This window comes from Dipodomys merriami, unplaced genomic scaffold (assembly GCF_024711535.1).
Source record: "Dipodomys merriami isolate MVZ:Mamm:240054 unplaced genomic scaffold, mDipMer1.0.p SCAF_73, whole genome shotgun sequence".
Taxonomy (NCBI): domain Eukaryota; kingdom Metazoa; phylum Chordata; class Mammalia; order Rodentia; family Heteromyidae; genus Dipodomys; species Dipodomys merriami.
Window position 1 is genome coordinate 2,750,076 of NW_027206324.1, and position 72,089 is coordinate 2,822,164.

Genomic DNA, 72,089 nt, shown 5'->3' on the forward strand with positions numbered 1-72,089 from the left:
CACCCTAAACCTCACCCTAACCGTAAACCTAATCCTAACCCTAACCATAATCCTAACATTAACACGAACCCTCACCTAGCCCTAACCCTAACCTTCTACCTCACCCTAACCCTCACCATCACCCGAAACTTCACCCTAATCCTAACGCTCACCCACACCCTAAACCTCAAGCTCACCCTTACCATAACCCTCAACTAATCCTCACCCTAACCCTAACCATTACCTAACCAAGACCCTCACCCTCACCTTCATCCTAACCCTCACCCTCACCCTAGACCTCACCCTAACCATAACCCTAACCCTAAACCTGACCCTCACCCTCACCCTCAAACTCAGTCTATCCCTAAACCTATCCCTAATCCTAACCCTAACCCTCACCATTACCCTAACCCTCACCATAACCCTTACCCTCACCCTCACTCTTGCCCTAACCGAAACCCTCACACTAAACCTAAGCCTCCCCCTAAACCTAAACCTAACCCTCACCCTAAACCTCACCATAAACTTAACCCTAAACCTAACAGTCACCCTCACGCTAGCCCTCAACCTAATCCTAACTCTAACCCTAACCCTCACCCTAACCCTCATCCTCACCCTAAACCTCACATTAACCTAACCCTAATCCCCAATCTAACCCTAACCCTAAACCTTACCCTATCCCTCACCCTAACCCTAACGCTAACCCTCACGCTCAACCTCACCCTCACCCAAATCGTAAGTCTAACCCTAACCCTAACATTACCACTAATCCTAACCCAAAAACTAACCCTTACCCTAACCTTAAACTTCACTCTCAGCCTCACCCTCACTGGAATTGTAACCCTAACCATAACATTTACAATAACCCTAACCCTAATCCTAACCATCACCATCACCCTAACCATAACTCTAACCCTAACCCTCGCCCTAACCTTAACCCTCACTCTCACTGAAACCCTAACCCTCATCTTAACCCTCACCCTAACCTAACCTTAACCTTAACCTCACCCTAACCCTTAACCTCAACCTAATCCTAACACTAAGCCTAAACTAAACCTCCCCCTCACACTAACCCTAACCCTCACCCTCAAGCTGGGCCTAAGCCTAAGCCTAAGCCTAACCCTAGTCCTAACACTAACCCTCACCCAAACCCTAATGCTAACACTAACCCTAACTCAAACCCTAAACCTCACTCTCACCCTAACCCTAACTCTAACCCTAACCCTAAACCTAAACCTCATCCTAACACTAAACCTAACCCTCATCCTCACCCTCACTTTAACCATAACCTTAAACTTAACCCTAACAATAACTCTAACCCTAACCCTAACCCTCACCCTTACCATAAGCCTCAGCCTAACATTTACCCTCAACCTATCACTCACCCTAACCCTAACACTAACCCTCACACTAACCCTAAACATCACCCTAACCCTAAGCCTAACTCTTACCCTAACCATAAACCTCACCGTCAACATCACCCTCAGGCTAACCCTCAGGCTAACCCTAAACCTAACCCTAACAATAACCCTAACCTTATCCCTAACCCGCACCCTCACCCTCACTGGAAATCTAACCCTAACCCTAACAATACCACTAACCCTAAACAAAACCATCACCCTAACCCTAATGCTAACCCCCACCCTCACCCTCAGCCTAACCCGAAGCCTAAGCCTAACCCTCAACCTAACCCTCAACTCACCCTCACCCTAAACCTAATCCTAAACCTAACCCTATCCCTAAACCTCAACCTAACCCTCACAAATCACCCTAACCCTAACACTAACCCTAACCCTAAACCGCAACCTAACAGTCCCCCTAACCATACCTCTAACCCTAATCCTAAACCTAAGCATAACCCTAACCGTCACCGTAACCCTAACCCTAAACCTAAACCTAACCCTAAACCTAACCCTAAACCAAACCCTAATCCTCATTCTCACCCTCACCCTAACCCAAACCCTAACCTTAACCCTCACCCTGACCCTAAGCCTAATCCTAAACCTAACCCTAATCCTCACATTCAACCTCAACCTAACCTTAATCCTAAAACGAACCCTATTCCTAACTCTAACCTTAACCTAACCCTCATCCTAGCCTTAACACTAACCCTAATGCTAACCCTACACCTCATCCTAACCCTCACCCTCAAACTCATGCTCAGCCTAAGCCTAAGCCTAAGCCTACGCCTAACCCTAACCCTCACCCTAACCCTAAAATTAACACTAACCCTAACTCTAAACCTAAACCACACTCTCAGCCTAACCCTTATTCTAACCCTGATCCTAACCATAAACCTTATCCTAACCGTAACCCTAAACTTCTCTGACCCTCACTGTAACCGTAACTGTAACCCTAACTCTAACAATAACCCTAACCCTAACCCTAACCCTCACCCTAACAATAACCCTCACCCTAAACCAAACCCACACCCAAACACTTACCCTCACCTTAACACTAACTCTAACCCTAACACTAACACTCACACTAACCCTAACCGTAACTCTAAACCTTAACCTCAACCTAACCCTCACCCTCACCCTAACCCTAACACTGACCCTAACCCTAACCCTCTCGCTAACCCTATATCTAACCCTAAACCTCACCCTCACCGTAACCCTCACCCTCAGCCTAGCCTTCACCCTAACCTTAATTCTAACCCTCACCCTCACCCTAACCCATACGCTCATCCTCACCCTAAACCTCACACTAACCCTAACCCTAATCCTCAATCTAAACCTCACCCTAAGCCAAAACCTAACCCTTATCCTAAACCTAAACCTAACCCTAACCCTCAGACTTATTTTAACCCTAACCCTCAGCGTAAACTTCATTTTTACCCTTACCATCATCCTCACCCTTACCCTCAACCTTACCCTAAACCTCACCCTAACCTTCACCCTAACCTTAAATTTAACCATAACCCTAACCCTAACCCTCACCCAAAACCTCACGATCAGCCTAACCCTAAGCCTAAGCCTTACACTAACCCTCACCCTCACACTAACACTAATCCTAACCATCACCATAACCCTAATCTTCACCCCCACCCTCAACCTCAGCCTAACCCTAAGCCTAAGCCTTACCCTAACCCTAACCCTCAAACTCACACTCACCCTAACCCTAACCCTAAACCTAACCCTAAACCTCAACCTAACCCTCACCCTAACCTTAACCCTAACACTAACCCTAACCCTAACCCTCGATCTAATCTTCCCCTAAACCTACATCTAACCTTAAACCTCACCCTCACCTTAACACTAATCCTAACCCTAACCCTAAACCTCACCCTAAACCTAACTCTCACCCTCACCCTCACCCTCACTCTCACAGTAAATCTAACCCAAACCCTAACAATAACACTAATCCTAACCCTAAACCTAACCCTAACCATAAAACTAATCCTAAACCTCAGCATCACCCTAACCCTAATTCTAACCCTAAGCCCCACCCTACCACTAACACTCATGTCACCATAACCCTAACCCTCATCCTAACCCTCACCCTTTCCCTAACACTAACCCTAAACCTCACACTAACACTAACCCCAATACTCACCCTCACCCTAGCCCTCACCCTAACACTAATCCTAACCCTAATCCTCAACCTAACCCTCACCCTAACCCTAACCCTAACCCTCACCATAACCCTAAACCTAACCTTCAACCTAACCTTAACACTCACCCTAACCCTAACCCTAAACCTCACCCTAACCCTAACTCTCACCTTCATGGTCACACTCAGCCTAACCCTAAACCTAACCCTAACCCTAACCCTAACCCTCAGACTTACCCGAAAGCTTACCCTAATCCTAATCCTAACCCTAAGCCTAACCCTAAGCCTAAACCTCACCCTCACCTTAATCCTAAATCTAACTCTAACCCTAACCCTAATGCTCAACCTCAGCCTCACCGTAACACTAACTCTAACCCTAAACCTCAACCTCACCCTAACCCTAACCCTTACCCTAACCCTAAACGTCACACTAACCCTAAGCCTAAATCTCACACTCAAAATAGCCCTCACTCTAACCCTAATCCTAAAATTAACCCTCATCCTAACTCTCACCCTAAACCTAATGCTAATCCTCACCCTCACCCTAACCCGAACCTTCAAACTAATCCTAACCCTCTCCCTCAACATAACCTTTACCCTAACCCTCACCCTAAACCTAAACGTAACCCGAACCTTAATGCTCACCCCAACCCTAACCTTCATCCTCAACCTCACCCTGAGCCTAAACCTAAGCCTAATCCTAAACCTAACCCTAACACACACACTCACCCTCAACCTAACCCTAATCCTAACCCTAACCCTAACCCTAAACCTCCCCCTACCTCTCACCCTAAACCTAACTCTAACCCAAACCGTAAACCTGACCCTAACCCTAACCATAACCCTCACACTAACCCAAACCCTCACCCTAAAACTTACCATGACCCTAAAACTAATCCTAACCCAAGCACTAACCCTCACACTAACACTAAACCTAAACCTCAGCCGCACCCTCACCCTCACCGGAACTCTAAACCTAACTCTAACAATAAGACTAATCCTAACCCTAACCATCACCCTAAACCTAATCCTCACCCCCACCTTTAGCCTCATCCTAACCCTAAGCCTAAGCCTAACCCTCACCCTAACCCTTACACTCAGCCTCACCCTAACCCTAATCCTAACCCTAATCCTATCCCTAAACCTCATCCTAACCCTCACCCTCACCATAACCTTAACACTAACCATAACGCTAAACCTCACCATAAGTTTCCCCCTAACACTAACTCTAACCCTAAACCTCACCCTCAGCCTAAACCTAACCTTAAACCTCACCCTAAACCTCACCCTAACTCTAAACTATCACCCTCACCCTCAACCTCACAGTAACTCAAATCCTAACCCTAACAATAACACTAACACTAACCCTAACCCTAACCATAACCATAACCCTCAACCTCAGCCTCACCCTCACTGCAAACTTAACCCTTACTATAACACTAACAATAACCCTAACCCTAACCCTAACCCTAACCCTAACCCTCACTCCTACCCTCACCCGCACCCTCACCCTCAGCCTAACCCTAACCCTAACACTAACCCTCACCATAACCCTAAACCTAACCCTAAACCTAACGCTAAATCTAACCCTAAACCAAAACCTAATCCTCAGCCTCACCCTCATCATAACCCAAACCCTAATCTTAACCCTCACTCTAACCCTAAGTCTAATCCTAATCCTAACCTTAACCCTCACACTCAACCTCACCCTAACCTTAATACTAAACCTAACTCTCACCCTAACCCTAACCCTCAACCTAACCCTCACCCTAGCCCTAACCCTAAACCTAATACTAACCCTAAACCTCATCCTAACCCTCACCCTCAACCTCATGCTCGGCATAAGCCTAAGACTAAGCCTAAGCCTAAGCCTAACCCTAACTCTCACACTAACCGTAAAACTAACACTAATCCTAAATCTAAACCTAAACCTAACTCTCACCCTAACCCTAATTCTAACCCTAACATAACCCTAAACCTCATCCTAACCCTAACCCTAACCCTCACTCTCTTCCTCACTGTAACCGTAACCCTAACCCTAACCATAACAATAACCCTAACCCTAACCCTAACCCTCACGCTAACCATAACCCTCACCCTAACCCAAACCCTCACCCTAACACTTACGCTAACCATAACACTAACCCTAACCCTAACACTAACCCTCACCATAACCCTAAACCTAACCCTAAACCTAACGCTAAATCTAACCCTAAACCAAAACCTAATCCTCAGCCTCACCCTCATCATAACCCAAACCCTAATCTTAACCCTCACTCTAACCCTAAGTCTAATCCTAATCCTAACCTTAACCCTCACACTCAACCTCACCCTAACCTTAATACTAAACCTAACTCTCACCCTAACCCTAACCCTCAACCTAACCCTCACCCTAGCCCTAAACCTAAACCTAATACTAACCCTAAACCTCATCCTAACCCTCACCCTCAACCTCATGCTCGGCATAAGCCTAAGCCTAAGCCTAAGCCTAAGCCTAACCCTAACTCTCACACTAACCGTAAAACTAACACTAATCCTAAATCTAAACCTAAACCTAACTCTCACCCTAACCCTAATTCTAACCCTAACATAACCCTAAACCTCATCCTAACCCTAACCCTAACCCTCACTCTCTTCCTCACTGTAACCGTAACCCTAACCCTAACCATAACAATAACCCTAACCCTAACCCTAACCCTCACCCTAACCATAACTCTCACCCTAACCCAAACCCTCACCCTAACACTTACGCTAACCATAACACTAACCCTAACCCTAATACTAACCCTCACACTAACATTAACCCTAACCCTTACCCTTAAACTCAACCTAACCCTCCCCCTTACCCTAAGCCTAACACTAACCCTAACCATAACCCTCACCCTAACCTTACCCCTAACTCTATATCTAACCCTAAATCTCACCGTCACCATAATCCTAACCCTAAACCTAACCTAAACCTCACCCTGATCCAAACCCTAACAATAATCCTCACCCTAACCCTAAGCCTAATCCTAACCCGAACCCAAACCCTCACACTCACCCTCACCCTAACCCTAATCCTAAACCTAACCCTATCCCTAACACTAAACCTCAACCTAACACTCACCCTTGCCGTCACCCTAACCTGAAACCTAAACCTCATCCTCAACCTAGCCCTCACCCTAACCCTAATTCTATCCCTCACCTCACCCTAACCCTAACCCTCATCCTCACCCTAAAGCTCACACTAACCCTAAACCGAATCCTCAATCTTACCCTCACCCTAACCCTAAAACTAACCCTTAACCTAACCCGAAAAATAAGCCTAACACTCACCCTTATCTTAACACTCACCCTCAGCCAAAACCTCTCCTTTACCCTTACCATCATAATCACCCTAACCCACACCCTAATCTTAACCCTAACCCTAATCCTAACCCAAAACCTCAACCTAACCATCAACCTAACCTTAACCCTAACCCTAACCCTAACCCTAACCCTTGAACTAACACTCCCCCAACCCAAAATCTAACCCTAAACCTGACCCTCACCCTAACCCTAATCCTAACCCTAACCATAAACCTCACCCTATCCTTAACCCTAACCTTCAACCTCACCCTAACCCCACCTTACCATAAATATAACCCTAACCCGAACAATAACAGTAATCCTAACCCTAATCCTAAACCTAACCCTAAACCTAACCCTAATTCTAACACTCACCCTCAACCTAACCCTAATCCTAACGCTAACCCTCAACCTAACCCTAATCCTCACCCTCACTGTAACCCTAACTCTCATCCAAACCCTCACCATAACCCTAATACTAACCCTCAAACTCAACCTAGTCCTCACCCTAACCTAAATCCTAATTCTAATCCTCATCCTAACCCTAACCCTAACCCTAACTCTAACCATCACACTATCCCTAAACCTAACCCTCAACCTAACCCTAACCCTCACGCTGACCTTAAACATAAGCAGAACCCAAACTCTCACCATAATCCTAACCCTAATCCTCACCCTAAGCCTAAATCTAAACCTAAAGCTCACCCTCACTCTAATCCTAATTTTAACACTAATCATAAACCTCACCCTAACTCTAACCCTAAACTTCACCCTCACCCTCACCATAAACCTAACCCTAACCCTAACAAGAACACTAATCCTAACCCTAAACCTAACCCTAAACCTAAGCCTAAACCTAATCCTAACACTCACCCTCACCCTAACCCTAATCCTAACCCTAACCCTATACCTAACCCTAATCCTCAACCTCGCTGTAACCCTAACCCTCATCCAAACCCTCACCCTAACCCACACCCTAACCCTAAAGCTCAAACTAACCCTCACCCTAACTGAAACCCTCACCCTCAACCTCAAGCTCAGCCTAACCCTAAGCCTAAGCCTTACCCTAATCCTCACACTCACCCTAGCCCTCACCCTAACCCTAATCCTAATCCTAACCCTCACTCTAACCCTCACCCTAACCCTAAACCTAACCATCACCCTAACCCTAATCCTCACACCCACCCTCACCCTCAGCCTAACACTAAGCCTAAGCCTAAGCCTAACCCTAACCCTCACACTCACCCTCACCCTAAACCTAATCCTAACCCTAAACATAAACCTCACCCTAACCCTAAACCTAACCTTCACCCTCACCCTCACCCTCACCCTTACCATAAATCTAAACCTAACCCTAACAATAACACTAATCCAAACCCTAAACCTAAGCCTAACACTAATCCTAACACTCACCCTCACCCTAACCCTAATCCTAACCCTAACCCTCAAACTAACCCTAACCCTCACCCTCACTGTAATCCTAACTCTCATCCAAACCCTCACCCTAACCCTAACGATAACCATAAACCTCACCCTAAAACTAACACTATAACCCTCAACCTCACCCTAGCCCTCATCCTAACCCTAAACATAACCCTAATCCTCATCCTAACCCTAACCATCACACTATCCCTAACCCTAAGCCTCAACCTATCCCTAACTCTCACCCTAACCCTAAAATTAACCCGAACCCAAAATCTCACCCTAACCCTAACCCTAACACTCACCCTAACCCTAACCCTCACCCTCACCCTAACCTCAGCCTAACCCTAAGCCGAAGCCTACCCCTAATCCTAACCATCACACTCACTCTAAAACTTAACTTAATCCTAATCCTAAACCTGAGCTTAACCATCACCCTCAGCCTAACCCTCACCCTAACCATAAACGTAACACTCGCCCTAAACCTAACCCTCACCCTCAGCCTAAACCTAAGCCGAAGCCTAACCCTAATGCTAACCCTCACACTCACCCTAACACTTAAACTCACCCTAACACTTACCCTAATCCTACTCTTAACCCTAAGCCTAACCCTCACCCTCACATTAAACCTCACCCTAACCCTAACTCTAACACTAACCCTAACCCTAACCCTCACTCTCAGCCTCACCCGAGACCTAATACTAATCCTAATCCTCACCCTAACCCTAACGCTAAACCTAACCCTAAACCTCACCCTAACCCTAAACCTCACCCTCACCCTAATCCTAACCCTAACATCATCCTAACCCTCACCCTAACACTAACACTAACCCTCACCCTCACCCTCACCCTCAGCCTAACCCTAAGCCTAACCCTAACCCTAACCCAAACCCTCAAGGGAACCCTAACCCTAACCCTAAACCTTACCCTAAATCTAATCCTAAACCAAACCCTAATCCTCAGCCTCACCCTCACCACAACACAAACCCTAATCTTAACCCTCACCCTAACCCTAAGCCTAATCCTAACCCTAACCCTAACCCTCACACTCAACCTCACCCTAACCTTAATCCTAAACCTGACTCTATCAATAACCCTAACCCTCAACCTAACCCTCACCCTAGACCTAACCCTAACCCTAATCCTAACCCTAAACATCATCCTAAACCTCATCCTCAACCTCATTCTCGGCCTAAGTCTAAGCCAAAGCCTAAGCCTAAGCCTAACCCTCACCCTAAACCTAAAACTAACACTAAGCCTAACTGTAAACATAAACCTCAGTCTCAACCTAACCCTAATTCTCACCCTAACATAACACTAAACCTCATCCTAACCCTAATCCTAACCCTCACTCTCACCCTCACTGTAACTGTAACCCTAACCCTAACCCTAACAATAACCCAAACCCGACCCCTAACCATCACTATAAACATAAACCTCACCCTAACCCAAACGCTCACCCTAACACTTACCCTAATCCTAACACTAACACTAACCCTAATACTAATCCTCACACTAACCCTAACCCTTAACCTCAACCTAACCCTCACCCTCAAACTAAACCTAACATTAACCCTAACCCTAACAGTCACCCAAACCCTACCCCTAACCCTATATCAAACCCTAAACCTCACCCTCACCCTAACACTAAACCTAACCCTAAACCTAAACTTCACCCTAAACCTCACCCTAAACATAACCCTCACCCTCACCTTCAACCTCACCGTAAATCTAACCTTAACCCTAATAATAACATTAACCCAAACCCTAACCCTAACAATAACCCTCACCCTCAGCCTAACCCTCACTGCAAACTTAACCCTAACCATAACACTAACATTAACCTAAACCAAACCCCACCCTCACCCTCACCGTAACCCCAACCCAAACCCTACCTCTAGTCCGCACCCTAACCCTAAGCCTAAAACTAACCCTAAACCTAACCCTCACACTCACTCTCACCCTAAACCTAATCCTAAACTTAACCTTATCCCTAACACTAAACCTCACCCTAACACTCACCCTAGCCCTCACCCTGACCCTAAACCTAAACCTCACCCTCACCCTGGCCCCCACCCTAACCCTAATTCTATCCCTCACCCTCACCCTAACCCTAACCATCATCCTCACCATAAACCTCACACTAACCCTAAACTGAATCCTCAATCTAAGCCTCACCCTAACCCTAACACTAACCCTTACCCTAACCCGAAAAATAACCCTAAACCTCACCCTTATCTTAAACTCACCCTCAGCCAAAACCTCTCCTTTACCCTTACCATCATAATCACCCTAACCCACACCCTAACACTAAAACTCATACAAAACCTCACTCTAACCGTAAACCTAAACATCACCCTAACCGAAACCCTCACCTTCAAACTCAAGCTCAGCCTAACCCTAAGCCTAAGCCATACCCTAATCCTCACCCTAACCTTAATCCTAAACCTAACCCTCATTCTAACCCTCAAGCTAACCCTAACCCTAAACATCACCATAACCCTAATCCTCAACACCGCCCTCACCCTCATCCTAACCCTAAGCCTAAACCTAACCCAACCCTAAACCTCACACTCACCCTCACCCTAACCCTAATCCTAATCCTAACCCAAAACCTAAACATAACCATCAACTGACACTTAACCCTAACCCTAAACTTAACCCTAACCCTCGAACTAACACTCCCCCTAACCCAAAATCTAACCCTAAACCTCACCCTCACCCTAAACCTAATCCTAACCCTAACAATAAACCTCACCCTAACCCTAACCCTAACCCTAAACTTCACCCTCACCCTCACCCTCACCTTACCATAAATCTAACCCTAACCCTAACAATAACACTAATCCTAACCCTAAACCTAAACCTAACCCTAAGCCTAACCCTAATCCTAACACTCACCCTCAACCTAACCCTAATCCTAACGCTAACCCTCAACCTAACCCTAATCCTCACCCTCACTGTAACCCTAACCCTCACCGTAACCCTAACAGTAACCCTCAACGTCACCCTAGTCCTCACCCTAACCTTAATCCTAACTCTAATCCTAATCCTAACCCTAACCCTAACCCTAACTCTAACCATCACACTATCCCTAAACCTAACCCTCAACCTAACCCTAACCCTCACCCTAACCCTAAACTTAAGCGGAACCCAAATTCTCACCCTAATCCTAACCCTAATCCTCACCCTAACCCTAAATCTAACCCTAACCTTCACCCTCACACTAAACCTAATCCTAACACTAACCATAAACCTCACCCTAACTCTAACACTGAACTTCACCCTCACCCTCACCCTCACCCTTAAGATAAAACTAACCCTAACCCTAACAATAAAACTAATCCTAAACCTAAACCTAACCCTAAACCTAACCCTAATCCTAATCCGAACACTCACCCTCACCCTAACCCTAATCCTAACCCTAACCCTATACCTAACCCTAAACCTCAACATCACTGTAACCCTAACCCTCATCCAAACCCTCACCCTAACCCACACCCTAACCCTAAACCTCATACTAACCCTCACCCTAACCGAAACCCTCACCCTCAACCTCAAGATCAGCCTAACCCTAAGCCTAAGCCTTACCCTAATCCTCACCCTCACCCTAGCCCTCACCCTAACCCTAATCCTAATCCTAACCCTCATTCTAACCATCAACCTAACCCTAACTCTAACCATCACCCTGACCCTAATCCTCACCCCCACCCTCACCCTCAGCCTAACCCTAACCCTCACACTCACCCTCACCCTAACCCTAATCCTAACCCTAACCATAACCCTAACCCAAAACCTCAACGTAACCATCAACCTAACCTTAACCTTAACACTAACCCTAACCCTAACCTCGAACTAACACTCCCCCTAACCCTAAATCTAACCCTAAACCTCACCCTCACCCTAAACCTAATCCTAACCCTAAACATAAACCTCACCCTAACCCTAACCCTAACCTTCACCCTCACCCTCACCCTCACCCTTACCATAAATCTAAACCTAACCCTAACAATAACACTAATCCTAACCCTAAACCTAAGCCTAACCCTAATCCTAACCCTCACCCTCACCCTAATCCTAATCCTAACCCTAACCCTCAAACTAACCCTAACCCTCACCCTCACTGTAATCCTAACTCTCATCCAAACCCTCACCCTAACCCTAACGCTAACCATAAACCTCACCCTAACACTAACCCTATAACCCACATCCTCACCCTAGCCCTCATCCTAACCCTAAACATAACCCTAATCCTCATCCTAACCCTAACCCTCACCCTAAACATCACACTATCCCTAACCCTAACCCTTAACCTAACCCTAACACTCACGCTAACCCTAAACTTAACCCGAACCCAAACTATCACCCTAACCCTAACACTAACCCTCACCCTAACCCTAAACCTCACCCTCATCCTCACCCTCAGCCTAACCCTAAGCCGAAGCCTACCCTTAACCCTAATCCTCACACTCACCCTAAACCTTAACCTAATCCTAAACCTGAGCTTAACCCTCAACCTCAGCCTAACCCTCACCCTAACCCTAACCCTAACACTCACACTAAACCTAACCCTCACCCTCAGCCTAAACCTAAGTCGAAGCCTAACTCTAACCGTAACCCTCACACTCACCCTAATCCTTATATTCACCCTAACCCTTACCCTAATCCTACCCTTAAACCTAAGCCTAACCCTCATCCTCACATTAAACATCACCCTAACCCTAACTCTAACACTAACCCTAACCCTAACCCTCACTCTCAGCCTCACCCGAGACCTAACTCTAATCCTAAACCTCACCCTCACCCTAAACCTAACCCTAAACCTAAACCTCACCCTAAAACTAAACCTCACCCTCACCCTAATCCTAACCCTAACCCTGATCCTAACCCTCACCCTAACACTAAACATAACCCTCACCCTCACCCCCACCCTCACCCTCAGGCTAACCCTAAGCCTAACCCTAACTCTAACCCAAACCCGTACCGGAACCATAAGCCTAACCCTAAACCTTACCCTAAATCTAACCCTAAACCAAACCCTAATCCTCAGCCTCACCCTCACCATAACTCAAACCCTAATCTTAACCATCACCCTAACCCTAAGCCTAATCCTAACCCTAACCCTAACCCTCACACTCAACCTCACCCTAACCTTAATCCTAAACCTGACTCTTTCAATAACCCTAACCCTCAACCTAACCCTCACCCTAGACCTAACCCTAACCCTAATCCTAACCCTAAACCTGATCCTAACCCTCACCCTCAACCTCATGCTCGGCCTAAGCCTAAGCCGAAGCCTAAGCCTAACCCTAACCCTCACCGTAAACCTAAAACTAACACTAAGCTTAACTGTAAACATAAACCTCAGTCTCAACCTAACCCTAATTCTAACCCTAACATAACATTAAACCTCATCCTAACCCTAACCCTAACCCTCACTCTCACCCTCACTGTAACCGTAACCCTAACCCTAACCCTAACAATAACCCTAAACCCACCCCTAACCATCACTCTAAACATAACCCTCACCCTAACCCAAACGCTCACCCTAACACTTACCCTAACCCTAACACTAACCCTAACCCTAATACTAACCCTCACACTAACCCTAACCCTTAAACTCAACCTAACCCTCACCCTCACCCTAAGCCTAACATTAACCCTAACCCTAACGCTCACCCTAACCCTCTCCCTAACCCTATATCAAACCCTAAACCTCACCCTCACCCTAACACTAAACCTAACCCTAAACCTAAACCTCACCCTAAACCTCACCCTAACCCTAACCCTCACCCTCACCCTCAATCTCACCGTAACTTTAACCCTAACCCTAATAAAAACATTAACCCAAACCCTAACCATAACCATAACCCTCACCCTCAGCCTCACCCTCACTGCAAACTTAACCCTAACCATAACACTAACAATAACCTAAACAAAACCCATCCTCACCCTCAGCTTAACCCAAAGCCTAACCCTATCCCTAACACTAACCCTCACCGTAACCCTAACCCAAACCCTACCCCTAGTCCGCACCCTAACCCTAAGCCTAATCCTAACCCTAACCCTAACCCTCACACTCACCCTCACCCTAAACCTAATCCTAAACCTAACCCTATCCCTAACACTAAACCTCACCCTAACACTCACCCTAGCTCTCACCCTAACCCTAAACCTAAACCTCACCCTCACCCTAGCCCTCACCCTAACCCTAATTCAATCCCTCACCCTCAACCTAACCCTAACCCTCATCCTCACCCTAAACCTCACACTAACCCTAAACTGAATCCTCAATCTAACCCTCACCCTAACCCTAACACTAACCATTATCCTAACACGAAAAATAACCCTAACCCTCACACTTATCTTAACACTCACCCTCAGCCAAAACCTCTCCTTTACCCTTACCATCATAATCACCCTAAACCAAACCCTAACCCTAAACCTCATACAAACCCTCACCCTAACCTTAAACCTAACCATCACCCTAACCGAAACCCTCACCCTCAACCTCAAGCTCAGCCTAACCCTAAGCCTAAGCCTTACCCTAAACCACACCCTCACCCAAGCCCTCACCCTAATCTTAATCCTAACCCTAACCCACATTCTAACCCTCAAACTAACCCTAACACTAACCATCACTGTAACCCTAATCCTCATCCCTGCCCTCACCCTCAGCCTAACCCTAACCCTAAGCCTAAACCTAACCATAAACCTCATACTCACCCTCATCCCAACCCTAATCCTAACCCTAACCCTAATCCTAACCCAAAACCTCAACATAACCATCAACCTAAACTTAACCCTAACCCTAAACCTAACCCTAAACCTAACCCTAACATTAACCCTCGAACTAACACTCCACCTAACCCAAAGTCAAACCCTAAACCTCACCCTCACCCTAACCGTAATCCTAACCCTAACCATAAACCTCACCCTAACCCTAACCCTAACCTCACCCTCATCCTCACCCTCACCTTACCATAAATCTAACCCTAACCCTAACAATAACACTAATCCTAACCCTAAACCTAAACCTAACCCTAAGCCTAACCCTAATCCTAACACTCACCCTCAACCTAAACCTAATCCTAATGCTAACCCTCAACCTAACCTCAATCCTCACCCTCACTGTAACCCTAACCCTCATTCAAATCGTCACCCTAACCCTAACACTAACCCTCAACCTCACCCTAGTCCTCACCCTAAAATTAATCCTAACTCTAATCCTCATCCTAACCCTAACCCTAACCCTAACTCTAACCATCACAGTATCCCTAAACCTAACCCTCAACCTAACCCTAACCCTCACCCTAACCCTAAACTTAAGCGGAACCCAAACTCTCACACTAATCCTAACCCTAATCCTCACCCTAACCATAAATCTAACCCTAAACCTCATCCTCACCCTAACCCTAATCCTAACACTAACCATAAACCTCACCCTAACTCTAACCCTAAATTTCACCCTCACTCTCACCCTCACCCTTACCATTAATCTAACCCTAACCCTAGCAATAACACTAATCCGAACCCTAAACCTAACCCTAAAACTAAGCCTAACCCTAATCCTAACACTCACCCTCACCCTAACCCTAATCCTAATGCTAACCCTATACCTAACCCTAACATTAAACCTCACTGTAACCCTAACCCTCATCCAAAACCTCACCCTAACCCACACCTTAACCCTAAAACTCATATTAACCCTCACCCTAACCGAAACCCTCAACCTCAACCTCAAGCTCAGCCTAACCCTAAGACTAAGCCTTACCCTAATCCTCACTCTCACCATAGCCCTCACCCTAACCCTAATCCTAATCCTAACCCTCATTCTAACCCTCAAACTAACCCTAACCCTAACCATCACCCTAACCCTAATCCTCACCCCCACCCTCACCCTCAGCCTAACCCTAACCCTAACTGTAACCCCCACACTCACCCTCACCCTAACCCTATTCCTAACCCTAACCATAACCCTAATCCAAAACCTCAACGTAACCATCAACCTAACCTTAACCTTAAAACTAACCCTAAACCTAACCTCGAACTAACACTCCCCCTAACCCTAAATCTAACCCTAAACCTCACCCTCACCCTAAACCTAATCCTACCCCTAAGCATAAACCTAACCCTAACCCTAACCCTAAACTTCACCCTCACCCTCACCCTCACCCTTACCATAAATCTAAAACTAACCCTAACAATAACACTAATCCTAACGCTAAATCCATGCCAAACCCTAATTCTATCCCTCACCCTCACCCTAACCCTAACCCTCATCCTCACCTTAAATTTCACACTAACCCTAAACTGAATCCTCAATCTAACCCTCACACTAACCCTAACACTAACCCTTACGTTAACCCTAAACCTAACCCTCACCCTCACCCTTATCTTAACACTCATGATCAGCCAAAACTTCTCATTTACCCTTACCATCATAATCACCGTAACCCTAAAAATCATACAAACCCACACCCTAACTGTAAACCTAACCATCACCCTAACCGAAATCTCACCCTCAACATCAAGATCAGCCTAACCCTAAGCCTAAGCCTTACCCTAATCCTCACCCTTACCCAAGCCCTCACCCTAACCTTAATCCTAACCCTAACCCTCATTCTAACCCTCAACCTAACCCTAACCGTAACCATCACTGTAACCCTAATCCTTACCCCCGCCCACATCCTCGGCCTAACCCTAAGCCTAAGCCAAACCCTAACTCTAACCCTCACACTCACCCTCACCCTAACCCTAATCCTAACCCTAACCCTAATCCTAACCCAAAACCTCAACATAACCACCAACCTAACCTTAACCCTAACCCTAACCCTCACCCTAACCCTCGAACTAACACTCGCCCTAACCCAAAATCTAAACCTAAACCTCACCCTCACCCCAACCCTAATCCTAACCCTAACCATAAACCTCACCCTAATCCTAACCCTAAACTTCACCCTCACCCTAACCCTCACCTTATCATAAATCTAACCCTAACCCTAACAGTAACACTAATCCTAACCCTAAACCTAAACCTAATCCTAAGCCTAAATCTAATCCTAACACTCACCCTCAACCTAACCCGAATCCTAATGCTAACCCTCAACCTAACCCTAATCCTCACCCTCACTGTAACCCTAACCCTCATCCAAACCCTCACCCTAACATTAACACTAACACTCAACCTCACCCTAGTCCTCACCCTAACATTAATCCTAACTCTAATCCTCATCCTAACCCTAACCCTAACCCTAACTCTAACCATCACACTATCCCTAAACCTAACCCTCAACCTAACCCTAACCCTCACCCTAAATCTAAACTTAAGCGGAACCCAAACTCTCACCCTAATCCTAACCCTAATCCTCACCCTAACCCTAAATCTAACCCTAAACCACACCCTCACCCTAACCCTAATCCTAACACTAACCATAAACCTCACCCTAACTCTAACTCTAAACGTCACCCTCACACTCACCATAAATCTAACCCTAAACCTAACAATAACACTAATCCTAACCCTAAACCTAACCCTAAACCTAAGCCTAACCCTAATCCTAACACTCACCCTCACCTTAACCCTAATCCTAACCCTAATCCTATACCTAACCCTAATCCTCAACATCACTGTAACCCTAACACTAATCCAAACCCTCACCCTAACCCACACCCTAACCCTAAACCTCTTACTAACCCTCACCCTAACTGAAACCCTCACCCTCAAACTCAAGCTCAGCCTAACCCTAAGCCTAAGCCTTACCCTAATCCTCACCCTCACCCTAGCCCTCACCCTAACCCTAATCCTAATCCTAACCCTCATTCTAACCCTCAACCTAACCCTAACTCTAACCATCACCCTAACCCTAATCCTCACCCCCACCCTCACCCTCAGTCTAATCCTAAGCCTAAGCCTAACCCTAACCCTCACACTCACACTCACCCTAAACCTAATCCTAACCCTAACCATAACCCTAACCCAAAAGCTCAACGTAACCATCAACCTAACCTTAACCTTATCACTAACCCTAACCCTAACCTCGAACTAACACTCCCCCTAACCCTAAAACTAACCCTAAACCTCACCCTCACCATATACCTAATCCTAACCCTAACCAAAAACCTCACCCTAACCCTAACCCTAACCTTCACCCTCACCATCATCCTCACCCTTACCATAAATCTTAAACTAACCCTAACAATAACACTAATCCTAACCCTAAACCTAAGCCTAACCCTAATTCTATCCCTCACCCTCACCCTAACACTAACCCTCATCCTCACCTTAAACCTCACACTAACCCTAAACTGAATCCTCAATCTAACCCTCACACTAACCCTAACACTAACCCTTACCCTAACCCTAAACCTAACTCTAACTATCACCCTTAAATTAACACTCACACTCAGCCAAATCCTCTCCTTTACGCTTACCATCATAATCACCCTAACGCTAAACCTCATACACACCCTCAAACTAACCGTAAACCTAACCATCACCCTAACGGAATCCCTCACCCTCAACCTCAAGATCAGCAAAACCCTAAGCCTAAGCCTTACCCTAATACTCACCCTCACCCAAGCCCTCACCCTAACCTTAATCCTAACCCTAACCCTCATTCTAACCCTCAACCTAACCCTAACCCTAAACATCACTGTAACCCTAATCCTCACCCCAGCCCTCACCCTCAGCCTAACCCTAAGCCTAAGCCTAACCCTAACCCTAACCCTCACACTCACCCTCACCCTAACCCTAATCCTAACCCTAACCCTAATCCTATCACAAAACCTCAACATAACCATCAACCTACCCTTAACCGTAACCCTAACCCTAAACATCGAACTAACACTCCCCCTAACCCAAAATCTAACCCTAAACCTCACACTAACCCTAACTCTAATCCTAATCCTAACAATAAACCTCACCCTAATCCTTACCCTAACTTTCACCCTCACCCTCACCCTCACCTTACCATAAATCTAACCCTAACCCTAATAATAACACTAATCCTAACCCTAAACCTAAACCTAAACTAAGCCTAACCCTAATCCTAACACTCACCCTCAACCTAACCCTAATCCTAACGCTAACCCTCAACCTAACCCTAATCCTCACCCTCACTGTAACCCTATTCCTCATCCAAACCCTCACCGTAACCCTAACACTAACCCTCAACCACACCCTATTCCTCACCCTAACGTCAATCCTAACTCTAATCCTAATCCTAAACCTAACCCTAACCCTAACTCTAACCATCACACTGTCCCTAAACCTAACCCTCAACCTAACCCTAACCCTCACTCTAACCCTAAACTTAAGTGGAACCCAAACTCTCACCCTAATCCTAACCCTAATCCTCACCCTAACGCTAAATCTAACCCTAAACCACACCCTCACCCTAACCCTAATCCTAACACTAACCATAAACCTCACCCTAACTCTAACCGTAAAGGTCACCCTTACACTCACCATAAATCTAACCCTAGCCCTAACAATAACACTAATCCTAACCCTAAACCTAACCCTAAACCTAAGCCTAACCCTAATTCTAACACTCACCCTCACCTTAACCCTAATCCTAACCCTAATCCTATACCTAACCCTAATCCTCAACATCACTTTAACCCTAACACTAATCCAAACCCTCACCCTAACCCACACCCTAACCCTAAACCTCATACTAACACTCACCCTAACTGAAACCCTCACCCTCAAACTCAAGCTCAGCCTAACCCTAAGCCTAAGCCTTACCCTAATCCTCACCCTCACCCTAGCCCTTACCCTAACCCTAATCCTAATCCTAACCCTCATTCTAACCCTCAACCTAACCCTAACCCTAACCATAACCCTAACCCTAATCCTCAACCCCGACCCTCACCCTCAGCCTAACCCTAAGCCTAAGCCTAACACTAACCCTCACACTCACACTCACCCTAAACCTAATCCTAACCCTAACCATAACCCTAACCCAAAACCTCAACGTAAAAATCAACCTAATCTTAACCTTAACACCAACCCTAACCGTAACTTCGAGCTAACACCCCCCAACCCTAAATCTAACCCTAAACCTTACCCTCACCCTAAACCTAATCCTAACCCTAACCATAAACCTCACCCTAACTCTAACCCTAAACTTCACCCTCACCCTTACCCTCACCCTTACCCTCACCCTTACCATAAATTTAAAACTAACCCTAACAATATCACTATTCCTAACCCTAAACCTAAGCCTAACCCTAATTCTATCCCTCACCCTCACCCTAACACTAACCCTTATCCTCATCCTAAACCTCACACTAACCCTAAACTGAATCCTCAATCTAACCCTCACCCTAACCCTAAAACTAACCCTTACGATAACCCTAAATCTAACCCTAAACCTCACCCTTAAATTAACACTCACGCTCAGCCAAAACCTCTCCTTTACCCTTACCATCATAATCACCCTAAACCTAAACCTCATACAAACCCTCACCCTAACCGTAAACCTAACCATCACCCTAACCGAAACCCTCACCCTCAACCTCAAGCTCAAACTAACCCTAAGCCTAAGCCTTACCCTAATCCTCACCCTCACCCAAGCCCTCACCCTAACCTTAATCCTAACCCTAACCCTCATTCTAACCCTCAACCTAACCCGAAACCTAACCATCACTGTAACCCTAATCCTCACCCCCGCCCTCACCCTCAGCCTAACCCTAAACCTAAGCCTAACCCTAACCCTAACCCTCACACTCACCCTCACCCTAACCCTAATCCTAACACTAATCCTATCACAAAACCTCAACATAACCATCAACCTACCCTTAACCCTAACCCTAATCCTAAGCCTCAAACTAACACTCCCCTAACCCAAAGTCTAACCCTAAACCTCACCCTCACAATAACCCTAATCCTAATCCTAACAATAAACCTCACCCTAACCCTAAACCTAACCTTCACCCTCACCCTCACCCTCACCTTACCATAAATCTAACCCTAACCCTAACAATAACACTAATCCTAACCCTAAACCTAAACCTAACCCTAAGCCTCACCCTAATCCTAACACTCACCCTCAACCTAACCCTAATCCTAATGCTAACCCTCAACCTAACCCCAATCCTCACCCTCACTGTAACCCTAACCCTCATCCAAACCCTCACCCTAACCCTAACACTAAACTACAACCACACCCCAGTCCTCACCCTAACCTTAATCCTAACTCTAATCCTCATCCTAACCCTAACCCTAACCATAACTCTAACCATCACACTATTGTAGGGAGCCGAGGCGAGACTCCGCCCACTCCCTTGCAGTTTTGAGGATTACCACTCCAGACGGTGCTTGGCGGGACGCATGGGCTGTGCGCGTGCGCGAGCAAGGTAGTGTCCCCAGCCAATCCCATGACACCTGGTGACGGTAAAAGGCAGGCGACCAACAATAGAAAAGACCCGTGTTCGAATTCCCTATATAAGCGGCTGTATTTCGGGTACACGCTCTCTCGCGCCCAAGCTCTCCTACAACTAAAAGGCTCTCCAATAAAGCGTGATCTGAGAAGACTCCTGGAGTGGTGGTCGTTTTTCCTCGCTGGTCGAGTAGGCGGTCACTACAACTGGTGCTGAAACCCGGGAACGAACCTGGGACGGGACCCGCGCGAGAGGCCGAATTGGAGCCAGAACTCAACACGCGGAGAGGAGACGTTGGTAAATATCCCCCGGTATGCTGTTCACTGTAGATTTAGATATTTATTGGTTGCTTGCATTGCTTCTTCCCTTGTGGCTTGTCTTTTTGATGGTGCGCACTTGCCTTGAGGAGGGAGGGTTTGATTTAATCCAGGAAGGACGCAAAGTACTAACTCAGCATCAGGATAGTCTATCAGAGTCAGTATACAGTAATGGGGAGGAAAAGAGGCCTAAAAGAAAAAGGGAAAAAAGACAGAAGGATCCTAAAGAATTGAAGCGAGAGGGGCTGCAGCCCTCACAAAAGGAGAAGGGTTTTAGGGAGGGGGTCTCAAGGAGACCTCCGTGCCCTTCTTTAAAAGCAAACCGGTTCTCAGCCCTACATGTGGAAGGGCGGGACCAAGAATATAGTAATCTTGTGAGTGACTCAGAGGAAGAAATGTTAGAGGAGGAGGGAGAACAGCTCGATCCAGCTGATAGTGAAGACTTAGAAGAGGCTGCGGCGGAGCACGTGGCAGACAAATATGGAGGGTGGCGCCCCCTAGGGGTGGGAGTACCGCAACAGCCAGGGAGAGGAAACGGAGCTGGCCCTCACCCGTCGGCCCCCCCGCCGTGCCCGCTGGCAGGGAAGAGTCACTTTATTAAAGAAAATACCTGGTCGCAGCTGGCAGCTGCTTTCCCAGTTTTTGAAAATCCGATTACTGCTGAAAGAAATTTTGAGCCGGTTTCCTACTCCCAGTTAAAAGATTTAGTTGAGGCAGTCAGGACTTATGGAGTGACGGCCAATTATACCACTGCCTTGCTTCAAAGGCTAACTATTAATGCTATGATTCTGTGGGAGCAAAAACTGTTCAATATTTTCCTGAATTAGTGGCTAAACAGGCAATTTTGATCTGAGAAAAATAAAATAAAATAAAATTAAAAAAAATAAAAATTAAAAAAAAATTAAAAAAAACAGGCAATTTTGGGTATAAAGTATTGTTTAATGCATTTTGCAAAAATTCCAGATAAATTAATTATTCCATACACCCGTGAGCAAGTTGAAATTTTAGCAGCCACAATGGATATGTGGGCAATTCTTGTTTGCTCATTTCCAAATGTAATTGATAATCATTATCCTAAGCATCCTCTGCTTGCCATAGTTAACAAAAATTTAGTGTATTTTCCTGTTGTCACTTCAAAGGAGCCCTTGGTTGATGCTCTAACCATCTTTACGGATGGATCAAAATCTGGACAAGGTGCCTTTTTTGTTCAAGGACACAAACAGCCGGTAGTCTTTAATTTTCGGCCGAATGTCCCACAGGCTGTTGAATGTTTAATTGTGCTTGAAGTTTTTAAAAGATTTGATCAACCTTTTAACTTATTTTCTGATTCATTATATGTTGTAAATGCCGTTGCTTCTCTTGAAGTTGCTGCTTCAGTTAAGCAGGCCAGTACAATTTCTAATGTTTTGTTACAGATTCAATCCCTTATCTTAAACAGAAAACATCCTTTTTATATTGGACATATTCGTGCCCACTCTATGTTGCCGGGCCCGATGGCAAAGTGTAATGATTTGGTGGACCAGGCAACTCGGGCTATGGCTCTGGTTGCTGCTGATCCTGTAGAATTGGCAAAAGACTTTCATAGATTGTATCATGTACCTGCTAATACCCTTAGGAAAAGATATAATTTGTCCAGGCATGTGGCAAGAGATATTGTTAAAGCCTGTAAATCCTGTGTTACCTTTCTTCATCCTCCCCATGTGGGGGTAAACCCCAGGGGGTTGAGACCAAATGCCCTATGGCAAATGGATGTTACTCATCTGACGGAATTTGGTAAGTTGAAATATTTACATGTGTCTGTGGACACCTTTTCCGGTGTCATTCATGCCACACCTTTGGCAGGAGAAAAGGTGTCTCACGTCAGAATACACTGCTTAGAAGCTTGGGCAGCTTGGGGAAAGCCCCTTAGACTCAAGACGGATAATGGCCCTGCTTATACTTCCCATGGTTTTCGCGCCTTTTGCGCACAAATGCAGGTTGCCCACACCACCGGATTGCCCTACAATCCTCAAGGACAAGGTATAGTGGAAAGAGCTAATAGAAGCATAAAAGAAATGCTTCAAAAACAAAAAGGGGGAGTTGCTGAGTCCGCGTCCCCCAGGGAAAGACTTTCTCTTGTGCTCTTTACCCTTAATTTTTTAATTCTAAATGACAACGATCAGTCTGCCGCAGATCGGCATATGACAAGAGACTCCATGGATACTAAAGACATGGTTATGTGGAAGGATGTTATTAATAATAAATGGTATGGACCGGATCCGGTAATAACGAGATCCAGGGGAGCTGTTTGTGTTTTTCCACAGAGTCAAGAAGTACCTCACTGGGTGCCAACGAGACTGACCAGGCCAGTGGAGACTGCAGAAGAACCCCATCTTGAAGATGCCATCCACTCGTCTCCTGATACAGCTGATCTTCCTGCTGTTAGCAACAGTGCTAATAGCAATCCCTGTGATAGCTAAACCGATGATGCTGTGGGCTGTCACAATTTACTGACTGGATTGCCTCTGCGGTGTCCTTTGTCAAAGAGCGGGTGGGAGTCGGAATGTTTTTAGCCTGCTGCTTGGGAGGATGCGTGGTCTGCCTATGGTTGGTCTGTCGCCTTCGAGCCCAAACCAGAAGGGACAAGGTTGTTATCTTGCAAGCATTAGCCGCTTTGGAGAGTGGATCCTCACCCCAGATTTGGCTGTCGGCCCTGAGAGGCAGTTAAGCCTTACCATCCTGCATAGCCTTAGCACCCCGAGGGATCAGGGGATCCCATTGCACCGGGACAGGTATGCAATTTGCAATTTGGGACAGGGTGCAAGGCAAGTGCACTGCACTTGAGGAGATGGTTCTCATCTCCTCAAGAAGAGCATGCTGGGTTGCAAGTGGGTTGATGCCCAAGATCCCACCTCTGCAAAAAAGGCATCGGACGGGCCTGGTCATCACTGGGGAAGGCGCCCCTCAGGCGAAGGCCAGTGCAAGGACCTCTCATTAATGTCTTAGACAGAGGCCCAACCTCTACTCTTACCTGTTGCCATAAAACAAAGAAGGGGGAACTGTAGGGAGCCGAGGCGAGACTCCGCCCACTCCCTTGCAGTTTTGAGGATTACCACTCCAGACGGTGCTTGGCGGGACGCCTGGGCTGTGCGCGTGCGCAAGCAAGGTAGTGTCCCCAGCCAATCCCATGACACCTGGTGACGGTAAAAGGCAGGCGACCAACAATAGAAAAGACCCGTGTTCGAATTCCCTATATAAGCGGCTGTATTTCGGGTGCACGCTATCTCGCGCCCAAGCTCTCCTACAACTAAAAGGCTCTCCAATAAAGCGTGATCTGAGAAGACTCCTGGAGTGGTGGTCGTTTTTCCTCGCTGGTCGAGTAGGCGGTCACTACACACTATCCCTAAACCTAACCCTCAACCTAACCCTAACCCTCACCCTAAATCTAAACTTAAGCGGAACCCAAACTCTCACCCTAATCCTAAACCTAATCCTCACCCTAACCCTAAATCTAACCCTAAACCTCACCCTCACCCTAACCCTAATCCTAACACTAACCATAAACCTCACCCTAACTCTAACCCTAAAGTTCACCCTCACCCTCAACATGAATCTAACCCTAACCCTAACAAGAACACTAATCCTAACCCTAAACCTAAACCTAAACCTAAGCCTAACCCTAATCCTAACACTCACCCTAACCCTAATCCTAACCCTAACCCTATACCTAACCCTAATCCTCAACCTCGCTGTAACCCTAACCCTCATCCAAACCCTCACCCTAACCCACACCGTAACCCAAAACCTCATACTAACCTTCACCCTAACCGAAACCCTCACCCTCAAACTCAAGCTCAGCCTAACCCTAAGCCTAAGCCTTACCCAAATCCTCACCCTCACCCTAGACCTCACCCTAACCCTAATCCTAATCCTAACCCTCATTCTAACCCTCACACTAACCCTAACCCTAACCATCACCATAACCCTAATCCTCACCCCCACCCTCACCCTCAGCCTAACCCTAAGCCTAAGCCTAAGCCTAACCCTAACCCTCACACTCACCCTCACCCTAACCCTAATCCTAACCCTAACCATAACCCTAACCCAAAACCTCAACGTAACCATCAACCTAACCTTAACCTTAACACTAACCCTAACCCTAACTTCGAACTAACACTCCCCCTAACCCTAAATCTAACCTTAAACCTCACCCTCACCCTAAACCTAATCCTAACCCTAACCATAAACCTCACCCTAACCCTAACCCTAACGTTCACCCTCACCCTCACCCTCACCTTTACCATAAATCTAAAACTAACCCTAACAATAACACTAATCCTTACCCTAAACTTAAGCCTAACCCTAATCCCTAACACCCTCACCCTAACCCTAATCCTAACCTTAACCCTCAAACTAACCCTAACCCTCACCCTCACTGTAATCCTAACTCTCATTCAAACCCTCACCCTAACCCTAACGCTACCCATAAACCTCACCCTAACACTAACCCTACCCCTCAACCTCACCCTAGCCCTCATCCTAACCCTAAACCTAACCCTAATACTAATCCTAAGCCTAACCCTCACCCTAGCCCTAACTCTAACACAAACCCTAACTCTAACCCTCACCCTCAGCCTCACCCTAAACCTAACTCTAATCCTAAACCTCACCCTAAATCTATACCTCACCCTCACCGTAATCCTAAACCTAACCCTAATCTAATCTTAAAGCTCAACCTAAACCTAAAGCTCACCGTCAAATTAACCCATACCCTAACCCTCACCCTAAACCTAAACTTAACCGGAAACCTAACTCTCACCCTAACCCTAACCCTAAACCTCACCCTAAAACTAAACCTCAGCCTCACCCTCAGCCTAACCCTAAGCATAACTCTTACCCTGACCCTAAACTTCACACTCATTCTAACCCTAAGCCTAATCCTAATCCTAACACTAACACTAAACCTAACCCTCAACCTAACCATCAAATTAACCCTAACCCTAACAATAACCCTAACCCTAACCCTCACCCTCATCCTCAGGCTCACTCTAACCCTAACTTTAACCCTAAGCCTCACCCTCATCCTAACCCTAACCCTAACACTAACACTAAACCTCACCAAAACCATAACCTCACCCTAATGCAAACCCTCACCCTAACACTTAACCTCACCCAAACATTAACCCTAACCTTAACACTAACACTCACAATAACCCTAACCCTAACCCTTAAGCCTAAACCTTAACCAAACCCTCACCCTCACCCTAACACTAACACTAAGCCTCACCCTAACCGTCCCCCTAATCCTATATCTAACCCTAAACCTCACTGTAACCCTAACCCAAACCCTACCCCTAGTTCACACCCTAACCCTAAGCCTAATCCTAACCCTCACCCTAACCCTCACACTCACCCTCACCCTAAACCTAATCCTAAACCTAACCCTATCCCTAACACTAAACCTCACCCTAACACTCACCCTAGCCCTCACCCTAACCCTAAACCTAAACCTCACCCTCACCCTAGCCCCAACCCTAACCCTAATTCTATCCCTCACCCTCACGCTAACCCTAACCCTTATCCTCACCCTAAACCTCACACTAACCCTAAACTGAATCCTCAATCTAACCCTCACCCTAACCCTAACACTAACCCTTACCCTAACCCGAAAAATAACCCTAACCCTAACCCTTATCTTAACACTCACACTCAGCCAAAACCTCTCCTTTACCCTTACCATCATAATCACCCTAAACCAAACCCTAACCCTAAACCTCATACAAACCCTCACCCTAACCGTAAACCTAACCATCACCCTAACCGAAACCCTCACCCTCAACCTCAAGCTCAAACTAACCCTAAGCCTAAGCCTTACCCTAATCCTCACCCTCACCCAAGCCCTCACCCTAACCTTAATCCTAACCCTAACCCTCATTCTAACCCTCAGCCTAATCCTAACACTAACCATCACCGTAACCCTAATCCTCACCCCCGCCCTCACCCTCAGCCTAACCCTACGCCTAAGCCTAAGCCTAACCCTAACCCTCACATTCACCCTCACCCTAACCCTAATCCTAACCCTAACCCTATTCCTAACCCAAAACCTCAACATAACCATCAACCTACCCTTAACCCTAACCCTAACCCTAACCCTAACCCTCGAACTAATACTGCCCCTAACCCAAAATCTAACCCTAAACCTCACCCTCACCCTAACCCTAATCCTAACCCTAACCATAAACCTCACCCTAACCCTAACCCTAAACTTCACCATCACCCTCACCCTCACTTTACCATAAATCTAACCCTAACCCTAACAATAACACTAATCCTAAACCTAAACCTAAACCTAATCCTAAGCCTAACCCTAAACCTCACACTCACCCTCAGCCTAACCCTCATCCTAACCCTAACCATAACCCTAACCCAAAACCTCAACGTATCCATCAACCTAACCTTTACCTTAACACTAACCCTAACCCTAGCCTCGAACTAACACTCCCCCTAACCCTAAATCAAATCCTAAACCTCACCCTCACCCTAAGCCTAACCCTCACCCTAACCCTCACCCTACTCCTCAGCCTAACCCTAATCCTAACCCTAAACCTCATCTTAATCCTCACCCTAACCCTAACCTTAACCCTCACCCTAATCCTTACCCTAACCCTCACCCACATGCTGGGCCTAAGTCTAAGCCAAAGCCTAAGCTTAACCCTAACCCTAACGCTAACCCTAACTCTAACCCTAACACTCACCCTAACTCTAACTCTAAACCTCACTCTAAAACTAATCCTAACTCTAAACCGAAATGTAAACTTAAACCTCATCCTAACCCTAACCCTAATAATAACCCTAACAAAAACCCTTACCCTAACCTTACCCTAAACCAAACCCTAACCGTAACACTAAACCTAAACCTAAACCTAGCCCAAACCCTAATCATAACCCTCACCCTAAACCTAACACTAAACCTAATCCTCACCCTCACCCTAGCCCTCACCCTAAGCCTAAACCTCATCCTCACCCTCAAACTCACACTAACCCTAACACTAATCATCAATCTAACCATCACCCTCACCCTCACCCTAAACCTAATCCTCACACTAACCTTCACCCTAACCCTAACTCTACCCCTAAACCTCACCCTCACCCTAATCGTATCTCTAACCCTAACCCTAACTCTAAAAAGCTCACCCTAACTCTAACCCTAACCCTCAACCTCACTGTAACGGTAACCCTAACCCTAACAATAACCCTAACCCTAACCCTAATCCTAACCCTCAACCTCACATTAACCCTAATCCTGACCCTAACCCTCAGCCTAACCCTAACCCTCACCCTTACCGTAACACTAACCCTCATCCTAACCCTCACCCTAACACTAACCCTAAACCTAAAACTCACCCTAACAATAAACATACCCCTCACCCTCATCCTCACCCTCAACCTCACCTTAACCCTAACCCTAACATTAACACTAATACTTATCTTAAACCTAACCCTAACCCTAACCCTAACCCTAATCCTAACACTCACCGTCAACCTAAACCTAACCCTAACCCAACCCTCACACTCAGCCTCACCCTAACCTAACCTCTAACCCTAAACCTCACCCTAACCTTAACCCTAAACCTCACCCTAATGCTAGCCCTCACCCTAACCCTAATCCTAACCCTGACACTCATCCTAAACCTCATCCTAAAAATAACCTTAACCCTAATCCTCACCCTCACCCTAACCCTAAACCTAACCCTAACCCTCAACCTAACCCTAACCCTCAACCTCACTGTAACCCCTACCCTAACCCTCACCCTAACCCTAAACTTAACTCAAACCCTAACTCTCACCCTAACCCTATCCCTCACCCTAACTCTAAGCCTCACACTCACCCTCACCCTCAGCCTAAACCTAAGCCTATCCCTATCCCTACCCCTTACCCTCACACTTAACCTAACCCAAATCCCAATCAAACCCTAACCCTGACGCTCACCCTCACCCTAAGCTTCACCTTAAGCCTAACCCTAACATTAATCCTAACCCTAACCCCATCCCTAAACCTCACACTAACAATAACCCTAACCATCACTCTAACACTAACCCTCACCTTAACACTAACCCTAACCCTCACACTTACCCTACCCTCACCCTAACCCTAAGCCTCATTCTCACCCTAAACCTGACACTAACCCTAACACTAATCCTCAATCTAAGCCTCACCCTCACCCTAACCCTAACACTAACCCTCAACCTAGCCCTAACCCTCACCCTTACCGTAACCCTCACCCTCAGCTTAAATTTCACATTTACCCTTACCATCACCCCCACCCTAACCCTCACCCTAAACCTAACCCTCATCCTAACCCTAACTCTACCCCTAAACCTCACCCTCACCCTAACCCGAACTCTATCCCTAACCCTAACACTAAACCTCAACCGAACCCTAAAGCTAATCCTCGCCCTCAACCACATGCTCAGCCTAAACCTAAGCCTAAGCCTAATGCTTACCCTAACCATCAACCTCACACTAGCCCTAATGCTAACCCTAATCCTAAACCTAACCCTCATCCTAACACTCACTCTATCTCTAACACTAAACCTCAACCTAAACCTAACCCTAAACCTCACCCTCACCCTAGCCCTCATCCTAGCCCTAATCCTAACCCTAACCCTCATACTAACCCTCCCGATAACCCTAACCCTAACCCTCAACCTAACCCTAACACTCAGCTTCACCCTCACACTCAGCCTAATCCTAAGCCTAAAACTAACCCTAACCTTAACCCTCAATCTCACCTTAATCCTCACCCTAACCCTAACCCTAACACTAAGCCTAACCCTAACCCTCACCTTCAGCCTCATCCTAACCCTAACTCTAACCCTAAACCTCACCCTCACCATAACCCTTAGCCTAACCCTAACCCTAAACCTGACCCTAACCCTAACTCTAAACCTACCCTTATCCTAGCCCTTACACTAACCTTAATCCTAACCCTAACCCTCATCCTAACCCTCAGCCTAATCCTAACACTAACCCTAATCCTCACCCTCACCCTAGCCCTCACCCTAACCCTAACCATCACCCTAGGCCTAACCCTCACATTTAACCTTATCATGACCCCCACCTTAATCCTCAGCCTAATTGAACCCTAACCCTAACCCCCACCCTAACCCTCACCCTAACCCTAACTCTAACCCTAAATCCCACCCTCACCCTAAACTACTAAATCTCACCGTAACCCCAACCCTAATCCTAACCCTAACCCTAAACATAACCATAACCACAACCCTCACCATAACCCAAAACTTAACCCTAACAATAACCCTCACAGTAACCCGAACCTCACGCTAAATCTAACTCTAACCTTAACCATAACACAAAAAACCTCACCCTAACCCTAACCCTAAACCTCAACCTCACCATAATCGTAACCCTAACCCTATCCCTAACAATAACCCTAAACCTAACCCTAATCATATCCTCAAACTCACACTAACGCTAATCCTAAACCTAAACCTCAACCTAACCCTAACCCTCACATTTATTCTAACCCTAAACCTCATCCTAACCCTCACCCTAAGGCCTAAACCTAACATTAAAATTCACCCTAACACTAAACCTAACCCTCACCCTCAACCTATACCTCATCCTAACCCTAATCCTAACCCTACTTCTCATCCTAAAACTCACCCTAAACCAAATCCTAAACCTCACCCTAAACCTAACACTCAACCTAACCCTAATCCTCACGCTCAACTTAACACTAACTCTAACCCCCACCCTAACCCTAAACTTTACCTGAACCCTAACTTTCACCTTAAACCTAACCCTAACCCTCACCCTAACCCTAACCCTCACACTCAACTTACCCTTACCTTAATCCTAATCCTAACCCTAACCCTAAGCCTCAACCTCCGCCTCACCTTATCCCTAACTCTAACCCTAAACCCCACTCTCACCTAACCCTAACCCTAAACCTAAACCTAAACCTCACCCTAACCATAACCCTAAACCTCACCCTCACCCTAGCCCTCACCCTAACCCTACTCCTAACACTAACCCTCATCCTAACCCTCCCTATAACCCTATCCGAAACCCTCACCCTATCCCTAACCCTCACACTCACCCTCACCCTCAGCCTAACCCTTAGCCTAACCACAAGCCTTACCTGAAACCTAACCTTAACCCTCAAACTCACCCGCACCCTCACCCTCACCATAACTCAAAACCAAACCATAACCTTAACCCTAAACCTCACCCTAACCCTAACCCTAACCCTCACCCTCACCCTCACCCTAACCCTAACACAAACCCTAACCCTAACCTAACCCTCAACCTACCCATCCCCCTAACCCTGTATCTAACCGTAAACTTCACCCTCCACCTAACCCTAACCCTAACTCTAACCCTAAAACCCACCCTAACCTTAACACTAACCCTCACCCGCACCCTTACCCTCACCATAACACTAATGCTAACTCTAAAAATAACACTAAGCCTAACCCTAACCATCACCCTAACCCTAATCCTCACCCCCACCCTCACCATCAGCCTAACACTAAGCCTAAGCCTAACCCTCACCCTAACCCTCACACTCATGCTCACCCTAACCCTAATCTTAAACCTAACCCTATTCCTAAACCTCAACTTAACCCTCACCCTCACCCTAGCCCTAACACTAACCCTAACCATAAACCTCCCCCAAAACCTCCCCCAAACCCTAACTCTAACGCTAAACCTCACCCTCACCCTAACCCTAAAACTCACCCTAAACCTAACCCTCACCCTCACCCTCTAACTCACCCTAACTCTAACCCTGTCACTAACAACAATAACCCTAAACCTAACCCTAAACATAACCCTCACCCTCAGCCTCACCCTCACTGAAAACTTAATCCTAACCATAGCACTAACAATAGGACTAACCGTAAACTTAACCCTAACTCTAATCCTCACCCCCAACCTCAGCCTCAGCCTAACCCTAACCCTAACCCTCCCTTTAACACTAACTGTAACCCTAAACCTAACCCTAACCCTAAACCTAAAACAAAACTTAAACCTAACCTCAAACCTAAACCTAATCCTCAGCCTCACACTCACCCTAACCCAAACCTTAACCTTAACCCTCACCCTAACCCTAAGCCTAACCCTAACCCTTAGCCTAACCCTCACACTCACACTCACCGTACCCCAAATCCTAAACCTAATCCTATCCCTAACCCCAACACTCACCCTAACCCTCACCCTAGCCCTCACCCTAAATCTAACCCTAACCCTAACCCTAACCCTAACCCTAACCCTAACACTTACCCTCCCCCTTATGCTCGGCCTAAGCCTACCCCTAAGCCTAAACCTAACCCTAAACATAACCCAACCCTCACCCTCAGCTTCACCCTAACCCTAACTCTAACCCTAAAGCTCACCCTCACCCTAACCCTAACCCTTACCCTAACGGTAAACCTCACCGTAACCTTAACCCTAAACTTCACCCTCATGCTAGCCATCACTCTAACCCTAATCCTAACCCTAACACTCATCCTAACCCTCACCCTAACACTAACCCTAACCCTCACCCTCATCTCACCCTAACACTAACCCTAACCCTTACACTCAACTTCACCCTAACCCTAACCTAACCCTAATGCTCAACCTATCCCTAACCCTCAACCTCACCTTAACCCGTACCCTAACACTCACCCTAACCCTAAACTTAACCGGAACTCTAACTCTCACCCTAACCCTAACCCTAAACCTCACACTCACCCTAACCCTAAGCCTACTCCTAATCCTAACCCTAACCCTCACCCTAACCATCACATTAACCCTAACCCTAAAAATAACCCTAGCCCTAACCCTCACCTTCAGCCTCACTCTGACCCTAAGCCTCACCCTAACCCTAACCCTACCCCTAAACCTAACACGAAACCTCACCAAAACCATAACACTGACTCTAACCCAAACCCTCACCCTAAAACTTACCCTCACTCAAACACTAACCCTAAACATAACACAAACCCTCACACTAACCCTAACCCTAAACCTCATACTAAGCCTCACCCTCACCCTAACCCTAACAACTAAGCCTCACACTAACGCTCACCCTAACCCTCCCCCTAACCCTATATCTAACCCTAACCCTCACCCTCACCATCAACCGAACCCTAACCCAATCCCTAAACCCCACCCTAACCCTAAACCTAACCCTCACCCGCACCCTCACCCTCTATGTAGCTCTAACACTAATACTAACAATAACACACACCATAACCCTAACCCTAATCCTCACCCCCACCCTCACCCTCAGCCTAACCCTAAGCCTAAGCCTAACCCTCACCCTAACCCACACACTTAACCCTACCCTAACCCTAATCCTAAACCTAATCCTAACCCTAAACCTCAAACTAACCCTCACAATCACCCTAACCCTAACACTAACCCTAACCCTAAACCTCAACCTAACCATCCCCATAACCGTAACTCTAACCCTAAACCTCACCCTTACCCTAACCCTAACCCTCAACCTAAACCTCACCCTAAACTTCACCTTTTCCCTAACTCTCACCCGCACCCTCAACCTCACCATAACTCTAACACTAAATATAAATATACCACTAAACCTAACCCTAACACTAACCCTAAATATAAACCTCACCCTCAGCCTCACCCTCACCGAAAACTTAACCCTAACCATAACACTAAAAATAACCCTAACCCTAACCCTAACTCTAACCATAATCCTCACCCCCATCCTCACCCTCAGTCTAAACCTAAGCCTAAACCTACCCCTAATCCTAACCCTCACTGTAACCCTAACCCTAACCCTAACCCTAACCCTCACACTCACCCTCACCCTAAACCTAATCCTAAACATAACCCTAACCTTACCCAAACCCTCAATATAAGCCTCACCCTAGCCCTCAACCTAAACCTAATCCTAACCCTAAACCTCATCCTAACTCTCACCCTAACCCTAACCCTAACCCTCACCCTAAACCTAACCCTAACCCTCACCCTCATGCTCGGCCTAAGCCTAAGCCTAAGCCTAAGCCTAGCCCTAACCCTAACCCTCACCCTAACCCTAACCCTTACACTAACCCTAACTCTAACCCTAAACCTCACTCTCACCCTAACCCTAACTCTAACCCTAACCCTAAACCTAAACCTCATCCTAACACTAAATCTAACCCTCACCCTGACCTTAACCATAACCCTAAACCTAACCCTAACAATAACCCTAACCTTAACACTAAAACTAACCCTTATCTTAAGCCTCACCCTAACATTTACCCTCAACCGAACGCTCACACTAATCCTAACACTAACCCTCACACTAACCCTAACCATCACCCTAACCCTAAAGCTCACCTTAACCCTAACCCTAACCCTCACCCTCACCCTAGCCCTCACCCTAACCCTAACACTCATCCTCACCCTAAACCTCACACTAACCCTAACACTAATACTCAATCTAACCCTCACCCTCACCCTACCCCTAACCCTAATTTTCATCCTAACCCTAACCCTCACCCTTACAATAACCCACAACCTCAGCCTAACACTCACGTTTACCCGTACCGTCACTCCCACCCTAACCCTCACCCTAACCCTAACCCTCAACTTAACCCTCACCCTAACCCTGACTCTACCCCTAAACCTCATCCTCACCCTAAACCTACCTCTAACCCTAATCCTAACATTAAATCTCACCATAATGCTAACGCTAATCCTCACCCTCACCCTCATTGTAACTGTAACCTTAACCCTAACCCTAACAATAACTCTAAACCTAGTCCCTAACCCTCACTATAACCCTAACCATAACACTAACACTAACCCTAAACCTAAACCTAACCCTCAACCTAAACCTAATCCTCAGCCTCATCCTCACCCTAACAAAACCCTAACCCCACCCTTCACCCTAATCCTAAGCCTAAACCTAACCCTAATTCTAACCCTCACATTCACCCTCACCCTAAACCTAATCCTAAACCTAACCCTATCCCTAACCCTCAGCCTAATCCTCACCCTAGACCTCAGCCTAACCCTAATCCTAACCCTAAACCTCATCCTAATCCTCACCCTAACCCTAAAATTAACCCGAACCCTAAACCGAACCCTAACCCTCACCCATATGCTGGGGCTAAGCCTGAGCCAAAGCCTAAGCCTAACCCTAACCCTAACGCTCACCCTAGCCCTAACCCTAACACTAACACTAACTCTAACCCTAAACCTCACACTCACACTAACCCTAACTCTAACCCTAAACCTAAACCTCATCCTAACCCTAACCCTAACAACAACCCTAACCCTAACCCTAACCCTAACCCTACACTAACCTTAACCTTAACCTTAACCCTAACACTGAACCTAACCCTAACCCTCATACTAACCATAACCCTCACCCTAACCCTAACCGCACCCTAACACCAACCCTAATCCTCTCCCTCACCCTAGCCCTCACCCTAACCCTTACCCTCATCCTCACCCTAAACATCACACTAACCCTAACACTAAGCCTCAATTTAACCCTCATCCTCACCCTCACCCTAACCCTAACCCACACCCTAAACCTAACCCTCACCTACCGTAACCGTCACCCTAGGCCTAACCCTCAACTTTACCCTTACCGTCACCCCACATAACCCTCACCTTAACCCTAACCCTCAGCCTAACATTCACCCTAACCCTAACTCAACCCCTAAACCTCACCCTCACCCTAACGCTATCTCTAACCCTAAACCTAACACTAAAAACCTCACCCTAACTCTAACACTAACCCTCAACCTCACTGTCACCGTAACCCTAACCCTAACAATAACCCTAACCCTAACCCTAATCCTAAACTTCACTCTCAGATTAACTCTAATCCTAACCCTAAACCTCACCCTAACCCTAACCCTCACCCTTACCGTAACCCTAAACTTCATCCTAACCCTCACCATAACACTAACCCAAACCCTAAACCTCACCATAACAATAAACCTACCCCTCACCCTCACCCTTTCCCTTAACCTCACCTTAACTCTAACCCTAACCCTAACAATAACACTAATCCTAACCCTAACCCTAACCCTAATCCTAACACTCACCCTCAAATTAACCCTAACCCTAACCCAACCCTCACCCTCACCATCACCCTAACCCTACCTCTAACACTAAACCTCACACTCACCCTAACCCTAACCCTAAACCTCACCCTAAACTTAACCCTAAACCTCACCCTCACGCTAGCCCTCACCCAAACCCTAATCCTATCCCTAACACTCATCCTAAACCTCACCCTAAAAATAAACCTAACCCTCAACCTCACCCTCACCCTAACCCTAACCCTAACCCTAACTCTCAACCTAACCCAAACACTCACCCTCACTATAACCCCTACCCTAACCCTCACCCTAACCCTAAACTTAACCCAAAACCTAACTCTCACCCTATACCTAACACTATCCCTCACCCTCAACTTAACTCTCAACCTCACCCTCACCCTCAGCCTAACCCTAAGCCTATCCCTATCCCTAAACCTAACCCTAACAATCAACGTAACCCTAATTCTAATCAAACCCTAGGCCTAACTCTCACCCTCACCCTATCCCATACCTTAAGCCTAAACCTAACATTAATCCTAACCCTAATCGTCACCCTCAACCTCACCCTAACACTAACACTATCACCCTAACCATAAACCTCAACCTAACACTAACCCTAACCCTCACACTCACCCTAACCCTAACCCTCATCCTCACCCTAAACCGCACACTAACCCTAACACTAATCCTCAATCTAACCCTCACCCTCACCCTAACCCTAACCCTAACCCTAACCCTAACCCTCACCCTAACCCTAACCCTCACCCTTACTGTAACCCTTACCCTCAGCCTAATCTTCACTTTTACCCTTACCGTCACCCCAATCCTAACCCTCACCATAAACCTAACCCTAACTCTAACCCTAAACTGCACCCTCACCCTTACCCGAACTCTATCCCTAACCCTAACACTAAACCTTACCCTAACCCTAAAGCAAACCCTCAACCTGAACAGTATGCTCAGCCTAAACCTAAGCCTAAGCCCAACGTTTACCCTAACCCTCACCTTCAGCCTAGCCCTCACCCTAACCCTATTCCTAAACCTAACCCTCATCCTAACCCTCACCCTAACCCTAACCCTAAACCTCACCCTAAACCTCACCCTCACACTAGCCCTCAACCAAGCCCTAATCCTAACCCTAACCCTCATCCTAACCCTCCCCATAACCCTAATCATCACCCTCACCCTAACCCTAAACCTCCCCTTCACCCTCACCATCAGTCTAACCCTAAGCCTATACCTAACTCTAACCCTAAAACTAACACTAACCCTAAACCTAACCCTAACATTAATCCTAACCCTAACACTAACCCTCAATCTCACCTTAACCCTCACCCTAACCTCAACCATAATCCTAACACTAAGCCTAACCCTAACCCTCACCCTCAATCTCACCCTAACACTAACTCTAACCCTAAATCTCACCCTCACCATAACCCTTACCCTAACCCTAAACCTAAACCTCAACCGAACCCTAACTCTAAACCTCACCTTCACCCTAGCCCTTAACCTAAACCTAATCCTAACCCTAACCCTCATCGTAACCCCCCATCTAACCCTAACCCTAACACTCACCCTAACCCTAAACCTCACCATCAACGTCACCCTCAGCCTAACCCTAAGCCTAACCCTAAACCTAACCCTAACACAAACACTCACCCTAACCCTAACCATAACCCTCACCCTAACCCTAACCTCACCCTATCACTAATCCTAATCCTCACATTCACCCTAGCCCTAACCCTAAACCTAACCCTCACCCTCACCTTAAATCTCACACTAACCCTAACACTAATGCTCAATCTAACACTCAGCCTCAGCCTATCCCTAACCCTAACCCTCACCTAACCCTAACCCTCACCCTTACCGTAACCCTCACCCTAGGCCTAACCCTCACCTTTACCCTTATGGTCACCCCCACCTTAACCCTAACCCTAATCCTAACCCTCACCCTAATCCCCACCCTAACCCTCACCTTAACCCTAAATCTAACCCAAAACCACACCTTCACCCTAAACCTAACTCTAAAGTAACCCAAACCCTAAACCTCACCCTAACCCTAACGCTAATCCTAACCCTAACCCTCACCCTAACCCTAAGCCTAACCCTAACCCTAAGCCTAACCCTCACACTCACCCTCACCCTAACCGTAACAGTAAACCTAACCATAACAATAACCCTAACCCTAATCCTAAACCTAACTGTAACCATAACCCTCATTGTAACCCATACCGTAACCCTAACACTAACCCTCACACTAACCCAAACAATAACCTCACCCTAACCCTAACTCTAACCCCAAGCGTAACACTAAAAACCTCAGCCTAACCCTAACCCTAACCCTCACCCTCACCTTAACCTTAAACCTAACACTAACCCTAACAATAACACTAACCCTAACCCTAATCATAATCCTCAACCTCACACTAACCCTGATCCTAACTCTAATCCTCACCCTTATCCTAACCCTCACACTTACCCTACCCCTAACCCTCATCCTAACCCTCAACCTAACCCTAACCCTAAACCTAAACCTCACACTAACACTAAACCTAACCCTCATCCTCACCCGAGCCCTCACCCTAACTCTAATCCTAACCCTAATCCTCATCCTTAGCCTCACCCAAACACTAACCCTAAACCTCACCCTAACCCTAACCCTAAACCTAACCCTCAACCTAACCCTAATCCTCACGCTCAACTTAACACTAACCCTAAACCTCAACATAACCCTAAACTTTACCTGAACCCTAACTCTCAACGTAACCCTAACCCTAACCCTCACCCTAACCCTAACCCTCACCCTCACCCTCAGTGAAAACCTAAGCTTAACCCTAACCCTAACCCTCACACTCACCCTAACCTTACCCTAATCCTAATCCTAACCCTAACCCTCACCCTCAGCCTCACCTTAACCCTAACTCTAACCCAAAAAATTACCCTCACCCTAAACCTAACCCTAACCCTAAACCTAAACCTCACCCTTACCCTAACCCTTAACCTCACCCTCACCCTAGCCCTCACCCTAACCCTAATCCTAACCCTAACCCTCATCCTAACACTCCCTATAACCCTATCTGAAACCCTCACCCTAACCCTAAACGTGAAACTCACCCTCACCCTCAGCCAAACCCTAAGCCTATCCACAAGCCTTACCAGAAACAGAAACCTAACCCTCATACTCACCCGCACCCTCACCCTCACCATAACTCTAAGCCTAACCCTAAACCTCACCCTAACCCTAACCGTAATCCTAACCCTCACCCTCACCCTAACCCTAACCCTAACCGTAACCCTAACCCTCACCCTAACCTTCCCCTAATCCTATATCTAGCCCTGAACCTCTACCTCAACCTAACTCTAACCCTAGCCTTAACCCTAAACCCCACCCTAACCCTAACACTAACCCTGACTCGCACCCTCACTCTCACCGTAACTCTAACCCTAACCCTAAAAATAACACTAAGCCTAACCCTAACCATCACCCTAACCCTAATCCTCACCCCCACCCTCACCATCAGCCTCAAACTCACGCTCACCCAACCCTAAACCTAAACCTAAACCTGTCCCTTAATCTCACCTTAACCCTCACCCTCACCCTAACCCAAACACTAACCGTAACCCTAAATCTCACCCTTACCCTCCCCCAAACCCTAACTCTAACCCTAAACCTCACCCTCACCCTAAAACTAAAACACCCTAACCCTAACCCTCAACCTCACCCTCAACCACACCGTAACACTAACCCTGTCCCTAACAATAACTCTAACCTTAAACCTATCCCTAAACATAACCCTCACCCTCAGCCTCACGCTCACTGAAAACTTAACCCTAACCATAACACTAAAAATAACCCTAACCCTAACCTTAACCCTACCCCTATTACTGACCCCCACTCTCACACTCAGCCTATCCGTAACCCTAACCCTCCCTGTAACCCTAACCCTAACCCTAACACTAACACTATCCCTAAACCAAACACTAAAACTAAACCTAATCCTCATCCTCACCCTAATCCAAACCCTAACCCTAACCCTCACCCTAACCCTAAGCCTAACCATAACCCTTAGAATAACCCTCACCCTCACCCTTATCCTACCCCAAATCCTAAACCTAACCCTATCCCTAACCCTAACCCTCACCCTAACCCTCACCCAAGATCTCACCCTAAACCTAATCCTAACCCTAAACCTCATCCTAACCCTCACACTAAACCTAACCCTAACGCGAACCCTAACCCTCCCCCTCATGCTCAGCCTAAGCCTAAGCCTAAGCCTAAACCTAACTCTAACCCTAACCCTATCCCTAACCCTAACCCTAACTCTAACCCTAAATCTCACCCTCTCCCTAACCCTCAGTCTAACCCTAACCCTAAACCTAAACCTCATCCTAACCCTAACCCTAACCCTCACCCTCACCCTCACTCTAACCGTAAACATAACCCTAACCCTAACAATAACACAAACCCTAACCCTAACCATCACCGTAACCATAACCCTCACCCTAACCCTAACCCTCACCCTAACATTTACCCTCACCCTAACACTAACCCTAGCGCTAACACTAACAATCACACTAAACCTAAACTTCACCCTAACCCTTAACCTCACTCTAACACTAACCCTAAACCTCACCCTCACCCTAGCCGTCACCCTAACCCTAACACCCATCCTCACCCTAACCTCACACTAACCCTAACACTAATCCTCAATCTAAACCTTACCCTCACCCTAACCCTAAACCTAACCCTCACCATAACCGTAACCCTCACACTTACCGTAACCCTCACCCTCAGCCTAACCCTCACCTTTACCCTTACCGTCACCCGCACCCTAAACCTCACCCTAACCCCAACCCTCTCCCTAACCCTAACTCTACACCTAAACCTCACCCTCACATTAAACCTAACTCTAACACTTACCCTATCACTAAACCTCAGCCTCACCCTTTCCTTAACGCTCACACTCACCCTCACTGTAACCATAACCGTAAACCTAACAATAACCCTAAACCTAACCCTATCCCTCACCCTAACCATAACCCTTACCCTAAACATCACCCTCAACCTAACACTTACCCTCACCCTAACACTAACCCTAACACTAACCCTAACACTAACCCTAACCCTAACCCTCACTCTAATCCTAAACCTCACCCTAACCCTAACCCTAACTCTAAACCTCACCCTCTCCCTAGCCCTCACACTAACCCTAATTCTAAACCTCCCCATCTCCCTAAGCCTAGCCCTAATCCTCACCCTAAACCTCACACTAACCCTAACCTTAAACCTAATGCTCAATCAAACCTTCACCCTAACCTTAACCCTAACACTAAACCTAACCCTATCACACACACTCATCCTCACCCTAAATCTAACAATAACCCTAACCCTTACCCTAACTCTCCCCCTAACTCTCACCCTAAACCTAACACTAACACTAACCCTAACCCTAAACCTCAACCTCTCACACTAACCCTAACTCTAAATCTAAACCTAACCCTCACCCTAAACCTAAATCTAACCCTAACCCAATCCCTAAACCTCACCCTAAACCTAACCCTAAACATCACCCTCACCCTCACCATAACCGTAACTCTAAACCTAACCCTAACAATAACCCTAACCCTAATGCTAACCCTCACCATAACCATAACCCTCACCCTCACCCTCACCCTAACCCAAACCCTCACCCTAACACTTACCCTGACCCTAACACTAATCCTAACCCTAACACTAACCCTCACACTAATCCTAACCCTAACCTCACCCTAAACCTAACCCGAACCCTATCCCTCAACCTAACCCTAACCCTCACGCTCAACATAACCCTAACCCTAACATTCACCCTAACCCTAAACTTAAACTGAACCCTCTCACCCTAACCCTAACCCTAATCCTCACCCTAACCCTAACCCTCACCCTCACCCTCAACGTAACCCTAAGCCTAACCCTAAATGTTACCCTAAACCTCACACTCACCCTATCCCTTACCCTAATCCTAATCCTTACCCTAAATCTAACCTGACCCTATGCCTCAACTTAACCCTAACTCTAACCCTAAACCTCACCCTCACCATAACCCTGTCCCTAACCCAAACTGTAAACCTCACCTTAACCCTAACCCTCACCATAGCCCTCACCCTAACCCTAATCCTAACCCTAACCCTCATCTTATCCCTCCCCATAACCCTAATCCTAACCCTCGCCCTAACCCTAACCCTCACCCTCACCCTCAGCCTAAACTTAAGCCTAACCCTAACCCTAACCCTAACCCTAACCATCACACTCACCCTAAACCTAACCCTAAACCTCACCCTAACCCTAACACTCACCCTCATGCTCACCCTCAGCCTAACCCTAAGCCTAACCCGTACCCTAACCCTAAGATTCACACTCACCCTAAACCTAACCTTAATCCTAATCCTAATCCTAAACCTAACCCTAAACCTCACCCTCAACCTTACCCTCACCTTAAGACTAAACCTAACATTAATTCTAACCTAACCCTCACCCTCAGCCTGACCCTAACCCTAACTCTAACCCTAAACCTCACCTGACCCTAACCCTAACCCAAACCCTATCTCTAAGCCTCATCTGAACCATAACCCTAAACCTCACCCTCACCCTCACAGTAACCATAACCCTAACCCTAACGCTAACAATAACCCTAATTCTAACCCTAACCCTCGCCCTAACCATAACCTCACCCTAAACCTAACACTCACCCTAACACTTACCCTCACCTTAAGACTAACCCTAACCCTAATACTAACCCTCACACTAACCCTAGTCATCACCCAAACCCTAAACCTCACCCTACCACTAACCCTAAACCTCACCCTCTCCCTAGCCCTCACCCTAAACCTTAACCCTCATCCTCACCCTAAACCTCACAGTAACCCTAACACTAATCCTCAATCTAACCCTCACCCTCACCCAAACCCTAACCCTAAACCTCACCCTAACATTAACCCTGACACTTAACTTAACCCTCACCCTAAGCCTAACTTTCAACTTTACACTTACCATCACCCCCACATTAACCCTAACACTAAATCTCACCCTAACCCTAACCCTAACCCTCACCCTCACCTTAGGCTCACCCTAAGCCTAAGCCTAAGCCTAACCCTCACCCTCACCCTCACCCTCAGCCAAAACCTAAGGCTAACCCTAACCCTAATCCTAACCCTCACACTCACCCTGTCCCTAACCTTAATCCTAACCCTAACCCTAACCCTAACCTTCACCCTCAAACTCAGCCTAACCCTAACACTAATTCTAACCCTAAACCTAACCCTCAGCTTAACCCTAATACTAACCCTAACCCTAACCCTAACCCTCCCCCTAACTCTCACCCTAACCCTAACCGTAACACTAACAATAACCCTAAACCTCACCCTAACTGTAACTCTAACCCTAAACGTCACCCTCACCATCACCCTAACCCTAACCCTCACCCTAACACTTACCATCACCCTAACGCTCACGCTAACCCTCACACTCACCCTCAACCTAACCCTAAACCTAAACCTAACCCTAACCCAAAACCTCACCCTAACAATCCCCCTAACCCTAACTCTAACCCTAAACCTCACCCTCAAACTACCCCTAACCCTAGCCCTAAACCGCAACCTAAACGTTAGCCTAAACCTAACTCACACCCTCACACTCAAGCTCACTGTAACTCTAAGCCTATCCCCAAAAATAATACTAATCCTAACCCTAACCCTCAGCCTCACCCTGACCGCAAACTTAACCCTAACCATAATCCTTACAATAAGCCTAGCCCTAACCCTAACCATAACCCTCTCCATAACCCTAACCCTAACCCTAATTCTAAACCTAACCCTATCCCTAAGCCTAACCCTAACCCTAACCTCACGCTCACCCTCACCCTAATCCGAATCCTAACCCTAACCGTATGCCTAAACCTAACCCTCACCATAACACTCACCCTAGCCCTCAACCTCATGCTCGGCCTAAGCCTAAGCATAAGCCTTAGCCTAATCCTAACCCTAACCCTCACACTAACCCTAACCCTACATTAACCCTAACTCTAATTGTAAACCTCACGCTCACCCTAACCCTAACTGCAACTCCAACTCTAAAACTAACCCTAAACCTAACCCTAAAATAACCCTAACCCCAACCCTAAATCTACCCCTAAATCTCATGCTCACCCTAAAGCTAACTCTAACCCTAACCCTAACACTAAAACTCACCGTAACCCTAAACTTAACTCTCAGGCTAAACCTAACCCTCACCCTCACCCTCACTCTCAGCCTAAACCTAAGGTTAACCCTAAGCCTAACCCTAACCCTCACACTCACCCTAACCCTAACCCTAATCCTAATCCTAATCCTAGCCTTAACACTAACCCTCACACTAACCCACACCCTAACCCTCGCCCTAACCCTAACCCTAAAACTAACCCTCACCCTCAGCCTCACCCTAACCCTAATTCTAACACTAAACCTCAACCACACCCTAACGCTAACACTAACCCTAACCCTAACCCTAACAATCCCCCTAATTCTCACCCTAACCCTAACACTAACATCCTAACCCTAAACCTCAACCTAAACCTCACCCTAAACCTAACTCTATCACTAAACCTCACCCTCACCAACCCTCACATTAACTCTAACCCTCACCCTAACACTTACCCTCACCCTAACAATAACCCAACATTAACACTAACCCTCAAACTAACCCTAAACTTAACCCTAACCCTAAACCTCAACCTAACCCTCACCCTCACCTTAACCGTAATACTAACCCTATGCCTAACCCTTACCCAAACCATCGCCCTAACCCTATATTTAACCTAAAACCTCACCCTAACCCTAACACTAAGCCTAACCCTAACCCTAACGGTAATGCTAAACCTAACCCTAACCCTAACCCTAAAAGTAAGCCTAATGCTCAGCCTCACCCTCACCTTAACCCAAACCCTAACCCTAACCCACACCCTAACCCTCACCCTAACTCTCAGGCTAACCCTAACCCTAACCCCAACCCTAACAATCACCCTCACCCTAACCCTAATCCTAAACCTAACCCATTTCCTAACCCTAACGCTCACCCTAACCCTCACTCTAGCCTCACCCTAACCCTAATCCTAACCCTAAACCTCATCCTAACCCTCACCATAACCCTAACCCTCACCCTAACCCTAACTCTAAACCTCACGCTCATGGTCGGCCTAAGCATAAGCCTAAGCCTAAGCCTAACCCTAACCCTATACCTAACCCTCACCCTAACCCTAACCCTAACACTAACTCTAACTCTAACCCTAAATATCACACTCACCCTATCCCTAAATCTAACCCTAACCCTCACATTAACCATTACACTCGCCCTTACCCTAACCCTCACCCTAACACTTACCCTCACATTAACACTAAACCTAACAATAACACTAAGGCTCACCGTAACCCTAACCCTCATCCTCACCCTAAACCTCTCACTAACCCTAATACTAATCCTCAATCTAACCCTCACCCTCACCCTAACCCTAACACTAACCCTCACCCTAACCCTAACACTAACTCTCACCCTAACCCTAACCCTCACTCTTACCGTAACCCTCACCCTCAGCCTAACCCTCAAATTTACCCTTAACGTCACCCCCACCCTAACCCGCACAATAAGCATAACCCTAACCCTAACCCTCACCTTAACCCTAGCTCTACACCTAAATCTCACCCTCATGCTAACACTAACTCTAACCCTAACACTAAACCTCACCCTAAGCCTAACCCTAACCCTTACCCACACTCTCACCGTAACCGTAACACTAACCCTAACCCTAACATTAAACCTAAACCTAAGCCTAACCTTCACCATAAACATAACCCTCATCCGAACCCTAAACCTCACCCTTACACTTACCCTCACCCTTACACTAACCCTAACCCTACCACTAACCCTCACTCTAACCTTAAACCTCATCCTAATTCTAAACCTCACCCTAACCCTAACCCTAAACCTAACCCTCACCCTCACCCTAGCACTCACCCTAACCCTAATTCTAACCCTCACTCTCACCCTAAACCTAACCCTCATCCTCACCCTAAAGCTCACACTAACCTTAAACCTAATCCTCAATCTAAAGCTCACCCTAACCCTTATCCTAACACTAAACCTAAAACTAAACTTCACCCTAATCTTAAACCTCACCCTCAGGCTAAACCTCACCTTTACCATTACCATCATCCTCAACCTAACCCTCAACCTAACCCTAAATCCCATCCTAACCCTCACCCTAAGAGTAAACCTAACCATCACCCTAACACTAACTCTCACCCTCACCCTCACGCTCAGCCTAAACCTAAGCCTAAGCCTAAAACTTACCTTAACCCTCACCCTCACCCTAGCCTTCACCTGAAACCTAATCCTAACCCTAACCCTCATCCTAACCCTCACACTAACCCTAACCCTAACCATCATCATAATCCTAATCCTCAACCCCACCCTCAACCTCAGCCTAACCTTAAGCCTAAGTCTAAGATTAACCCTAACCCTCACACTCACACTCATCCTAAACCTAATCCTAAACCTAACCCTAACCATAACCCTAAACCTCAACCTAACCTTCACCCAACCCTTAACCCTAACACTAACACTAACACTAACCCTCAACCTAACCCTCCAACTAACCCTAAATCTAACACTAAACTTCACCCTCACCCTAAACCTAATCCTATCTATAACCCTAAACCTCACCCTAATGCTAACCCTAATCCTCACCCTCACCCTCACCTTAACCATCACGATAACTCTAACCCTAACCCTAACAATAACACTAATCCTAACCCTAAACCTAACCATAACCCTAACACTAATCCTAACACTCACCGTCACCGTAAACCTAATCCAAACCCTAAACCTCACCCTAACCCTAACCCTCACCCTAACCCTAACTCTCACCCTCCCTGTAACCCTAATCCTCAACCTAACCCTCAACCTAACCATAACCCTAACCCTAAACCTTAACCTAACACTAAACCTAACCCTCACCCTCATCCTAGACCTCACCCTTACCCTAATCCTAACCCTAATCCTCATCCTAACCCGCACACCAACCCTAACCCTAACCATCACTCTAACCCTAACCCTAAACCTCAACCTAACCCTAAACCTCACGCTCACCCTAACCCTAACCCTCACCCTAACCCTGAACTTAACCGAACCCTAACTCTCACCCTAACCCTAACCCTAACCCGAACCCTTACTCTAACCCTTACCCTCACCCTCACCCTCAGCCTAACCCTAAGGCTAAGCCTAACCCTAACCTTAACTGTAAAACTCACCCTAAACCTTACCCTAATCCTAATAGTAACCCTAAGCCTAACCCTCAACCTCAACCTAACCCTCAACCTAACCCTAACTCTAACACTAACCCTAACCCTAACCCTCAACCTCAGCCTCAAGTTAAACCTACCTCTAAATCTCACCCTCACCCTAACCCTAACCCTAACACTAAACCTCACCCTAACCCTAAGCTAAACCTCACCCTCACCCTAGCCCTCACCCTAACCCTAATCCTAAACATAACCTTATTCCTAAACCTCAACCTAACCCTCACCCTCACCGTAAACCTAACACTAACACTAACCCTAAACCTCACCCTAACCCTCCACTTTACCCTAACTCTAACCCTAAACCTCATCCTCACCCTAACTCTAAACCTAAACCTAACCCTAAAACTCAACCTAACACTAACCCTCACCCTCACCCTCAACCTCATCGTAAATCTAACAATAACCCTAAGAATAACACTAACCCTAACCATAACCATAACCCTAACAATAACTCACACCCTCAGCCTCAACCTCACAGCAAACATAACCCTAACAATAACACTAACAATAACCCTAACCCTAACCCTAATCTTAACTCTAATCCTCACCGCCACCCTCACCCTCAGCGTAACACGAAGCCTAATCCTATCCCTAACCCTAACCCTAAACCTCACCGTAACCCTAACCCTAACCCACACCCTAAACCTAACACTAACCCTAACACTAAATCTAACCCTAATTCTCAGCCTCACCCTCAAACTAAACCAAACCTTAACCCTAACCCTCACCCTAACCCAAAGCCTATATCTAACCCTAAAGCTCACCCTCACCCTAACCCTAACCCTAAACCTAACACTTAACCCCACCCTAACCATAACACTAACCCTCAACCGCACCCTCATCCTCAAAGGAACTCTAACCCTAACCCTAACAATAACACTAAACCTAACCCTAATCATCAACTTAACCCTAATCCTCACCCCTACCCTCACCCTCAGCCTAACCCTAAGACTAAACCTAACCCTCATCCAAACCCTCACACTCACGCTCACCCTATCCCTAATCCTAAACCTAACCCTATCCCTAAACCTCAACCTAACCCTCATCTTCACCCTAACCCTAACACTAACCCTATCCCTAAATCTCAACCTAACCCTCACCCTCACCCTAACCCTAACACTAACCCTAACCCTAAACTTCATCCTAACCCTCCCCCAAACACTAACTCTAACCCTAAACCTCACCCTCACCCTCACCCTAACCCTAACCCTAACCCTAAACATCAACCTAACCCTAACCCTCACCCTCAACCTCAACCTCACCGTAACTCTAATCCTATTCCTAACAATAACACTAACCCTAACCCTATCCTTAACAATAACCCTCACGCTCAGCCTCACCCTCACTGCAAACTTAACCCTAACCATAACACTAAAAATAACCCTAACCCTAACCCTAAACATCACCCCCACCCTCACCCTCAGCCTAACCCTAAGCCTATCCCTAACCCTAACCCTAACCCTAATTGTAAACCTAACCCTAACCCTAACCCTAACACTAACCCTAAACTTATCCCTAACCCAAACCCTAACCCTAATCCTCAACCTAACCCTAAGCCTAACCCTAACCCTAACCCTAACCCTCATACTCACTCTCACCGTAAACCAAATCCTAAAGCTAACCCTATCCCTAAACCTAACCCTCAACCTAACCCTCACACTTGCCCTCACCCTAAACCTAACCCTAACCCTCACCCTAACCCGAACCATAACCCTCCCCCTCATGCTCGGCCTCAGCCTAAGCCTAAGCCTAAGCCTAAACCTAACCCTAACCCTCAACCTATCCCTAAACCTAACACTAACCCTAACTCAAACCCTAAATCTCACCCTCACCTTAAGCCTAACTCTAACCCTAACCCGAAACCTAAACCTCATCCAAAACGTAACCCTAAACCTAACCATCACCCTAATTTTTACACTCACCCTAAAATTAACCCTATTGCTAACACTAATACTCACAGTAACCCTAATCATCACCCTAACCCTAAATCTCACCCTAACACTAACCCTAACCCTCTTCCTCACCCTAGACCTCACCCTAAGCCTAACCCTCATTATCACCCTAAACCTCACACTAACAATAACACAAATCCTCAATCTAACCTTCACCCTCACCCTAACCCTAAACCTAAACCTCACCCTAACCCTAACCCTCACCCTTACCGTAACCCTCACCCACAGCCTAACCCTCACTTTTACCCTTACCGTGATCCGCACCATAACATTCACCCTAACCCTAACTCTACACCTTAACCTCACCCTCACCCTCACCCTCACCCTCACCCTAACTCTAACCCTTACCCTTACACTAAACCTCACCCTAACCCTATCCCTAACCCTCAGCCTCACCCTCAACCTCAGCCTAACCCTAAGCCTAAGCATAACCCTAACACTAAGGCTCACACTCACCCTCAACCTAAACCTAATCCTAATACTAACCCAAACCCTAAACCTCAACCTAACCCTGACCCTAACCTTAACCCTAACACTAACGCTAACCCTAACCCTCAAACTAACCCTAACCCTCTTCCTCACCCTAAACCTCACACTAACATTAACTCTAACCCTAATCTCCAATCTAACCCTCACCCTAACCATAACACTCACCCTAAACCTAACCCTCACCCTAACACTAACCCTAACCCTAACACTAACCCTAACACTAACCCTAACACTCACCCTAATCCTAAACTTCACCCTAACCCTAACCCTAACTCTAACCCTCACCCTCACTCTAGACCTCACCCTAACCCTAATTCTAACCCTAACCCTCACCATAACCCTAACACTCATCCTCACGCTAAACCTCACACTAAACTAACTCTAAACCTAATCCCCAATCTAACCCTCACCCTAACCCTCAAACTAATCCTAAACTTCACCCTCACCTTCACCCTCAGCCTAAACCTAATGCTAACCATAACCCTAACCCTAAACCTCACACTCACCCTCACCCTATCCCAAATCCTAATCCTAACCCTAACCCTAACACACACCCTCAGCCTCAGCCTCAACCTAACCCTAATTCTAACCCTAAACCTCACCCCACCCTCACCCTCAGCCTAACTCAAAGCCTAACCCTAAGCCTAACCCTAACCCTAACCCTCACCATAACCCTAACCCTAACCCTAACACTAACCCTAACCCTAACCCTAACCCTCACACTCAATCTTACCCTAAACCTAATCCTAACCCTAACCGTATACCTAACCCTAACCCTCACCCTACACCTCAACCTAGCTCTCTCCCTAACCCTAATCCTAACCCTAAAACTCATCCTAACCCTCACCCTAAACCTAAACCTAACCCTCACCATAACCCGAATCCTAACCCGAACCCTCATGCTGAGCCTAAGCCTAAGCCTAAGCCTAAGCCTAAACCTAAACCCAACCCTCACCCTAACCCTAACCCTAACCCTTACCGTAACCCTCACCCTCAGCCTAACGCTCAACTTTAGCTTTAACGTCATCCCCTACCTAATCCGCACCCTAACCCTAACCCTCACCCTAACCCTCACCCTAACCCTAACACTATACCTAAACCTCACCCTCACTCTAACCCTAAACCTAACACTAAGACTAAACTTCACCCTAGCCCTAAACCTAACCCTCACCCTCTCCCTCTCCCTCAACATAACTCTGAACCTAATGCTAACAATAACACTAATCCTAACACTAAACCTAAACCTAACCCTAATCCTAACACTCACCCTCACCCTAACACTAATACTAACCCTAACCCTCACAGTAACCCTAACTCTCACCATCACCGTAACCCTAACCCTCAACCTAACCCTCACCCTAACCCTAACCCTAACCCTAAACTTTAATCTAACACTAACCATAACCCTCACCCTCACCCTAGCCCTCAAGCTAACTCTAATCCTAACCCTAATCCTCACCCTTATCCACACCCTAACCCTAAAACCCACCCTAACCTTAACCCTAACCCTAACCCTAAACCTAACTCTAATCCTCACACTCACCATAACCCTAACCCTAACCCTCACCCTAAGCCTAAACTTAACCGAACCCTAAATCTCACCCTAACCCTAACCCTAACCCTCACCCTAATCCTAACCCTCACCCTCCCCTCACCCTCAGCCTAACCCTAAGCCTAACCCTAACCCTAACCCACACACTCACCCTAACCCTTACATAATCCTAATCGTAACCCTAAGCCTAACCCACACCCTTAACCTAAACCTCAACCTAACCCTAAATCTAACCCTAACCCTAACCCTAACCCTAAACCTCAGCCTCACCATAACCCTAACCCTAACACTAAACCTCACCATAACCCTAATCCTAAACCTCACCCTGTCCCGAACCCTCACCCTAACCCTAATTCTCACCCTAACCCTCATCCTAACACTCAATCTAACACTAACCCTAACACTCAAACTCACCCTAACCCTAATCCTAACCATAAACTTCAACCTAACCCTAACCCTAACTCTAACCCTAACTCGATCCCAAACTCTCACCCTAAGCCTAACCCTGACCCTCACCCTAACCCTAACCCTCACCCTTACCATAACTCTCACCCTCAGCCTAACCCTCACGTTTACCCTTACCATCAATCCCACCCTCAGTCTCACCCTAACCCTAATTGTAACCCTAAACCTCACCCTCACCCTCACCCTCAGACTAATCCTAAGGCTAACCCTAACCCTAACCCTTACCCTCACACTCACCCTAACCCTAAACCAAATCCTAATCCTAACCCTAACCCTAACCCTCACCCTCAGCCTCAACCTAACCCTAATTCTAACCCTAAACCTCACCGTGAGCCTAACGAAAAGCCTAACCCTAAGCCTAAACCTAACCCGAACCCTCACCGTAACCCTAACCCTAACCCTAACACTAACCTTAACCATAAACCTAACCCTCACACTCACCCTTACCCTAACCTTAATCCTGAACCAAACTTATACCTAACCCTAACCCTCACCCCAAACCTCTTCCTAGCTCTCACCCTAACCCTAATTCTAACCCTAAACCTCATCCTAACCCTCACCCTAACCCGAACCCGAACCCGAACCCACATGCTGGGCCTAAGCCTAAGGCTAAGTCTTACCCTAACCCACACCCTCTCCTCAGCCCTAACCCTAAACCTAAACCTAAACATCATCCTAACCCTAATCCTCAACCCCACCCTCACCATCAGCCTAAGCCTAATCCTAAGCCTAATGGTAAACCTAACCCTCACACTCACCCTCACCCTAACCTTAATCTTATCCCTAAACCTAACCCTAAGCCTAACCTTCTCCCTAACTCTCACCTAACCCTATGCCTAACACTAACCCTAAACCTAACTCTCAACCTAACCCTCACCCTACCCCTAACCCTAACCCTAAACCTCAACCTCACTCTAACCCTAACTCTAACCCTAACCCAAACCCTAAAACTCACCCTAATCCTAACCCTAACCCTCACCCTCACTGCAACCATGACCCTAAACCTAAGCCTAACAATAACCGAACCCTAATTCTAACCATCACCCTAACCATAACTCTCACCCTAACCCATACCGTCACCCTAACACTTACCATCCCCCTAAGACTAACCCCAACCCTAACACTAACCCTCACACTAACCCTAACCCTAACCCTAACCTTAAACCCAACCTAACCCTCACCCTAAACCTAACCCTACCACTAACCCTAACCCTAACCCTCAACCTAACCCTCACCCTAACCCTATATCTAACATTAAACCTCACCCTAACCCTAACCCTAACCCTAAACCTAACCCTAAACCTCATCCTAACCCTAACCCTCAACTGCACCCTCACCCTCACCGTAACTCTAACCCTAACCCTAACAATAACACTAACCCTAACCCGAACCATCACCCTAACCCTAATCCTCACGCCCAACCTCACCCACAGCCTAACCCAAAGCCTAAGCCTAATCCTGACCCTAACCCTCACACTCACCCTAACCCTAACCCTAATCCTAAACCTAAACCTATCCCTAAACCTCAACCTAAACCTCACCCTTACCCTAACTCTAACACTAACCCTAAACCTAAACTTCACCCTAACCCACACCGTAACCCTAATTCTAAACCAAAACCTCACCCTCACACTAACCTTAACACTAACCATAACCCTAAACCCCACACTAAACCTAACCTTCACCCTCACCCTCAACCTCACTGTTACTCTAACCCTAAGCCTAACAATAACACTAATCCTAACCATAACATTAACCATAAACATAACCCTCACCCTCAGCCTCACCCTCACCTTAAATATAACCCTAACCATAACACTAAAAATAACCCTAACCCTAAGCCTATGCCAAAACCTAATTCTAATACTCACCCCCACCCTCACCCTCAGCCTATCCCTAAGCCTAACCCTATATCTAACCCTAAACCTAAACATCACTTTAACCCTAACGCTAACACTAACCCTAACACTAACCCTAAAACTAAACCAAACCCTAAACCTAACCCTAACCATCACCCTAAATCTAAGCCTAACCCTAACCCTAACCCTAACACTCACATTCAACCTCACCCTAACCCTAATCCTAAACCTAACCTTATCCAAAACCTAAAACATATCATAACCCCCACCCTAACCCTAACCCTAACCCTAACCCTAACCCTCAACCTCAGGCTCGGCCTAAGCCTAAGCATAAGCCTAAGCCTAACCCTAACCCCAACCCTCACCCTAACCCTAACCCTAAACCTAACCATCACCCTAACCATAACCCTCACCCAAACCCTAACCTTCACCCTAATATTATCCTCACCCTAACACTAACCCTAACGCTCAAACTAACGCTCACACTAATCCTGACCTTCACCCTAGCCCTCACCCTAACCCTAACCCTCACCCTCACTATCAGTGTAACTCTAAGCCTAACCCTAACCCTAAACCTAACACTCATGCTCACCCTAACCCTTACCCTAAACCTAACCCTAACCTTAACCCACACCCTCAGGCTCACCTTAACCCTAAATCTAAAACTAACCCTAAACCTCACCTTAACCCTAACCCTAAAAGTAACCGATACCATAGACCTCACCGTAACCCTAATCCTAACCATAACCATAATCCTAACCCTCCTCATAACCCTAACGTTAACAATCACCCAAACCCTAACCCTCACTCTCACCTTCACCTTCAGCCCAACCCTAAGCCTAACCCTAAACCTAACCCTCACAATCACCTTAACCCTAACCCTAACCCTAATCTTAACCCTAACCCTAACCTCAACCTCACCTAAACTCTCACCCTAACCTGAACCGAAACCTAACACTAACCCTAATCCTAACGATAACCCTAACCCTCACCTTCAGCCTCACCCTAACACTAACTCTAACCCTAAACCTCACCCTCACCCTAAACCAAACCCTAACCCTAAACCTCACCCTAAACCTCACCCTAAATCTCACCCTCACCCTAGCCCTTACCCTAATCATAACCCTCACCTTAATCCTAACCCTCACCCTAACCCTTACCCTAACCCTAATCATAACCCTAACGCTCATCCTAACCCTCACCCTAACCCTAACCCTCACACTCAACCCTCAGCCAAACCCTAAGCCTAACCTTAAACCTAACCCTAACACACACACTCACCCACACCCTAAGCATAATCCTATCCCTAAACCTAAACCTATTCCTAAATCTCTCCCGAACTCTCACCTAACCCTAACCCTAACACTAACCCTCACCGTAACCATATCCCTCACCCAAACCCTAACCTTCACCGTAACACTTATCCTCACCCTACCACTAACCCTAACGCTAAAACTAACGCTCACACTAATCCTCACCTTCACCCTAGCCCTCAACCTAACCCTAACCGTCATCTTCACCCTAAACCTCACACTAACCCTACCACTAATCCTCAATCTAACCCTCACCTTCACCCTAACCTAACACTAACCCTGACCCAAACCCTAACCCTAACCCTAACCCTCACCCTTACCGTAACCATCACCCTCAGTTAAAACCTCACATTTACACTTACCGTGACCCCCACCCTAAACCGCACCCTAACCCTAACCAACACCCTAACCCTCACCCTAAACCTAACCCTAACACTCACCATAACCATAAATCTAACCCTAACCCTAACCCTCACCCAAACACATACCCTAAATTAACACTAACCCTAAACCTAACACTAAAGCTCACACTAACCCTAACCCTAATCCTACTCCTAAACCTCACCATAACCCTAACCCTAAACCTAATCCTCACCCTCACCTTTGTCCTCACCCTAACCCTAATTCTAACCCTCACCCTCACCCGAACCCTCATCCTCACCCTAAAACTCACACTAACCTTAAACCTAAACCTCAATCTAACCCTCACCCTAAGCCTAACCCTAACATTTACCCTAACCCTAACTCTCAACCTAACCATCCCCCTAACCCTATATTTAACCTTAAACCTCACCCTCACCCTAAACCTAACACTAACCCTAAACCCCACCCTAACCCTAAACCTAACCCTCACCCACACCCTCACCCTCACCATAACTCTAACCCTAACCCTAAGAATAACACTAACCCTAAACCGAACCATCAACCTAACCTTAATTCACAACCCCACTGTCACCCTCACCCTAACCCTAATCCTATCCCTAAACCTAACCCTAATCCTAACCCTCTCCCTAACTCTCACCTAAACCTAACCCTAACACTAACCCTAACCCTAACCCTCAACCTGACACTCACCCTAACCCTAACCCTAACCCTAAACCTCACCCTCACTCTAACCCTAACTCTAACCCTAATCCAAACCCTAAACCTCACCCTAACCCTAACCCTAACCCTCACCCTCACCCTCACCACAACCATTACCCTAAACTTAACCCTAACAGTAACCCTAACACTAATCCTAACCGTCACCCTAAACATAACACTCAGCCTAACCCATACCATTACCCTAACAATTACCATCCCCCTAAAACTAAGCCTAACCCTAACACTATCCCTCACACTAACCCTAACCCTAACCCTAACCCTAAACCTCAACCTAATCCTCACCCTCAACCTAATCCTAACAGTAACCATAAACCTAACCCTCACCCTAACCCTCACCCTAACCCTATATCTAATCCTAAACCTCATCCTCAACCTTACCCTCACCCTAAACCTCACACTAACCCTAACACAAATCCTCAATCTAACCCTCACCATCACACTAAACCTAACACTAACCCTCACCCGAACCCTAACCCTCAACCTTACCATAAACATCACCCTCAGCCTATCCCAAAGGTTTACCCTTACCATCACCCCCAGCCTAACCCGCACTCTAACCCTAACCAACATCCTAACCCTCACCCTAAAACTAACCCTAATCCTAACCCTCACGCTAACCATAACCCTCACCCTAACCCTAACCCTCACCCTAACACTTACCCTCACCCTAACTCTAACCCTAACCCTAAAACTAACGATCACACTAACCCTAACCCTCACCCTAGTCCTAAACCTTACCATAACCCTAACCATAAACCTAACCCTCACCCTCACCCTAGCCCTCACCCTAACCCTAATTCTAACCTTCACCCTCACCCTAACCCTAACCCTCATCCTCACCCTAAACCTCACACTAATACTAAAACTAATCCTCAATCTAACCCTCAACCTAACCCTAACACTTACCCAAACCCTAATCCTCAACCTAACCATCCCCCTAACCTTATATTTAACCCTAAACCTCACCCTCAAACGAACCCTAACACTAAAACTAAACCCCATCCTAACCCTAACCCTAACACTCACCCACAAACTCACCCTCACCGTAACTCTAACCCTAAAAATAACACTAACCCTAAACCGCACCATCACCCTAACCCTAATCCTCACACCCACTGTCACCCTCAGCCTAACCCTAAGCCTAAGCCTAACCCTCACCCTAGCCCTCACACTCACCCTCAACCAAACCCTAATACTAAACCTAACTCTATCACTAAACCTCAAATTACCCCTCAACCTCACCATAACCCTAACACTAACCCTAACCCTAAACCTCAACCTAACCCTCTCCCTAACCTTAACTCTAACCCTAACCCTCACCATCACCCTCAAACTCACCATAAATCTAACCCTAACAATAACACTAACCCTAACCCTAATTCTAACCCTAAACATAACCCTCAACCTTACCCTCACTCTCACCGAAAATTTAACCGTAACCATAACACTAGCAATAACCCTAACCCTAAACCTAAACCTAATCCTCAACCCCACCCTCAACTTCAGCCTAACCCTAAGCGTATTCCTAAACCTAACCCTAACCCTAACCCTCACTGTAAACCTAACACTAACCCTAAACCTAACCCTAAACCTAACCCTAAACCTAACCCTAACCCTAACACTAACCCTAATCCTCATCCTCATCCTCACCCTAACAGAAACTCTAACCCTAAACCTCAACCTAACCCTAAGCCTAACATTAAACCTAACGCTCAAACTCACCCTCACACTAACCCTAGTCCTAAACCTAACCCTTAACCGAACCCTCACCCTAGTACTCAACCTAACCCTAATCCTAAAACTAAACCTCATCCTAACCCTCACCCTAACCCTAACCCTAACTTTCACCCTAACCTAACCCTCACCATCATGCTAGGCCTAAGCCTAAGACTAACCCTAACCCCAACCTCGCAATAAGACTAACCCTAACTCTAACCGTAAACCTCGCTCTCAACCTAACTCTAACTCTAACCTTAACCCTAAAGCTAAACCTCATCCTAACCCTAAACCTAACCCTCACCCTCAACCTCACCGTAACCGTAACCCTAACCCTAAACCCTAACCCTAAACTTCAACCTAACAATAACCCTCACCCTGACACTAACCCTCACCCTAACACTTACCCTCACCCTAACACTAACCCTAACCCTAACACTAACCCAAAACATCACCCTGACCCTAAACCTCACCCTAAACCTAAACCTAACCCTCACCCTCACCCTAGCCCTCACCCTAACCCTAAACCTCATCCTCACACTAAAACTCACACTAACCCTAACCCTCACCCTAAACCTAACCCTCAGTCTACTGTAACCCTCAGCCTCAGCCTAACCCTCACGTTTACCCTTAACATCAACCCAACATAACCCTTACCCTAACCCTCAACCTAACCCTAACCCTAACCCTAACTCTACCTCTAAACCTCACCCTCACCATAACCTTAACTCTAACCCTAACCCTAACACTAAACCTCACCCTGACCCTAAACCTCACCGTTACCTTAACCCTCACCCTCAGCCTAAACCTCACCTTTAAACTTACCATCATCCTCACCCTAAACCTCACCCTAACCATAAATTTCATCCTAACCCTCACCTTTCCCGTAAACCTAACCATCACCTTAACACTAACCCTCACCCTCAACCTCATGCTCAGCCTAACCCTAAGCCTAAGCCTAACCCTTACCCTTACCCAAACCCTCACCCTCACCCTAGACCTCACCCTAACCCTAATCCTAACCCTGACCCTCACCATAGAACTCACCCTAACCCTAATCCTAACCCTAACCCTCATCCTAACCCTCACCCTAACCCTAACCCGCACCCTCACCCTCACCCTAACCCTAATCCTAACCCTAACCCTCAACCTAACCCTAACACAAACACTCACCCTCACCCTAACCCAAATCCTAATCCTAACGATAACCCTACTCTCCCCCTAACTCTCACTCTAATCCTAACCCTAACACTAACCCTAACCCTAAACCTAACTCTCACCCTAACCCTAACTCTAACCCTAAACCTCACCCTCAACTTAAACCTCACGCTAACCCTAACCCTAATCCTCACCCTCACCCTCACCATAACCCTCACCTAACCCAAAACATCACCCTAACACTTACACTCACCCTAACACTTAACCCTAACCCTAACACTAACCCTCACACTAACACTAACCCTAAATCTAACACTAAACCTCAACCTCACCCTAACCCTAACCCTAACCGTAAACCCCACCCTAACCCTAAACCTAAACCCTCACACTAACCCTAACCCTACCCCTAATCGTAACTCTAACCCTAAACCTCACTCTCACCCTAACCATAATTCTAACCCAAACCCTAAACCTAAATCTCATCCTAACCCTAACCCTAAGCCTCACACTCACCCTCATCTTAATCATAACCCTAACACTAATCCTAACCCCTACCCTCATCCTAAGACTCCCCCTAACCCTAACCCTCACCCTCAGCCTCACCCTAAGCCTAACTCTAACATTAAACCTCAACCTCACCCTAACCCTAACACTAACCATAACCAAAAACCTCACCCTAACGCTAACCCTAAATCTCACCCTCACCCTAGACTTTACCCTAACCCTAATCCTAACCCTAACCCTCATTCTAAACCTCCCCCTAAACCTCACCCACAGCCTAACCCTAAGCCTAAACTTAGACCTAACCTTAACACACACCCTCACCCTCACCCTAAACCTAATCGTATCCCTAAACCTAACTGTAACCCTAACCCTCCAACTAACTCTCACAATAACCCTAACCCTAACCCTCACCCTAACCCTAACTCTAACCCTAACCAAAACCCTAAACCTCAAACTAAACCTAAACCTTACCCACACCCTCACCTTCACCATAACCGTAACCCTAAACCTAACCCTAACAATAACCCTAACACTAAACCTAATCCTCACCCTCACCCTCAGCCTAACCTAAGCCTAAGCATAACCTTCACCTTAACCCTCACACTCACATTCAACCTAAACCCAATCCTAAACCTAACCATATACCTAAACCTCGCCTAACCCTCACTCTCACCCTAACCCTAACACTAACCCTTACTCTAAAACTTACCCTAACCCTCCCCCTAACCCTAAATCTCAAACTAAACCTCACACTCACCCTAACCCTAACCCTAATCATAAACCTCACCCTTACCCTAACCCTCACCCTCACCCTCAACCTCACCGTAACTCTAACCCTAGCCCTAAGAGTCACACTAACCCTAACCCTAACCCTAACCCTAACCATAACCATAACTCTCACCCTCAGCCACACCCTCACCTCAAACTTAACCCGAACCATAACACTAACAATAACCCTAAACCTAAGCCTAACCATAATCATAAATCTAATCCTCACCCCCACCATCACCCTCAGCCTAATCCTAAGCCTAACCCTAACCCTAACCCTAACACAAAACCTCACAGTAACCCTAACCCTAACCCTAACACTAAACCTAACCATTAACCTAACCATAAACTAACCCTAAACCTCAGACTCACCCTCACCCTAAACAAAACCCAAACCCGAACACTATTTCTAACCCTAAATCTCAACCTAATCCTAAACCTAACCCTATCCCTAAACCTCAACCTAACCCTCATCTTCACCCTAACCCTAACACTAACCCTATCCCTAAATCTCAACCTAACCCTCACCCTCACCCTAAACCTAACACTAACCCTAACCCTGAAACTCACCCTAACCTTCCCCCTAACCCTAACTCTAACCCTAAACCTCACCCTCACCCTAACCCTAACCTGAACCCTAAACCTTACCCTAACCCTAACCCTCACCCTCACCCAAAACCTCAAAGTAACTCTAACTCTAAACCTAACAATAACACTAACCCTAACCCTAACCCTAACCCTAAACATAACCCTCACCCTCAGCCTCACCCTCACCGCAAACGTAACTCTAACCATAACACTAACAATAACCCTAACGGTAACACTAACTCTAATCCACACCTCGACCCTCAGCCTAACCCTAAGCCAAACCCTAACCCTAACCCTAAACCTAACTCTAACCCTAAACCTCACCCTCACCCTAAACCTAACTCTAAACCTAACCCTGAACCTAAACGTCATCCTAAACCTAACCCTCACACACACCCTAACCCTTACCCTAATCCTAATGCTTTCACTAAGGCTAACCCTCACCCACACCCTAAACCTCACCCTACCCTAACTCTAACACTAACCCTAACTATAACCCTAAACCTCAGCGTCACCCTAACCCTAACCCTAAACCTAACGCTAAACCTCACCCTAACCCTAACCCTAAAACTCACCCTCACCCTAGCCCTCACCCTAACCCTAATCCTAACCCTAACGCTCATCCAAACCCTCCCCATAACCCTAAACCTAGCCCTAACCCTAACCCTCAAAATTTCCCTCACCCTCAGCCTAACCTTAAGCCTAAACCTAACCCTCACGCTAACCCTCACATTCAACCTCTCCCTAACCCTAATCCTAAAGCTAACCCTATCCCTAAACCTCAACCTAAACCTCCCCCTCACCCTAAACCGAACCCTAACCCTAACCCTGAACCTCATCCTAACTGTCCCCCTAACCCTACCTCTAACCCTAATCCTCCCCCTCACACTAACTCTAATCCTAACCCTAAACCTCACCCTAAACCTCACCCTAACCCTAACCCTCACCCTCACCTAAAACTTCAAAGTAACTCTAACGCTAAACCTAACAATAACACTAACTCTAACCCTAACCCTAACCATTAACCTCACTCTCAGCCTCACCCACACCGCAAACTTAACCCTAACCATAACACTAACAATAACCCTAACCCTATCCCTAACCCTAACCCAACCCTAACCCTCACACTCACCGTCACCGTAAACTAAATCCTAAACCTAACCCTATCCCTAACCATAACCCTCACCCTAAGCCATAACCTAGCCCTCACCCTAATCCTAAATCTAACTCAAACCCTAAACCTAAAACTCATTGTAACCCTAAACTTAACCCTCACACTCACCCTCACCGTAACCGTAGCCTTAACCCTAACAGTAACCCTAAATCTACACCTAACCCTCACCCTTACCATAACCCCCACCCTAACACTAACCCTCACCCTAACACTTATCCTCACCCTAACACTAACTCTAACCCTAGCACTAACACTCACACTATCCCTAACCATCACCCTAAACCTAATCCTCACCCGAACCCTAAGCCTAACCCTCACCCTCAACCTAACACTCACAATAAACCTATAAACCTAACCCTCATACTCACCCTAAACCTCACAATAACTCTAACACTAATCCTCAATCTAACCCACACCCTCACCCTACCCTTAAACCTAACCCTCACCCTAACCGTAAACCTCACCCTAACCCTCACCCTAACCCGAACTCTAAACCTAAACCTCACCCTAACCCTCTCCCTCACGCTCACCCTCTCCCTCAGTGTAACCCTAAGCCTAACCCTAACCCTAACACTAACTCTAACCCTTACCCTCACCCTAACCCTCAACCTAACCCTAGCCCTCACGCTCACTGTAACCCTAACACTTACCTCACCCTCACCCTAACCTTCACCATCACACGCACCCTCAGCTTAACCCTAAGCTTAAGCCCAACCCTAACCCTAACCCTCACCCTCACCCTAACACTCAACCTAACCCTAACTCTAACACTAAACCTAACCCTCATCCTCAGCCTCACCCTAACCCTAACTCTAACCCTAAACCTCACCCTCACCCTAACTCTAACCCTAAGCCTAACCCTAAATCTCACGCTCATCCTAGCCCTCAACCTAACCATAATCCTTACCGTAATGCTCATCCTAACCCTCCCCTAACCCTAACCCTAACCCCCACCCTAATCCTCAACCACACCCTCACACTCAGCCTAACCCTAAGCCTAACCCTATCCCTAATGCTAACCCTAACCCTCACCGTAAACCTAACCCTATCCCTAACGCTAACCCTAAACCTAAACCTAAACCTAACCCTAATCCTCAGCATCACCCTCACCCTAACCCAAACCCTAAACCTAATCCTCACCCTAACCCTAAGCCTAAGCCTAACATAACCATAACCCTCACACTAACCCTCAACCTAACCCTAATCCTAAGCCTAACTTAACCCTAAAACTAAACCTCACCCTATCCCTAACAATAACATTAACCCTAACCCTAAACCTCACCCTCAGCCTCACCCTAACCCTAACTCTATTCCTAACCCTAACACTAAACCTCACCCTCAGCCTAAGCCTAAACCTAACCCTCACCCTCACCAGCACCGTAACAGTAACCCTAACCCTAACCCTAAAAATAACCCTAACCCTATCCCTATTCCTCACCCTAACCATAACCCTCACCCTAAGTCTAACCCTCACCATAACACTTACCCTCACTCTAACACTAACCCTAACCCTAACACTAACCCTCACACTAAACCTAACCCTCAACCTAATCCTAAACCTCACCCAAACCCTAACCCAAACCCTCACCCTCACCATAGCCCTCACCCTAACCCTGATTCTAACCCTCAACCTCACCTTAAACCTAACCCGCATCCTCACACTAAACCTCACACTGACCCTAACCCTAATCCTCAATCTAACCCTCACCCTACCTCTAACCCTAACCCTTACCCTAACCCTAAACTGAACTTTAACCCTCACCCTTATCTTAACCTTCACCCTCAGCCTAAACCATACCTTTTCCCTTAGCATCTCCCTCACCCTAAACCTCACCCTAACCCTAAACCTCATCCTAAACCTCACCCTAACCATAAACCTAACCATCACCCTAAACCTAGCCCTCACCCTCAACCTCAAGCTCAGCCTATCCCTAAGAATAAGGCTAAGCCTAAGCCTAACCCTCACCCTCACTGTAACTCTAACCCTAACCCAAACAATAAAACTAATCCTAATCCTAAACCTAACCCTAACCCTAACCCTACCCTAATCCTCACACTCACCCTCACCCTCACCCGAACCCTGATTCTAACCCTCACCCTCACCCTAACCCTAACCCTCATCCTCAACCTAAACCTCACACTAACCATAACCCTAATCCTCAATCTAATCCTCACCCTAACACAAAACCTAACCCTAACTCTAAACCTAAACCTCAAACTCACCCTCACCCTAACGTTAACCCTAACCCTAAACCTCACCCTAACCCTAACCCTCACCCTCACCCTCAACTCCACCGTAACTCTAACCCTAACAATAACACTAACCCTAAACCTAACCATAACCCTATCCATAACCCTAAACCTCATTGTAAGCCTAACCCTTACACTAACACTAACCCTAACCCTAAACCTATCCCGAAACCTAAAACTAATCCTCAGCCTCACCCTCACCCTAACCAAACCCTAACCCTAAACCTCACCCTAACCCTAAGCCTAACCCTAACCCTAACCCTAATCCGCACACTCACCCTCATCCTAACCCTTATCCTAAACCTAACCCTATCCCTAACCTTAACCCTTACCCTAACCCTCAACCTAGCCCCTACCCTAACCCTATTCCTAACTGTAAATCTCAACCTAACCCTCAGCCTAACCCTAACCTTAACCCTCACCCTAAACCTAAACCTATCACTCACCCACATGCCGGGCCTAAGCCTAAGCCAAAGTCTAACCCTAACCCTAACCCTAAGCTTCAGCCTAACCCTAAACCTAACACTAACTCTAACACTAAACCTAAACCTCACCCTCATCCAAACCCTAACTCTAACCCTAACCCTAAACCTAAACCTCATCCTAAACCGAAAACTAAAAATAACCCTAACCCTAACCCTAACCCTAACCCTACCCTAAATATAACCCTAAAACTAAACCTAACCCTAACCCTAACCTTAACCCAAACCCTAACCCTAACCCTAACCCTAACACTCACACTAACCCTAACCCTAACCCTCACCCTAATCCTAATTTTAACCGTAACCCTCACCCTAACCCTAAACATAACCAAACCCTAACTCTCATGCTAACACTAACCCTAACCCTCACCAAAACCCTAACATTCACGCTCACCCTCACTCTCAGCCTAACCCTAAGCCTAATCCTAAACTTAACTCTCACACTCACCCTAACCCTTACCCTAATCTTAAACCTAACCCTAAGCCTAAGCCTCAACCTCACCCTAACCCTCACCCTAAACCTAACTCTAACACTAACCCTAAACATAAACCTCAACCTAAGCCTCACACTTACCCTAACTTTAATCCTAAACCTCACCCGAACCCTAACCATAACTCTAACCCTAACCATACCACTAAACCTCAAATTGACCCTAAACCTAACCCTCACCCTCAACTTAACCTTAACCCTAAGCCTAACCCTAACAATAACCCTCACCCTCACCGTAACACTGATCCTAACACTGACCCTAACCCTAACCCTAAAACAAACACTCACCATAACTCTAACCCTCATCCTAACCCTCACCCTAACCCTTACTCTAAACCTCACCCAAACACTAACCCTAACCATCACCCTCACCCTAACCCTAATCCTAACCCTAATCCTCATCCTAAATCTCACCCTAAATTTAACCCTAACCCTCACCCTCACCCACACCTTAACCTTAACCCTAAGCCTAACTCTCACCCTAACCCTATTCCTAACACTCCCCCTCACCCTTACCCTAAATCTAAACCTAACCCTCACCCTAACCCTAACCCTCACCCTCACCGTAACCCTAACCCTCAAGCTAACCCTCACCCTAACCATAACCCTAAACCTAAACCTTAATCTAACACTCACCCTAAACCTAACCCTCAACCTAAACCTCACCCTAAACCTAACTCTATCCCTAAATATCACCCTCACCCTTACCCTAACCTTTCCCTTAAACCTAAACTTAAACCTCAACTTAACCCTAACCGTAAACCTCACCCTCACCACAGCCCACACCCTAACCCTAATCCTAACCCTCAAGCTAACCCTAACCCTCACCCTCACTGTAACCCTTACTCTAACCCTCACCCTAACCTGAAACTTAACCCGAACCTTAACTCTCACCCTAACTCTAACGCTAAACCTCACCCAAACCCTAATCCTCCTCCCTCACTCTCACTTTCAGCCTAAAACTAGGCCTAACCCTAACCCTAACCCTAAACCTCACACTAACCCTCACCATAACCCTAATCCTAATCATAACACTAACCCTAAACCTCACTCTCACCTAACCCTCACCTTAAGCCTAACACTAACCCTAACCCTAAACCTCATCATCACCCTAAACCTCACACTAACCCTAACACTAATCCTCAATCTAACCCTCACCCTTACCCTCACCTTAGCCCTCACCCTAACCCTAACCCTCATCCTCACCCTAAACCTCACACTAACCCTAACACTAATCCTCAATCTAACTCTCACCTTCACGCTAACCCTAACCGAAACATCACCCCAAACCTAACCCTCACCCTTACCATAACCCTCACATTCAGCCTAACCCTCACCTTTATCCTTACCGTCACCCCCACCCTAAAACTCACCCTAACCCTACCCCTCACCCTGATCCTAATCCTACCCTTAAACCTCACCCTCACCCTAACCCTAACTCTAACCCTAACCCTAACATTAAACCTCACCCTAAACCTAACCCTAACCCTCACCCTCACCCTCACTGTAATCGTAACCCTAACCCTAACCCTAACAATAACCGTAATCATAACCCTAACCCTCACACTAACCATAACCCTCACCCTAAACCTAACCCTCACCCTCAACCTCATGCTAAACATAACCCTAAGAGTAAGAGTAACCCTTAAAATAACCCTCATCCTCAACCTAGCCCTCACCCTAACCCTAATTCTAATGCTAACCCTCAACCTAACCCTAACCCTAACGATCACCCTAACCCTAATCCTCACCCCCACCCTCACCCTCAGCCTAACCCTAAGCCTAAGGCTAACCTTAACCCTAACCCTAACACTAAACCTAAACCTAACCCTAATCCTAACCCTAAAACTAATCCTAACCCTAAACCTCAACCTAACCCTCACCCTAACCTTTACCCTAACTGTAACCCTAAATCTCTAATCCTAATCCTAACCCTAATCCTAAACCTCACCCTAAGCCTCACCTTAACCCTAACCCTAACCCTAACAATCACCCTCACACTAGCCATCACCCTAACCCTAATCCTAAAGCTACCGCTCATCTTAACCCTCCCCATAACCCTAACCCTAACCCTCACCCTAACCCTAACCCGCACCATCACCATCCCGTCAGCCTAACCCTAAGCCTAACCCTAAGCCTAAACCTAAACTTAAATCTTTCCCTCACACTCACCCGAACCCTCACCCTCTTCATAATTCTAACCCTAATCCTAACCCTAAACCTAAACCTCACGCTCACCCTAACCCTAAACCTAACCCTCACCCTCACCCTATCCCTAACACTAACCCTAACACTAACCCTCCCCCTAAGCCTCTCCCTAACCCTATATCTAACCATAAACCTCACCCTCACCTAATCCTAACCCTAACCCTTAACCCCACCCTAACCCTAACCCTAACCCTAAACCGCACCTTCAACTTCACCATAACTCGTACCTTAACCCTAACAATAACACTAACCCTAACCCTAACCATCACCCTAACCCTAACTCTACCCCTAAACCTCACCCTCACCCTAACCCTAACTCTAACCCTAACCCTAACACTAAACCTCACCCTAAACTTAAACCTAACCTCACCCTCACCCTCACCGTAATCGTAACCCTAACCCTAACCCTAACAATAACCGTAACCGTAACCCTAACCCTTACCATAACAATAATCCTCACCCTAACATTAACCCTCACCCTAATACTTACACTCATCCTAACACTAACCCTAAACCTAACACTAACCCTTGCACTAACCCTAACACTCACTCTAATCCTAAACCCCACCCTAAACCTAACACTAGCTCTAACACTCACCCTCACCCTAGCCCTCACCCTAACACTTATCCTAACACTCACCATCACCCTAACCATAATCGTAACTCTAACCCTCAACCTAACCCTAACCCTCACCCTCACCGTAACCCTAACCCTCATCCTAACCCTAACCCAAACCCTAATCCTAACTCTAAACCTCACCCTAACCTTAACCCTAACCCTCACCCTCACCCTAGCACTCACCCTAATACTAATCCTAACTCTAACCCTCAACCTAACCCTAAAATTAATCGAACCCTAACTCTCACCCTAATCCTAACCCTAACCCTCACCCTAACCCTTACCCTCACACTCACCCTCACTCTCAGCCTAACCCTAAGCCTAAGCCTAACTCTAACTCTAACCCTCACACTCACCCTAACACTTACCCTAATCTTAATCCTAACCCTAAGCCTAACCCTCAACCTCATCCTAACCCTCACCTTAACCCTAACTCTAACACTAACCCTAAACCTAACGCTCATCCTCAGCCTCAACCTTACCCTAACTCTAACCCTAAACCTCAACCTCACCCTAAACCTAACCCTAACCCTAACGTTCAACCTCACCGTATCCCTAACACTAAACCACACCCTCACCCTAGCCCTCACCCTAACACTAATCTTAACCCTAACATTCATCCTAAACCTCCCCATAACCCTAAACCTAACTCTCACCCTAACCCTAACCCTCTACCTAACCCTCACTCTCAGCCTAAACTTAATCCTAACCCTAAACCTAAACCTAAACCTCAGACTCACCCTAACACTAAAACTAATCTTAATCCTAACCCCAACCCTAATGCTCACCCTCACTCTAACCCTCAACTAACCCTAACCCTAAACCTAACACTAACCCTAAACCTAACCCTCACCCTCAGCCTCACCCTAACCCTAACTTTAACCCTAAAATTCACCCTCACCCTAACCCTAACCCTAACCTCAACCCTAAACCACAACCGAAACCTAACCCTAAACCTCACCCTCACCCTAGCCCTTACCTTAACCCAATCCTAACCCTAACCCTCATCCTAACCCTCCCCCTAACCCTAAACCTAACACTCAACTTAACCCTAACCCTCACCCTCAACATCAACCTCAGCATATCCTTAAACCAAAACCTAAACCTAACCCTAACACACACACTCACCCTCGACCTATCCCTAATCCTATCCTTATCCCTAACCCTAACCCAAACCGTCCCCCTAACTCTCACTCTAAAGCTAACCCTAACACTAACCCTAACCCTCACCCTAAGCTTAATTCTAATCCTAAACTTCACCCTCACACTAACACTAACTCTAACCCTAACCCAAACCCTAACCCTCACCCTAAACCTAACCCTCACCCTCACCCTCAATCTCACCGTAACTATAACCCTAACCCTAACAATAACACTAAGCCTAACACTAATCATAACCATAAAACTCAGCCTCAGCCTCACGCTCACCGCAAATTTATCCCTAACCATAACACTCACAATAACCCTAACCCTAACCCTAATCCTAATCCTCACCACAACCCCCAACCTCACCATCAGCCTAAGCCTAACCCTAACCCTAAAGTTAACCCTAGCCCTCACCGTAACCCTAACCCTAACCCTAACAATAACCCTAACCCTACCCCTAATCCTAACCCTCACCCTCACCCAAACCCTCACCCTTACTGTAACCCTAACCCTCACCCTAACCATCACTCTAACCCTAAACCTAAACCTAAACCTCACCCTAACACTAACCCTAAACCTCACCCTCACCCTAGCCCTCAACCTAACCCAAATCTTAACTCTAATCCTCATCCTAACCCTCACCCTAACCCTCACACTAACCCTAAACTTAACCTGAACCCTAACTCTAATCCTAAAGCTAGCCCTAACTCTCAGCCTAACCCTAAAGCTCACCCTCTCCCTCACCCTCAGTGTAATGCTTAGCCTAATCCTAACCCTATCCTTAACCCTCACACGCACCCTAATGCTTACCCAAACCCTAATCCTAACCCTAATCCTAAACTTCACCCTCAGACTCACCTTAACCCTAAGTCTAAGCCTAAACCTCACCCTCACCCTAACCCTAACCCTAAACCTAACCCAAAACCTCAACCTAACCCTAAACCTAAACCTCATCCTCACCCTAACCCTCACCCTAAACCTAATCCTAACCCTAACCCTCATCCTAACCCTCACCCTAACACTAAACCTAACCCTCACCCTCAACCTCACCCTAACCCTAACCCTAAACCTAACCCTCAACCTAACCCTAATCCTAACCCTAACCCTCAACCTAACCCTAACCCTCACCCTCAATTTAACCCTTACCCTCACCCTCACCCTAACACTAAACTTAAACTGAAACCAAACTCTCACCCTAATCCTAAACCTAACCCTCCCCCTAAACCTAACCTTCAAACTTACCCTCACCTTCAGCCTAACACTAAGCCTAACCCTAACTCTATGCCAAACCCTCACACTCACCCTAACCCTAATGCTAATCCTAATCATAACACTAACCCTAAACCTCACCCTCACCTTAACCCTCACCTTAAGCCTAAACCTAACATTAATCCTAAACCTAACCCTAACCCTAAACCTCATGCTCACCCAAAACCTCACACTAACCCTCACACTAATCCTCACCCTCACCCTCACCCTCACCTTCACCCTAGCCCTCACCCTAACACTAACACTCATCCTCACCCTAAACCTCACACTAAACCTAACACTAATCCTCAATCTAACCCTCACCCTCACCCTAACCCTAACCCTAACCATCACCCTAAACGTAACCCTCACCCTTAAAATAACCCTCATCCTCAGCCTAACCCTCAACTTTACACTTACCGTCACCCCCACCCTAAACCTCACCCTAACCCTACCCCTCACCCTGACCCTAACCCTACACCTAAACCTCAACCTCACACTAACCCTAACTCTAACCCTAACCCTAACACTAAACCTCATGCTATCCCTAACCCTAACCCTCACCCTCAACCTCATGCTCAC